Source organism: Sturnus vulgaris, chromosome 1 (genome assembly GCF_052056855.1).
Source record: "Sturnus vulgaris isolate bStuVul1 chromosome 1, bStuVul1.hap1, whole genome shotgun sequence".
In the NCBI taxonomy this organism is placed as follows: domain Eukaryota; kingdom Metazoa; phylum Chordata; class Aves; order Passeriformes; family Sturnidae; genus Sturnus; species Sturnus vulgaris.
The window spans coordinates 33,402,328-33,471,327 of NC_142243.1; the positions used below are offsets into that span (position 1 = coordinate 33,402,328).

The 69,000-nt window shown below is 45.9% G+C and overlaps 7 protein-coding genes across 8 annotated transcripts in view; all 7 read right to left on the minus strand.

The window, feature by feature from the left end:
- Positions 1 to 10,199: 10,199 nt before the first annotated feature.
- HOXA4 (homeobox A4) lies at positions 10,200 to 12,705 on the minus strand. Its single transcript, XM_014894175.2, has 2 exons — positions 12,061 to 12,705; positions 10,200 to 11,477 (listed from the first exon to the last, which is right to left on the minus strand). Exons 1-2 carry the CDS (start codon positions 12,641 to 12,643, stop codon positions 11,149 to 11,151), a joined length of 912 nt encoding a protein of 303 aa, XP_014749661.1. The 5' UTR covers positions 12,644 to 12,705; the 3' UTR covers positions 10,200 to 11,148.
- An 11,140-nt stretch (positions 12,706 to 23,845) lies between these two features.
- Positions 23,846 to 26,721, minus strand: HOXA5 (homeobox A5). The gene is made up of 2 exons (XM_014894185.2): positions 25,911 to 26,721; positions 23,846 to 24,931 (listed from the first exon to the last, which is right to left on the minus strand). The coding sequence occupies exons 1-2, from the start codon at positions 26,470 to 26,472 to the stop codon at positions 24,681 to 24,683; spliced, it is 813 nt and encodes a 270-aa protein (XP_014749671.1). The 5' UTR covers positions 26,473 to 26,721; the 3' UTR covers positions 23,846 to 24,680.
- An 823-nt stretch (positions 26,722 to 27,544) lies between these two features.
- On the minus strand, positions 27,545 to 30,771 carry HOXA6 (homeobox A6). Its single transcript, XM_014894195.2, has 2 exons — positions 30,201 to 30,771; positions 27,545 to 28,848 (listed from the first exon to the last, which is right to left on the minus strand). Exons 1-2 carry the CDS (start codon positions 30,634 to 30,636, stop codon positions 28,589 to 28,591), a joined length of 696 nt encoding a protein of 231 aa, XP_014749681.1. The 5' UTR covers positions 30,637 to 30,771; the 3' UTR covers positions 27,545 to 28,588.
- Positions 30,772 to 36,187: 5,416 nt separating this feature from the next.
- Positions 36,188 to 39,556, minus strand: HOXA7 (homeobox A7). Its single transcript, XM_014894133.2, has 2 exons — positions 39,058 to 39,556; positions 36,188 to 38,009 (listed from the first exon to the last, which is right to left on the minus strand). Exons 1-2 carry the CDS (start codon positions 39,431 to 39,433, stop codon positions 37,726 to 37,728), a joined length of 660 nt encoding a protein of 219 aa, XP_014749619.1. The 5' UTR covers positions 39,434 to 39,556; the 3' UTR covers positions 36,188 to 37,725.
- A 5,812-nt stretch (positions 39,557 to 45,368) lies between these two features.
- On the minus strand, positions 45,369 to 49,904 carry HOXA9 (homeobox A9). Of its 2 annotated transcripts, XM_088163435.1 has the most exons (3): positions 49,889 to 49,904; positions 47,864 to 48,412; positions 45,369 to 46,696 (listed from the first exon to the last, which is right to left on the minus strand). In XM_088163435.1, exons 2-3 carry the CDS (start codon positions 48,408 to 48,410, stop codon positions 46,458 to 46,460), a joined length of 786 nt encoding a protein of 261 aa, XP_088019561.1. In that variant the 5' UTR covers positions 48,411 to 48,412; positions 49,889 to 49,904; the 3' UTR covers positions 45,369 to 46,457. The 2 variants fall into 2 exon arrangements, with proteins under 2 accessions (XP_088019561.1, XP_014749609.1); XM_014894123.2 differs by lacking the exon at positions 49,889 to 49,904 and having other exon boundaries at positions 47,864 to 48,410.
- A 5,168-nt stretch (positions 49,905 to 55,072) lies between these two features.
- Positions 55,073 to 57,577, minus strand: HOXA10 (homeobox A10). Its single transcript, XM_014893671.2, has 2 exons — positions 56,758 to 57,577; positions 55,073 to 55,347 (listed from the first exon to the last, which is right to left on the minus strand). Exons 1-2 carry the CDS (start codon positions 57,575 to 57,577, stop codon positions 55,073 to 55,075), a joined length of 1,095 nt encoding a protein of 364 aa, XP_014749157.1.
- A 9,463-nt stretch (positions 57,578 to 67,040) lies between these two features.
- The window catches only part of HOXA11 (homeobox A11), a 2,397-nt gene continuing 437 nt past the window's right edge, over positions 67,041 to 69,000 (minus strand). The window contains exons 1-2 of the mRNA XM_014893660.2: positions 68,774 to 69,000; positions 67,041 to 67,273 (exon numbers count right to left, since the gene is read on the minus strand). The exon at positions 68,774 to 69,000 is cut by the window's right edge and continues 437 nt beyond it. Coding sequence (XP_014749146.1) covers positions 67,041 to 67,273; positions 68,774 to 69,000 — 460 coding nt within the window. The remainder of the gene's footprint in view (positions 67,274 to 68,773) is intronic.

A 69,000-nucleotide genomic window follows, 5' to 3' on the forward strand; every position in this document is an offset into this window, starting at 1 on the left:
TAATTTAGAGCTAATATAATTTCTCCTAGAAGATACTTCCTACTCCTGTCCTTTTTATTCTCTCTTTCCAGATCCCCATTCAGAGAGGCAGAATAACCCCCCACATTTTCAAGGCTGATTTATTGTTAGAAGCCGTGGCTGGCTCTTGGTTCAGCTCCTTCTCACCGCGGAGAAATAAAGAGGAGCGCCTTGGCTCATTTGGGAAGGGGAAGCTTTGCCATAGAGCTGAGCACTCATGCAGCGCTCCTCGCACAATAAACAAAGTACCACTAAAGCATCATAAATAAAATGGCAGCACGATCGCGCAGTCATCGATTTACGGAGCGGCAGCGGCCGAACAAACACTCATAAAACAACAACCGCTGCCGCACACTCGAGCACGACCCCGACAGAGGAGCACCACGCACCCCCCACATCGTTTTCTCCGACTTGCCCAAATAAATAAATAAACACACAAACACACAAATGAAATAATAGAGTAAAATTGAGGGGGGAAATATTCACCCACGACAATAAAAAAGGCTTCCTATCTCTAGCCGGTCATAAATAATGGTAAAATGGCAATTGAGAGGCTGTAGCGGAGGCAGTTGGCCATCAACGGCAGTGTGGGATCTCTATGGAGAAAAATAAATAAAGAAGCAAACTCTGCCTGCTCTGCTCGCTGCGAGGATAGAGTTGAATATTTACCACAGCAAATTGAAACAAAGGGGGAAGCAGCCTGGCTCCGGGTGCACACACACCCGCACGCACACACACGCACTCACTCCAGCCTCTGCTACTGACCTTTGCCTCGAACAGCAATAACTCACCACATAAATGAACAATCAACGGAAATACCTTAAAATAAAATCCATCCTTTCTAACGAAGCATTTCGTCCTCTCGGCTCGACAATAACCTTTCCATAAGGAACGAAAGCTGTCAGCGAAATGGCCAGCTCTTGTGGGGACGGTGATGGGGGCAGGAGAAAAAAAAAATAATAGAAAGCAGTGCTTGCTCTGAACAGAAACTGGAAAAGCGTAATCGCAGACGGAGCCAGACCGGGTCTCCACTCCAAATGCCACAATAATGCGCTGTATTATGTGCTCACGTGGTCATACGTCAACTTAAATCCTTTTATTTGAAATAGGGAATCATTGAAGGAACAGGGTTTCTTAGAGCGAGCCTTCACTTTTTAAAGCCTTAACCCAATATGTTAAAGAAGAGTTTTAAGGGAGGAGGAAAAAAAAAATCTAAGAGATGCAGATGACTGTGGAGGGAGATTGGTCTGATTCTCTTTCCTCCCACACCAATATTTCTTTACACAAAACCCAATGGAAGGTAAGAGGAATTCTTATAACGCTGCACTTTGATACTTAGCCTAATTAACCGGCATTTGCTCCCCAGGCCCGCCACTCTGCTCCACGTCGTATGTCCTCTGCAAGCTCCGAAGAAAGCCCAAATCTTAATGCTATTATCTCCAGCCCCCTTCTAAACGGGACGATTACCAGCCTTCCCCCCACCCCCAGCTCCCTCTACCCTGCCATTGTGCAGGGCTTGCTCGACTCCCACACGCTACATAAGGGCTCCTGTAGAAGCTAAAAAGACCTGTAATTACCTGACAAAGGCAAAAAAGAGTCTCTTCTAAGAGGCTAGTTGATTTTTGTCCTCGTAACACACTATGAAGAATACACCTTCCTTCACTGGCGTGCCTCTGAATTTTAGAAAATCTTTTGGGACCTTGCTGTTAAACCTGTGCTTACGCATTTCCTATACAGCTAGTTTGAGTGATGCACAAAATTATAGGTTTCTAACGTTGGGAAAAAATTGGGGAGGGGGAGTTCTTTGCCTAAGGGGAAAAATTTAAGAAAAAAAAATAAAAAGCAAAGTTGTATGTGGCCCCTGAGCCAGGCAGCTTCGCCTGTGTGTGAACCCATCACATCTTCCCTGTAAGATTGTTTAACTTGTGCTATTGACACAATAAGCTAAACAAACAAAAGAAACCCTCCACTCACACAACTTTTCTGGAAGGAGTCAAAGTAAATCAGATAGTTCACGCTTTTAACGTGCTCTTGGCTCAGTTCTATGACTCCAGCATTATGCATCATCATGTGTATATCCTTGCCTAAATCTTTCCACCATCTCCCATGAGCTCAAAGATATCCCCTTTTGCTGTTTCACCTACACTTAATTGAACAGAATGGAAGGAGTTCTCTTTTTAAAGATGACTTTCAGTGTTATGGACAAGCCTTATTATACTCTCGCCTGGATTGTAAAAATGGGCCACTGGAATGTAAACCCATTCGTAACAGTGTACAGTAGTGGCATTGCAGCAAAGCCAGCATGACGTTTCAGCGGGAGAAAACTTCGCAATTTTTCATATGGAAGTGACTAAGCTAGTACCAGGGTATACATATATTATCCCTCACTAGGAACTGGAATAAAAACTACAGAGTTTTTAAAAAGAGAGGGCACTAGGCACACTCGATATGCCCGAGTCTGTAACTATCAGCACGCCTGGTAACTCCGCAGCTCTCACACTTATATACCAAGGCCGGTAGTTGCTTGAGACGGATTCACGGCTCTTTTAAATTTGGTGCGTTTACATCCCATAGAAGAAACACATAGAGAAGTTCTTCTGCAACAATGAAACCGAAATTAATGGGGAATGGAGCAGATGTTGAAAAAAGCAAAGCAAGTCTTTCTTGGGGCTGTTGCAAAAAGTTATCGACTGCTTTGCGTCAAAAGTAGAAAGATGGCTTTAGAAGTTACAGTCTTGAGCAAATAGAAACTACAAAAGCAATAAATCACAATCATAAGTCATCTGAAATGCCTTAACGCTAGCTGTGGCTATTGGCTCCAAAACCCTGTTTCTGTGAACATCTTTATTGGTATTAATGGTCAAGTTAATCCTAAAACTACTGTTTAACAATTAACTTGGTGTATATAGTGGGGAAACTAATTAATTCTTAAGGAAAGTAACTTCTTGACGTGTGAATACCTTTCACAGAGTGTGCTTTGGGAAGGCAGAAGGGGGAGTCTGCCTAACTTTGTGCTGTCCTGAATTGCAGCTGAAAATTATTCCCTTCCGCCGAATTTGGAGAAAGTTTTCTTTGCTCTAGTAGTGTGATTACGAGGTTTCAGATGCAAATTCAAATGGTCTTACGAGTCGCAGGCGCTAGACTTCCCTCGCCACCCCATTTATTGCTTTGTTCCTGTTCCTGGACACTCAACGTTGTGTTTTATTACCTTGATGATTTGGAGACCCGAAAGACTGTTTCTAGCAGGAAAAAAAAGTGGAGTTTATCAGTAGGTATGCTACTGATTTTTCTGTGCTTTATACACATGGCTTCGAGCTGAGTTTAAATTCCAGCCTCAGTAACAACAAACAGATCTAAGTTCGTAACGTGCCTTCATTAAGGGAGACCCTTCGTGCCCGTTCTGGCATTAATAGCCACTTTTAGCATTAATGCTATTAAAGTTACTTTCAGTATCATTAGAGTTAGAATTTTTACTGTGTTTCAAGTTTACTTTTATGCCAGTTGGTAAGAGGTGTGCCTATCACTCCCATGTGGAGACGAAATGGGAATCACCCGTAAGATATAAGTACTTATTTCTTTGCTACCTCGAAAGATTTGCAATCAGCTGGGACGCAGAGCTGTTTACCTACATCCGTGCGTCTGATAAAGTTGGTCTTTGATCATTCCCAAGTAGATAAAAAGAGCAGCGTTATCGACTGTGCCCTTGTGAGAGAAGTTCTGCTCAGAGTCAGCTGAGTCTGCCGGTGTTGGGTCCGTTAAGGAATCCCAAGTATCTGCCCGCAATGCTGTGGGTACATGCCACCGGAGGAAGGTTCCTTCGTACCGTGTTTTCGCTTTCAATTTCCGAATACAAGCGTGAATAGACATTTGCAGTGCCTTTTTGTAGTTAAGATTTAAGCAGCTCATTAAGCCAACACAAAGAGCCCTTGTAGTCCTGTAATTTATGGCCGCTTTTAAAAGGTAGTAAAATACACTAATTGTACATCAACATCCAAAAAGGAGCAGGTAAATCTAGCAGGAATTTGAGCTAATTCTATATAATCCTCCCCTCTCGACGGCCGGCATAAAAAAAAAAAAAAAGAATGTCACTATGGGAAGCATTTCTTTTCTCTTGCCAGAAGACCAAGCACATCAAGGACTTCAGCAACTCCGAACCACCGGACACGGACCTCCACTCAGTGCAAAGCAGGCCAGGACGGACAAATACCCGAAATTTATTCGCGAACCGTTCTGTTGTATGCAGGCAGACAAAAAACAGGTTTTCTAACATCCCCGCATGCACTTCTCGTTTGCAGGACTGGCTGCGGAACTCCTCGAGGAGGAGGTGAACAGACAAACCACGATAAGCAGCCATTCAATACCGAACTGGCTCCAACCCTCTCTCCCTCGCCTGGTGCCTTTGATTTCGGAAAGAGCTAAGAATGGACAAAGAAATTCTCTAACTCTTTCGCTCTTCAGATGACTTTGCATCCTTCCTGTCCCCAATGCCTTTATAAGGATGGCGATCACTCAGGTCCCGTACACTTCTTTGTCTGCCCAGACACGCGCATTCACCACCCACGGAAGATGAATAGAGCCAATCCAGAAAAAAAATTCCAGCTAGGTTAAATATTTATCGCAACAACAACAAAATCTCATTCCAGCAGTCTTGTTCTTCATGCAGGTACCAGGCAAATCGCATTCTTACAGCTGCCACCGGCGCAAAAGCAGCGGCCCCAGCCCGGCTCTTACCTCCTCCAGCTGCGCAGGGTTGGGCTGAGGCGCTCCCAGCTTCTTCCACCTCCCCGGCCGAGCGGCTTCGTTTCGGGGCTCCCTGTAAACAAGCAACAAACAGTGCCTTACCGGGGAGTGCAGGGGGAGGTATTTTGCTCCTTCATTGGCAATACATGGTTTGCCGGGTGCGCTGGGAGAGCCCGAAGAGGGGCGGGCGGGGATGGAGCGGGCTCGGGCTCCCGCGAGGAGCGTGGATTCCCACCCGGGTGAAGAGCACGGGGAGCTGAGAAATAAAAGCGTGCGGTTGTTTTGGTTGGGTTTTTTTCCTTATTTTTTTCCCCGTAGACAGCTATGCCTTCTGTCTCCAAGTGTTTGGAAATATTGTCATTCCTAACTCTTGTTACATGAATGTCTGCTTTATTTTCCTCTGGGAAACCTTTGTTTAGGATCATTTAATCAAGAACAGACATTAAACACAACTCGTGGTGTTCATCTCTGCTGAATAAAACTCGGAAAGGGTTCCAGTTTAAATGCGGGGCGTATTGTGGTTGGGCTTTTATTCAAACGGTTAGCCGGGGCCCAATCCTGCCACCACAAGCTCAGTAAGAGACTAACAATTGACCTCAGTGACGCGGGATCGGGCCCAAATGCTAAAAAAAAAAAAAAAAAAAAAAAAAAAAAAGGCAACGAAAAAACCGACATCACTGTAAGCCATTGATAGACGAGAAAAAACAGGGCTGCTTCTTTTCCCCTAAAATAAACAATATTGCTAAGTCCAAAAAGACAATAGGTTATTTGCATGCCACTTACTGAATCACTTTTACATATGCATTTGTCAGATATAATAATGTACCCCTGTATTCAGTCTTGCTAATAAAGCCCATCTAACGCATCTTACAATCGTCAGTAAATGTAAATGCTAATAATTAAATAACACCGTTCTTGCTGAAGGGTGTTATCTGAGCCCTGGAAATATTAAGTCCGTCTTGGGAGAACTTTTCGAGCTGATACTTTGCTTTGGTAATTTAGTAGTTCCATAATTACGCTAATAATTTTAAATTTGGTGTTGAACTCCAGTCTACATAAAATCATGCAATAATAGCCTACTAAACTGTTTATTGCTGTCTCATAAATTTGCGAGCGCTGACTGTTAAAATCTACTGGCAAACACAAAAGAAAATGGAAAGTTCGAACTACAATCACAGAGCCCAGGAGCTGCTTCCTGGAGTTATCCTCAACTCTACCTTTCCTTCCACTCGGCTTCAGCACAGGGGGAACCTCCTGGCACTTTAGGCTCAAAGTCGTACTTCAGTCGTTTTGATCCCTAATCAATAATCATGTTATAAACATCAATAATCATCGATCAAGCATGTCGTGACTGGGTTGTCCCACTCGTGTTAAATATGGAGCGTGTATCTGAAAATGGTGCCAGCGACTTTCTGTTATTTATTTTCGAGCTATTAGGTCACGCTACCATATTTTACACTGCCACGGTCCTTTAAAGTATGCTGTTTCTTGAAAGAGTTGCTAAGTAGCAATAAAGCACTTTACAAAAACTATGATTTTCTTTTCTTTTTTTTTTTCTTTTTTTTTTTTTTTTAATTTGTTGTTATCCCAAACTCTAATATTCATTGCGGCACTCTAAGTTCGTACATAAATCGTTCAGACTAATGAGTCATAGAGAAATTCGCCCATGACTTTTCCTTTGCAATGCTCACTGCCTTTCCATTGCTTTTTTGGCCATGTATTAAGAGACTGTGATTTATTAACGCCAGGAAAATTGAACAAAGCAGGTCCTCCTGCACTGTGGCACCCAGCCTTCCACAGTGTGAATTAGAACATTATCAAGTGTGTTTGCCTCCGTAACACTTAATCACCAAAAGCCGTAATGTGACCACAAGGCAACTAAAACAAAGATTTAACATTTCTAAATATTAAACTTGTTAAGCAAATGCTCAGCAGACAAAGCAAGCACAAACAATTAAAGTCATCAAGCTAGAAACACACACTACCTACTTACCAACACAGACCCTATTGCTTGCTTAAGAAGTTTAGAATCTTTCAAGATAAATCAGGTGGGGATTTTTTAAAAGGGAAAAAAAATAATAAAGAAAGAAAGAAAAACAAACTCCAGTAATAAGGAGTTGAGTTTCACTTCTGAGAGAATCACTCCTAGTGAGGACTGACGGCCACAGATCCATTCCTGACTAGCTGCATTAATTATTTAATGAGTCACGTGACCCTAAAGATTAAAATTTCAATATCTCCCCTAGAACAGACGCAACACCTTTATCTGCGAGGGCAGGGATGCTCGTACTTGGATCCCCTAATCTCTACTGCCTTTGACAGCTCCTCAGTTTCCAGGGAAAGCTCTGGGGCATTATTTGCAAGGGTTTGTCCCGTTCTGCACAGCGAGCTGGGTCAGCTTTGCACCGTCCGCGCCCCCCCACTCCAAATGAATCAGTTGAACCCAGATCGTCATTGTCTGCAGCGGGGAGGGGGCTCTGCGCTGCTGGCAGGGGGACGGGAGAGCATCAGGGCGGCATTGCCCGGGCCATCTTCCATGGGTGAGTGCTGCCTGTCCGCGGGCCCGGGCGGAGCCACTAGGGCTGCCCGGGGCCGGAGGGAGGCGGCCGCGGAGCTTCCCCTGCCCACGCGGGGAGCCCTGACCCCAGCGGGACCCGCGTGGGCCGGGCTTGGGCGCCCGCGCAGGAGGGGACAGCCCTGGAGCGACACCCCGGGGTCCCTCCCCGGCGCGGCCCGGCCAGGCCGTGAGGCTGCGGACATGGCCAGAGCCTCCGCCTCCTCGGGGCCGTGACGTGCGGGGTCCCGCGGCCGCGCCGCCCGCCCGGCTCGGGCGGAGGTGCGGGAACGGCGGGCGAGCCCGGCCTGCCCGAATACGGCCCCGACTCCAGGCGGGGGGCCGGGGAGAGCTGGAGTTTCACTGCAAGCCTGTCAGGATCTCCGCCTGTATGAGGGCTCCCCCCACCCCTTCCTCGTTTACAAACATAGGACAAGAAGACCTGGGACTGCAAGCACCCTGGGGAAAAAAAAAAAAGAAAAAAAAAGAAAAAAGAAAATTAAAAAATATATAAATCCTAGCATTGCGTAATCCCCCGATGCAGGATGGCCCTGGTTATTAAATACCACAAGGCGCTTGTCACAGTTCAGCTCCTCCTGTAATGAAACACCAGGTATAGCAAGAGCTTGCAGGAGAAACGAGGAGGGGGATCTTGGAAGAGGAGTATTTTTCTTGGTGGGTGGAGGGGAGGTGGGTGCCGGGGTTAACCGAGTGGCGTTCCCTGCTGACAGCAAATTGACTCCGAGGTGATTTGGTCTTTCTTTGAAATATTGACACACTTCCACTTCCAGCGTTTTGAGCTGTGCTCGCCTTTGTGGCCAGAGCAGATAAATCCGTGTGTGAGAGACACCGGGAGAGCGAGAGAGAGGGAGGGGGGAAGAGACATTTAGGTCCAAGTGCCGGATTAAAAAGAATACTGTCTTTAAAGGTCAAGGGTTTGAAGGGTCAGTCTGCTCCTCTAAAAAAAACAATTAATGGGATAGAAAATTTGTCCTCTCGGTGAACTCCTGGTTGCCTTAGCAAAGGGAGCACAATGCGAGAATTTAAACAGGACGATGTAATTTTTGAAGTTATTGTAAAGATGGGAGGTATTGGACGGGGAGCAGAAGGCTCCCAGCCCGGGAGCAGCATTCTGCTCCCAACACAGGCAGAAAGGGAAGAGAGGGAAGGAGAATTTACCTTAAACGATGATAATCTGCCATGGGGTATTTTGCAGTCCGCAGTTCAATCTCCAGCAAGAGAATGTACATTTTTTTAGCAGACAGCCAAGATGCTGTGTCTTTACACATGACCACTTTTTTTTTCCCCCAGGAAAATCCTTTTCGTCTTCACAGACTTTTCCAAGAGAATGCCTTTCAGAACCGCTGTTGAATTACAAAGAAGTATTTATTGTAGGAGGTGATTAATGATTCTCGCTAAAATTGCTATTTGCAGCGTGATTTCATTTCTCTTTACAATGGGAGCAAACCAGGTTTATACGCATAGGCTGCACACTAAAGAAATCTTGCGCTGCCAGTTAATACGTTTCAGCTGGAATTTTGCTCAGTTGTGCTAATTTTGGCTCTAAATACATTAAGGGATTCTCAAGCAATAAACCAAATTTAGAGTTACACGTTTGCGGAGAGTAGTTACCTCACATACAGCTATATTTTTTTCCTCCTTTGTAAGGAGACAACTGGAAACTCAGGATTTAGTAAACAGCAATATATGAGCAAAAATGTGCTTTTCAGGCCTGGTCTTTGGTCAGGTATTGGGACAGCCGTATTTGCTGAGGGTGTTTACAACTGCCACCTCCCTGATGCTGAACGTGCTCTGCCAGTGGCATGTTACATTTTTTTCTTGGATGGTACATATTCCATGGCTAGGTAGGGATGCTGGTGCAATCTTTAGAGCCTGATGCTACCTCAACCGGGGCAATGATGCCCCTGGTCCTGGCGGCCTCACATGAAGAGAAGCACTGATTCCAAGAATCCATCTTGTATTTATTCGGGTGAGTAAATAAATAAGTACTGGCCTTCAGGTCTTCCCTGGAAGATTTACTAGCACTTGAGCTCTTTTTCAAGACTTTTCCTACCCAGCTCAGCGCAACACCATGTTGTAGAAGCCCCAAGCAGGGCTCTCCATTAGCTGCTCTGCTTTGCCTGAACTCCTTAGCTGCCTGGAATCAGCAAGATGCACAGCCCGAGCTGGAACCAGTTGAATCCCATTTTGCCACAGTAGTTGTGACAATCTTGGTCAAAAAAGCCTCATGAGTTATATCCAAATTCATGTATCTACCAAGGCTTTCTCAATACAATTGGAAATAATCTTAAAACAAAAAAACAAAAAAACAAACAAACAAAAAAAAAACACACCAAAAAAAAAAAAAAAAAAAAGAAAAAGAAAAAAGAAATAGAAGCAGAAACAGAAAAGGAGGCTTAAAAAGAAACTTTAGGTTACCGTTCATGTATTCCCCTTACACTGTGCTAGCCAACTAAGAAATCATAATCAGGCGAAAAGAAATGAATAAACCACGACTGGCTAAAGATTTAAAATGTTATCACTGCATGGGAGCTTATTGGCTCCCAGAAGAAGCACAGTTTCTCCTGTCAGGCAGCTGAAAACGGTCGCACGGCCAGCGGTGGAGTCAGACTCATTCTGTCTAAGTCAGCGAAAGAGAGTACCACTCACCTATACAAAGAAACAAGACCTTTCCTCATCTTACAACACAATTTTTCCCAGCCAGGCAAGTAGGAGTCAGGAGGTTTTTCACCACATTTAAAATAACCATTACCTTATTGACAAGATGTATCCAAGTCAAAACAATGCATTAAACTGTTCTTTTCCATTCCTGATGCCAACACCAACCAAGCACAAGGTGGATGAAACAGCACGTAGTGGATTCGTGTTTCAAGCGTTTAATTCTTTTGTACAGAATAATCTTTATTACTAGCATTTGGCACTGTTATACATTACACCAAAAATCCACAAATTGTACATGGACCCAAACTATTTAGACGGTGCCAAATATGAAGACAGCAACAGCCTTTATAGCAATATTTCTTTAAATAAATGCAATAGGGAATGTGGAGAAAAACTAATAGATCACAGCTACTGAGGGGACTACACTTAAAACCAGTTAAGTTACCTTTGATACATAAAACATTTTCCTTTAGACAACGTAAGGGGACTTTTTCATTAAGTCTTTAACCTCTTGTGGACATGTTCATTCTCCCTCCCGTATTGGTCTGTGTGTGTATACGTGCCTGTGCACCATCACACACACAAGCACACATAGAGAAATCCATGAACACACCACAAAACAGCGCTATTCAAGTCAATGCCTTACACAAGTGTCTCACGAGCTCTTTGCTTTGTTTTATTTTTTTTTATTTTTAACGTGTTCCCTAAAAAAAAAAGAAAAAAAAAAAGAAAAAAAAAAGAAAAAAAAAAAGAAAAAAAAAGGAAAAAAAAAAGAAAAAAAAGAGTCCGTCTTAGGTACAGAGAATTCGTCCATGACAGCATCCAGCCCTCTCTTACACCGAGGGCAAGAGAGCGTTTCCATAAATAGAAAAAAATGATGGGCATGGAACCATTATCTATATACAATGTAGACAATCGTCCGGGTTTTGGTTTAAACATGTGCCCGTTCTTGGACACGTCTCGTCTTCCTTTTCTGCTCCTGTTTTGTTTTACACAGTTTGGTCCAAAAGGCCAGCCTCCACCTTGAGGCAGCTTGAAAACCCCAATAGATAGGTAAATATATATATATTTTAAAAACAACAACAACAACGACAACAAAAAAAAAAGCCAACCAAACAAAAAAGGACCAAAAAGACTCAAAGCAAAAACCGTATTTATAGCGCAGCTGCGTTGGGTGTAGCCCCATCGAGCGGATGGGGGTGGCCCTGTGTCTGTGCTTTGGACTGCTGGCTCAGTGTGGACTGGTTTGAGGAACGCATCTTTGTGTTAGGCAGTTTATGGTCTTTCTTCCACTTCATGCGCCTGTTCTGGAACCAGATTTTGACCTGGCGCTCGGAGAGGCAGAGGGTGTGCGCGATCTCGATGCGTCGCCTTCTGGTCAGGTAGCGGTTGAAGTGAAACTCCTTCTCCAGCTCCAGGACCTGCTGTCTGGTGTAGGCAGTGCGAGACCTCTTGGGCTCCCCTCCACTGTAATTGGGGTTGACTGAAACGTGCACACGCGGGTACACATACACACGCAGAAGGGAAAGAAGGAGAAGGGAAGGGATGGAACATAATCATTATATAATAACTTGACACCGGGTTCACATAAGATACGTAAACGGCAAGAAAAATTGTTTCCCAGCCTATCGACAGTGGGGACAATCGAGGAGCAATAAAAAATGGTGATGGGCATTTGGGTTAGAAGAAAAGCTTCAAAGACACATGGCCCAGAGCCACTGCAGGGCAATTAAATTTATGGGGGCTATAATTACTGCCCTAACAGTTTGGCGTCTCGTAAATCTTTTGATAAAGGACCCCGGATACAAAAGGTTTCTCACTTTTTTCCTTTCTTTTTTTTTTCTTTTTTTTTTTTTTTCCTTTTCTTTCTTCTTTTTTTTTTTTTTTTTTTAATTTTTTTTAAATTTTTTTTATTTTTTTTTTTTACTATTAGGAAACGCGGAGGGAGAAGGAGGGGAAAAAAAAAAAGCCACACACGCAACGACCCATCCCGGTCCCGGGAGCACCCTCCCCCCTTCCCTCCTCTGGAGGCGCATCCCCACCTCCCCCTGGCAAGGGCAACTCACCCGTGCTCACATGGATCTTCTTCATCCAGGGGTAGACCACCGGCTCCTTCCCCTTCAACCCGGGCAGGCTCTTGTCGGGCAGCAGCGGACAGGCGGGCCCGGTGCCGGCCCCGGCGGCGGGGGCTGCTTCGCAGCGGCGCTGCAGGGCATGGCCTGGGAGCAGGGGCTGGGGCGGGCCGGGGTGGCCCTTGGCCGGTGGCGGCGGCGAGGCGCCCGGGGGCGGCTGCTCGGGGCCCGGGGCGGCGCTGCCGGCGCTGCTGTAGCTGTAGGGAGCCTGGGGGTAGGAGGGTGCCTGCGCGGGGTAGAGCGCCTCGGGAGGCGGCCCCGGTGGCCCCGGCGGCGCCGCGGGAGCCTGGTAGCCCGGTTCCCGGCGCGGCCGCGGGAAGTACTCGGGCAGCGCCGGGCCCGGGTGCGCGGCGTGCAGGTGCGGCGGCGGCGGCGGCGGTGGGGCGTGCGGGTGCGAGTGGTGCGGGTGGTAGCTGGCGGAGCTGCCGGCGCTGCCGCTGTGCTGCGTGTATTCCTCGCAGGGAGGGAATTTGGGCTCGATGTAGTTGGAGTTTATCAAAAACGAACTCATGGTCATTAATTTGTGAAGTGCAAAAATACTAATTTTTCTCGCGTTGTCGTTTTTCTGGGCTCGGCGAGGCCCCTCCCCTTCCCCCCCCCTTCCCTCCCTTCCCTCCCTCTCCCCCTCCCGCTGCTGTCAAGTGCTGCCGCTGCCAAAGTTTGGGCCTCTAGCCCTTCCCCCCCCCTTCCCCGCTGCACTCCCCTCCCTTCCTCTCTTCCCACCCCTGGAGCGCCTACAACACACACAAACACACACCCGCGCACACACACACCCGCACCCCCCGCCGCCCCGCCACCACCTGACCGCCAGCGCCAATTACCGCGCGGGGCCGCGGACCCCGGATCAGGAAATGGAAGAGGGACGAGCGGCCGCAGGGCAGCTCCGCGCCCGCGGACCTTCCGCGGGGACCGCGCCTCCCCCAGGGGCGGCGGCTGCCTGGCGAGGGAGCGCCCCGCGTCCGCTCCTCACCAGCATCCCCGGCTCCTCCCGCCCGCCGACCCGGGCCGCGTCCAGCAGTCGCGGTGTCAAGCGAGATAAAACTAATCCGGCTTTGACAGTCTCCCACCCACCCCGCCCGCTCCAGCACTTTTTGTGTCTTCGTTCTCCCGTGGGAGAGTGTAGGAAGCGGGGCGAGGAAGCGGAGCGCAGCCCAGCTGCGTGATCCAGAGGGAGGCAGGCATTGCACAAGGCGTTGCACAATCCTTTTAAACAAGCACATCTCCAAACGCCGGGGCTGCGCGCAGGCAGAGGGCGGCAGTGGTTGTCGGGCACAGGCCACCGGCCACCCTCCAGGGTCTGTCCCCAGGGCCCCGCCGCTGCGGACCGCGGCCGACCGCGAGCTCCACGGACAGCCTTTTGCCCCTTTGAAGCTGGGCTAGTTGAAGGGATAGACGTAAAAGTTAGGACGAAGGTCGCGGGGAGGCCGAGGAGAGTCCTCGAGGGGTTTGCAGGGTGTGAGGCACAGAGTGAGCCTGAAAATAATGGGGAACAGAGGGAGAAGGAATGGGGGAAGATAGACACGACGGCATCAAACACTTCCTATCGGTGATTACAGAGCTCACTGTGAGCATCCCTCCCCGCAGAGGAGAGCTTTCTGAACTACGAATTTAAGTCCATTGGTTTGGTGTGACTCGTCTTGGGTTTATTTCTTAATTTTCATGTCCATAAGAAATCGCTAGCGCCTTCGCAGAAGTAGCTCGCAAACCCTGGTGTAGGAGGGAAAGGGCACTCGGGCACATCTACGTTACTAAAACTGAGACTGTTAACGGTATTTGCAACTCAGGGGGAAACGAGGCAACCGCCCTGACCTTAGGTAATTGAAATTTGATGGTTAAACTAATTACGCTCTTATTCTAAGGGGAAAAAAAATACTTATTGAACATAAACTAGTCTACCACATTTGGAATAGGCGCGAACTTTTTCAGATTTTTTTTTCATCTGTACAGGAAAGAATATAAACACATAGAAATATTTACCACACCCTTAGAGAATATAATTGTTGAGTGGCTAAATCTCATCTGCTGGTATGGGAAAATACTTCTAATATATCAAACGTAAATACGATACAGTTTAGATCTTTCCCTCCTAAAGATATTACATTAACAGTTACTCTGGTTTAAATTCAGATTATTGTCTTTTGCAGTTTAATACATAATGGATACATGCAATAAAATTCTGTTTGAATATATATTCTATCTAACAAGACACACATTGTATCGATTTATATTTTATCCACAAACACATAGGCACGCACATTGCATGCGGCTTGTAATATGTTAGAACATTTCCAGCACTTGGGTATACTGGGGTACTTATCTAAACAATCACTCATTTCCTCCTACTATCGAATGTCTAATTTGTAAAGAGAGTTAAAACACATTTACTTACTCATTTCCAACAGCACATATATGGAACTCTAACTGGCGTAATAGATAAGTTTCTCTATTTACTCTGCGTGGAGAGGAAATGCGGTTACACACACGCGGTTACACACAGAGACAGCCGCAACTGTTCAACAGCACACATTTGACAGAAAAGGGGAGATTGTTTTATTTATACTCAAAACAACAACAACAACAACAACAAAACAACAGCAACCCATTTCCTAAAAGAAAAAAAACCAGCTCCCATCTGTATGACTGTAAAAAATAAAAGATTGCCGAAGTCCACCACGATAGCATTTTCCCGCTATAAAGAGATACATGCACACACAGAGACGCATACATACAAATACCTGCCGGCTAGCACCAGATGAATTACACTGGGGTAATCGTAAATATTATCTTCGGCATAAGTCCTGAGGCACTATGGCCGGAGCACTACAGCGGGCTGCCGTGTTCCCACTCCACAGCAAAACATAACGAAAAGTGTTGTCTCGGTTTGTAAGATCAGCGCTATATTGGGAGAGCTGACCGGGCTCTGCTTCATATTATTTACTGTGATTAGATCTCAAAGTTTCACCGTGCCCCTTTCTACAGTAGGGCTCTGGCGCTTGGTTACAGAGAGAAGGACTCAGCTTTGTATACGAGTGTAAATCTGCAAGGTGACCTGAGCTGCTCAGCTCAAGTCTGTTTTTTTCGTGTGGTTCTCTTAGTCTGCGAAGATGTGCTGAGGCAGGACCTCCAAAAGGCCTGTTCCGTGTCTTTCTGGTTTTGTTATCATAAACAAGAACCCAGCCAAGACCACCAAGTGTTATCTTGCACACGGCCATTTCGACATTTTACTGCAAGATTTATGGCTGTAATAAACAATCTCAAACCCTTTTTTTCCCCAGTATTTCCCTTTAACAAACTTGTACCATCACCCTAAGTTCTCAAAGAAAGAAAAGGATAGGATAAAATAGGCCAGCTTCCTTATTTTTACATAAGGACTAAAGGCTCGATTTCACTGGAGAAGGAGACTTCAATCAATTAATAAAGAAGCGAGAGTTCCCTGGCCGAGGCTGGCCGAGAATGGGATGGGGACAGCACTGGAATTAAGTTGAGAGGGAGAGAGCAAATTTTCATGCACCAAGAAGAGGCAACTCAATACATACCGAAAGAGGGGGGAAAGAGGATCCCTCTTGTGAAATAGACAAGCATTCCTGTTACCCTCCACATATGCAGCTAAAACGTAATTACCACGAAAGAGAAAAGAATAATAACAACAGCAATAATAATCATAGTAGTAGTGTAGTAGTAGTAGTAGTAGTAATAATAATAATAATAATAATAATAATAATAATAATAATAATAATAATAATAATAATTCAAGTCAACCTCTCGCCGTGCTGGGCATTCTCCACCGAGAGCGGTAGGAGGAGGAAGAATCGCACTAGCAGCCTGGCTTGACTTTGATTTGAACCATTTTGAATATATTTAGTCCCAGCTTTCCCCTCTTGAATGCGAGGCTGTCCCAAGTTTCAAAGTGACCGAAAAGTGACACCGTGTGCATTTTGTTTCTTATTAATCTTACACATTGACAGTCTTTGTTAAATAACAAGGCGTGCCCTTCACCAGGCGACATTTTCATATTTGTTAGACGCGGTGACCTGAAGTTCACCTCGGCCTTGGACTTAGTTTTTATAAAAGGTCTATAACAGTGTCTTTTAGATAGCAGGGTGCTTTGCCCAGGTCACTACTTCTAAGGGAAAAATAAGAAAAAAATCGAGAGAAAATGTAAACGTTATGGAATGTATCGACTGTATTCCTTTCTTTGTTCCTGGGAATGATACAGCCCCGAGGCTGCTCTTGCCTCCGCGGATGAGAGCGTCCTTCCCGATGGGCGCTGCCGGGGCAATGTTGGCATTTTTGCCCCAAGTTCAGCATTTGGTAAAAGCGTTGGTCTCCCTGGCACTGAGCTCCTCTTAACAGCAGGATAGTTGAAGGGGTTTGCTCACTCTGTCCTGGTGCGCTTAAATAAACACACGTAAAATGTGATTTGTGCCCGGATTTTAAATGAATGGTCTTTTGAGAAGACCTTCCACGCCAGAGAGCAGCGTGCTGAATGTAGAGGGTGAAAAGACAGAAAGAGTTCGTCTGAAATTATTAACTGTTCTGTTCTAGCCTGTTGTCTTTTTTTCTTTTCTTTTCTTTTTGTTTTATTTTTCTTTTTTCTTTTTTCTTTTTTCTTTTTTTTTTTTTTTTTCTGAGGGGGGACACAACTTAAACAATAATTATAATGAGTCAATATTTATGTAAGACGCGGTTTCAACTTCTTTGAATTTATTTTCATTTATATTTTTATTCTAAACCAGATCTAAAATATGGAATCCGGACTACTAATTGTTTTAGTGAGGAAGTAAATGGATTTCTGTCACCTACTCTTGAGTAAGCCGGTTATAGTAACAGCTTTCATTCTGGGTATATCAAAGACGCATTGTTATTCTTGGAAACAATCCGCCTGCTATTCTCTAACAAAATAGATATTTGGCTACGGTTTTTAGCTTGTTATCAGGCTTCGCTCTTACACCAAATAAATAGTCTGGATGTGAAAGGTTATATACTATCTCCAGAGCGGGCAGGCTCCCTAAATGTGCGGTGCCAGGGCTCGCTACAAGTGAGCAGCAGCAACAACTTGTGAACAGCGTCTACACGCCGAGCAAACACTTGCATTACACACTTTCCAGCCTTCAGCAGGTACTTTAGGCACAATCTCCGATAATCACTTTGGCTAATCTGCTATCTAACCTCTCGCGTACTTGTTCCCAAGATACAGCACTCGCCTGCCACGATCCAGCTGTGTCTCTGGCAAATAATTCACGCGTACCAGTTACACAGAGGCCGGTGTAGGCTGCTGCCTTGGGGGTGGAAAGGCAGCAATGCGTGCTTGGGGGTGAGGTGCGCTCTTTCTCGGATTTCCTTGTCGCACTGTCCCCTCCTCCACACCTTTCAGGTCTGATTATGGCTATTTGGGAATATCCTTTCCCTCTTCCACCAACCTTAAAATTTTCCTCAGCCTTAAAATTTCAACCTGAATCCCGTCTGCGATGATGTCCTCCAAAATGAAGTTGCTTGAGCAATATTGGCTAGTTCTCCCAGCAGACACGTCTAACCAAGGAGCTAAAGCTTTTACTAAGAGGCGGCACTGGGAACAAAAAATCCCAGCAATGTGGGAATCTCTCTGCGCTAAGAAATTCCACTAAACTTTTTCTTGGAAGGGTGAAGAGGGGTGGGTGGTGAGAGGAAAAATAACGCGTCCTACTCCAAAGTTCGCTGGGAACTGCAGCCTCGGGTAATTCCAGAAGGCTGTGAGAACCCTCCAAATCACGGAGAGGCACAGGGCGCCAGCTTTTCCGTAATATTTTCCATGGGTATCGCAACACGTCTCCACCGCTCCGCATTTTAAACGAGCTCCTTCGGACCAAACATATAGCCCGTATTATCTCCGGCATGTCCTGTTTAAGCACAGTTTAGCGGTCGCTACAGAAATGAGAGCAAAAACAAAGACGCGGCTAGGATCGATACACGCGTTAATAGCTTCGCTCCTATCTTATCTTCCTGCCATTTTGCAAAGTGAGAAGGCTTAACATTAAACCTCTTAGAGCAGGTTATTATATAATAAACAAGGGTGAGGCATTTTGCTACCTGACTTTTGGAGGAGGCAACATCAGTGGCTTCTGTGGGGGTAACACGCATGTTTACCTGCCGCGGCTGAACCCGAGATATTCAGACACAAATGTGGCTGATAATTCAAGATGAAATACAACGTGTATTACTCTTGAAAAGAGGAATTTTCTATCCTTTCCTTGGTAATTGAGGTCATTCAGCCAGTAGGGTTCACCTGGAGTCCATACTGTGATACACACGTAACTCAAAGCTATTTTATCTTTTGTGCTGATAGTCAAGATCTCGGCTATAACATTGACATCAAACTCTGTCTGGGCGAATGACTAAGAGTGGTGCAAAACGTAAACTTTTGACCCTCAACTTTTTGACCTGCAGTTGTAACGCCCTTAACCACAAAGATATACAAAAGCTATGCAGCTTCTTTTAGGAGTAAGAGACTCGCACTGTTTGTTTCAATACTTCTGCTGTTTTCCCCAGTTTTCTAAGGGCGTTTTTTTTTTTTTTCTTGCTGCCGAGAAATCGGATACTTTTGCATTTTTAACTAATTTTTTTTCTTAATCTCGCAGCTTTGTAAAATGCTTTTAGATCAGTTTGCACAGCCTTTCGGCAGCGTTGGAGGGAAGCCTGTTACTCAAAGGCGCTATATGGTTACAATTGCAGGTGAAATGCTGGGTAAGTTCTGGGCGTGAGGTTGGAAGGAATGGAGCGACGAGCGTTTGGGGAAAAGGTGCAGCACTCTGCTGAAGGGTTTTAGTCATTTCTCCTTGATTTAAACATAAAGAAACAAGTCTAATTGTTTGCGAAGCCTTGTCTAGGCAAACGAGTTGACTGTGAACTTGGTCTAAAGCGAGCTCTGCTGGTGATTCCTAGGGTGTGCAGATTTATCTTTTCTGCATTTACTTAACCTGGCAGTGAACTGCACGGGCTGCCATTTATTATCCGGAGACAGACTTCACCTCAAGCAAGGACTGTTCCACAAAATTGCAATAATTACCCAATAACCTTCATAGCAAATATTATTATTGAAAAGACATTTTTTGGGGGGAGGGGATATAGAAAAGATTCCTTTTGCGTGTTATAAGGCAAAATCCATGCAAATTTTACACGCTCTCTGTGTCAGATTTGAAATTGTTTGTGCGCGTAGCTACAGGAACATGTGACTGGGGTGGTCCATGAGTATTCGCCTTACAGAGAGACATTAGTGAAGATGCTTTAATTTGAAAGGGATAATATTTTCAAAGATGGCCAGACGAGTGTGGGAACTGTGGTTTTCCGCTCTAGCTAGTAACCCCAGCCTCAAATCGGGGAGATTTTGAGCGCAGAAAGAGAAAGGACTGAAAAAGCCAACGACATCTTAACTTGGTCAGGAGATTTACTCATGTCTGCATTAAATGCGTTAAATCTGTGTTTGCGGGGAGGGAAAAGGCATTGCTCCCGTATTCAAGGTTTGAAATATAAACCTCCTGATCTCCCCCTTCATGATCAGTTCCATTCAATTTCCCATGAAGCAAATTGCAAGCTCCTCTGTTGTCACCCTTCCACAGATACACACTTACTAAATGTAAGGAAATGGCAGAATAATAATTTCCCTGTAATGTTCTGAAATTAGGGCGTTTGCATGGTTTAGACAAGGCTGCAGAGCTGTAATTTACGGATGACTTTCCGTTGGATTGCTATACTTCTGGTTTAGAGAAAGTTATGTCTCACAAAGCCACCAGTTCCACACATTAAGAGAGCTGCCTAATCTTTAATTGGTTTTACACTTAGACATGATACACTGCACGCAAGTATTTCTTTCAAAGGGTTTGGTAAACTGTATTTCAAATCGCAGAACACAACTTGCCATTCCTAAAATAGGAAAAACTCGCACATATTAATCCCCCAAACTCATCAGAAAAATAACTTGTGAAGATAAAACCTCTCTCCTGATTCCCAAAGATAATTTCCCATGACGTTTTCCCTTGGAAAACAATTCGGACCTGGGACTATTTTCACAGAGTTCGGCAGTCTGGGCTCGTTTGAATTTCAAATTTCAAAGCGTATTAGGAAATCTTAATGCATTTCTGGGTTTGAATGGTTTCAACTGTGATGCTTAGTACAGGGCAGGGCCAGAAATATGGTGAAGTTGTAATTTCTAGCTAACTTTCTTTTGTTGCTAATGTTTCTTGCAGTACAGGAGGGTTTATATGCTTCTGGACTTAGGGATATTTTTCTTCTCTGTAGTTCTCGAACCTCTGTACATGGTTTTGCGTGGGATATGGTCCAGAAGCCACATTCAAAAATGTGGAAAATACATACTAGCAAATCTTTTCACTCTAGGCAATGAAAAATTACAATCCGGGATGATATCCAGGATCCTAAAATATTAGTCGAACGGGTGTCCGTGCGTGCTTGTATATTGGCCAGTTAATTCAAATTGCGCAGAGTTGTTAAATACTGAGTAATCATGAGCTGTTTGTGTCTAGTATTATTCCCACCTACAAACAAAGGGTTTTCCTTGGAAAAGGACCCATATACAAACGAAGACCAAACTTTTAAGGGTTTTTCATGCCTTGCCTCAAACGATAAAATTTTATGGCGTATAGTATAGTATAATATAATACACGCCTATCATATACAACTTTCTGATATTCCTATCGACGAAAATGTGTCAACTAGAGTACTATAAAATCTCCAGCTCTTTTTAAGGAAATTATTTTCAAATGTGCATTTGGATATGCTGATTTAAAGACTTTCTCATTTTTTAAATACGAAATACATGCAGATATGTTTGTTTAGTGCTGACAGGAAGGATCGACAGACACAAAGGCATCAGACTCTATTTATCTTCCACAAAGGTTGACTTTAAATATTAGATGTTTTTTAAAAACATTTGAGCACTTTGGGATTAACCCACCTTAGATACTACCATTTCTTTAAAGACAAATAAATTTAAGATAGGAATCAGTCAGCAATATGAAGACCTTGCAGAGGGACACAACAACCTTACCCTCCTAAAACCCTGCGCCTTTCTCCCATTTTTGCTCACAGTAGCCAAACCAACCTAAACCACAACATTCAAATCACAAAGCACTAGCGAAATAAAACAAAGACCATTTCTCACATCAAACCACTCCATTCTTTTGCAAACCCGACTTTATGACACATAAAGGAAAACAATGCAATCTGCTGAATCAATGTTAATCCAAACCTGTGCAGAGAAGGAGATACCTACAGCTGGTTTGGAGAGATAGATAGATAGATAGATAGATAGATAGATAGATAGATAGATAGATAGATAGACAGATAGATAATAGGCAATTCTCAAAATTCTACCCTAGCCCCTGAGTAGTCTGTTTATACCCCCCTAGATCACTCGCCAAAGTAACAGCTCTGAGGATAAGGATCAGGCCTTAATGTTACCCAGAGAAAGATAGAGTTCCTTTCACCCTTTCATTCAAGTCCTGGAAATTCAAAGACTGAAGTTAAATCCGGCCATAAAGTTTATTGCTGAGTAATCACACTCTAGTGAGAACAGTCCACTTAAATAAAAAGAATGTTGAAGTAAACACGCAGCTGGGGCCTACCCCACAATGGCAGCCAGCAATATAAGGCAGAAAGGGAGAGAGCGGAGATAGGGGGATATTTACAATCTTCAATAAACCAAGCCCGTATTTCATAATTTGCAGCACTCTAATGACCTGTAGTCTCTTGTATTAATGCTACAAGTTACAGTCAATTGGTTCGCTTAAAAAAAAAAAAAAAAAAAAAAAAAAAAAGGAAGTCACAGGAACATATATATGTGTACACACATACACACCCTTTGTGTACATGAATACACCAACATTAGACACATATATGCATCTGCACGGCTTCAGACAGACGTACAAACTGATTTGTACATGCAGGCACACATGTATGTAATTTAAATATATTTCTATTTATGCAATTACGTATAGAATCAGGAAAAAGTTATAGCAACGTTATAAATGCGCATCCCCAAAACACACTACGCGCTCGCAGATGTACATATACGCATAGCTAAAGCTTTCTGCACAACCCAATGCAGAAAATATGTAAGCACTCCAGTACAGTCTGTGCCATTTTAATACTGGCTCTGATGTGCAACATATTTCACCAATCCAAAGATTATTACCATATCATCACGCCTCCAACTCGATCATGCCTACATAAGATACTGCCCAGATAATATCAAGCCTAATCTATTTTGTTTCCCCCTTTTTTTAATCGCCTGCAGTAACTACTCTTTGCTAAACAAAACCTCTCCAAACTTGGAGAGTCTATTGGAGCAAAGGAAGTAATTATCTTCTGCGGTAGTCAAAGTGATTAAAGCTAGGCCCCAAAATCCATCTCTGCCAAAGTCGCTTATTGTGGTTTACTTTGATTTGATCGTTAAAATAGAGAGCTAGCTGCTGCGAGTGAAGGGATGGGGGGGAGGTATTTGCAGCGCAACCTGGATCATTAGTGCTTGATCCTGCCTCTCGGGCTCGGTGGGACCGTCCTGAAAACCTCCAGGCGGAGAGGAAGGGAAAGAGAAAGAGAAAGAGAAAGAAAGAGAGAGGCGAGAGGCAGCGAGAGCGAGCAGGAGCCTCGGCTTCCCCACTGTACAAATAAACTTTAAGGAACTTGTGCACAAAACTTACCTTTGACTTGCAAGGAGCCATTTTTCACATAGTACTGAGAACTTGTGGTTTGGATACTTCTGTCCCTAAACCTGACAATTTGAATGGCCAGGAGGCACACGTAGCCTGCAAAAGAGTCAAATGAAGTCCAGCGTCAGTGAGATTATATGTTATGTGGTATATAATGTTGGATGTCAACTCCCCAAAACCATAAAACTTACTTTAATGGCACCACGTGACTTTTTATAGCCAGTGAGCCTATCTGTCTGTGCTATGGATGATTTTACGATCTAATTCATAGACAAAACCCTATTCATTTGGCACCCAAATGTCATATAGCCGGAACTGGGGCTTATAAAGTTTACTGTTTTATAACTTTTAAGGGAAGGCATCAATGTAACCAGTCAGTAAATGTGCAAATCTTTAGTTGCTCTTAGAAGCTCAGAAGAGTTAACCATTCAAGCTCTGATGGGGTAAGTAACATTGCGTTTATAGCAAACTAATTGTAGCGAAGAAAACCAAAAATCTTTAAAGAGTGGGAATGTGGCTAGAGAGGGTTACTAATAGACGCAGAGGGCTTGGACATGGCTGTCCTAAAATATACTTAGTGAAACCACAGGAGAAATTCTAGAGCGATGCAAACACACCCTGGAGTTCGCAGTGTATTTTAACAAAGCACATGGTTTGGGGTTTGGGTTGTGGGGTTTTTTGGGTGTTTCCCCCCCTCCCCCCGCTTTTTTTTTTTTTTTTTTTTAATTGTAACCATCAGCAAACAGTTAGCAGTTGATTCAGCCACAAAGGGTGTTGATTGTGGTCCTGCGATGCAGCTTTCCACCTAGCGAGAAACAAGTAAGGAAGAACTTATGGTCAAACTTTCAATTAAAAATACTGGTAGCGGACAATTGCAGCAATCACCATATGCAACGTGCAGTAGGAGCCAGGTAAAATATTATAACAAACTCTGCACGGGCTAATTTTTTTTTTTTTCCTTTTCAGAGGCAAATCAGGAAGCACAACTTCTTGCTTTGCACAAATCAGATCACAAAAGCTTTACAATAGAAAGTTTATTTTTTTGTTGATTTCCAGTCAGGTTTTTTTAAAAACAAATAATAATAATAAAAAAAAAAAGCTGATCACAGTTTGCTCAAACAGCCAGACTTTGACTATATTTGTAACTTTGTTCACAAAAAACATACATCACAGAAGCTGCGCTTAATAAGAGCCACTTCTAAGAGTTCGTGCAAAGAGTCATATACAAAGGCACAGCAAGGACATACTGCTTGGAATCACAGTTTTCGTCACAGATTCACTATTCACTACACGTAGGACAAGTTCAGTTGATTTCATCATTTCACCTCTACAACAGCATTAATTACACAGGAATTATATAGGTAGTTTGAATAAAAATATTTTTAACAGCTTGGAGCTATACAGACATTAACACTTGACCACACATGCACAGTTAAGCAGGTTGAGTGCAACACATAACATTTGTACTAAACCGGGGGAGGGTTTCCTTTCTCTCTCTCCTTTTTTTTTTAACTTCTTTTTTTTCCCTTTTTGTTCTTTTTTGTTTAGTTTTGTTTTGTTTTAACAGTTACTTCAAGTAACACAGCTCGCTTCATATAAATAAGTTAAAACATCTATTATTTTTTTCAAGACAAAGCCATTCAAGACAAAGAAATGTACGATAAAAGCAGATCTACTTATACACGCGAGAGAATGGTAATAAACAGGCTCATGATTAAAAGATGAATAAGGGCGACAAGAACAGGGTTTCTTCACAGAAGTAACACAAGGAAGTTTTAGAAAGTCAACTTAGTACTGACATGAGACGACGCAGGGTCAGCTAATACTGCTCAGTACTTTTAATTGATCAAACGCTTAGGGACGGAATGCCCCTCCTGCAGCTGCCATGCTCATACTTTTCAGCTTATTATCCTTTTTCCATTTCATTCTCCTGTTTTGGAACCAGATCTTTATTTGTCTCTCTGAGAGGCAAAGAGCATGTGCTATTTCAATCCTTCTTCTGCGGGTCAGGTATCTATTGAAGTGAAATTCCTTTTCGAGCTCCAAGGTCTGATAGCGGGTGTAAGCAGTCCGAGCCCTTTTCCCTTCTGGTCCCCCTATGTTGTCTGGAAGAGAAAAGTACATGATTTAGATTCTCAGCAGTCTCTCGGAGCCTTCGTGTCTCATTGCAGCTACCAGCGACCAGGACCGTTATTCTCAGTCCTGCTTGGTTTTTGTTTCTGGTTTGGATAAGCGCTCAACAAGTTTCCCCCTCCAGCCCCTCTTAGGAAAGGCTTGGGGGAGGGGGATTTGGTAGTCTCGGTAAGTTTTCGCTTGGATTTGCCATTCGATTTTTTTTTAAATTTAAATTTCTTCAGTTTATTTTTTTTAATGTTATTTTTAAATAAGGTTAATTCTCCCCCATGCCTCCCTCAGATAAGCTGGTTTGGAGGATGTATCTGCTGATAGCTGGTTTTTCAGAGCTGAGAGAACGAGGCTGAGGCGTGCAGCCCTTTCCCACGGCAGAGCTGGGGAAGGCTCTGGGAGGCAGGGAGCCTCCGGCCGCTCTCCCAGCAGCGAGGGCAGGGCAGGTACCCGGGGCTGAAAGTTGCTTCGCTCTCCCGCTCCCCTCAAGCCCTCTACCCCGAGTTTGGGGCGACTCGCCCTCCCCCCTCCCCCACGGCTTCCCAGCAGTGAAAACTGCCCTTCTCGCCCTTTCCTATTCTCTTTTTAATACGTCTAAGCAAAATAAATGGGGTCAGCCGCGCCGTTCCCACTGGAAGATCCCCCATCTAGAGGAGAGCCGGGAGCAGGCTCTGCTCCCGATCTCCCTTCGGCAAGGCTCCTTCTACTCCCCCCGCCGGCGCTGGGAGCCAGGCGGGCGGTGTTTTCGGGGCCGAGTGTTTTTTTTTCCTTTCGGGGGGGACTCGCCCAGAGAAGGGAGCGTGCTTCCCTGCGAGCAGAGTTGTGGTGTGCGCGGAGACTGCCCGCTCTCACGCCCTCCTCTCCCCCTTTCCCCGACCTTGCTCGGCGCAGCCACCCGGTTTACATTAAATCCTCCTTTTCCTCCAGAGAAATAAAGAAAGAACAGGGTATTTGCTTTACCATGACTTATGTGCAGTTTTCGCATCCAGGGGTAGATCTGGGGCTGTGAAGGCTGGGCTGTGCTTTGGTCAGTCGGGGCACTTGCCTGCTCGCTGCTTGCTGGAGTGTCTTCCTCAGTCCCAGACGAGGTGCCAACCCCGTCTCTGCTGATGTGCGTGTTGCTGCTGGAATTGGACGAAGTGCTGGTGGAGTTGGCGAGGGAGTTTTTCACCCCGTGGTGACTCTCGCTGACAGGCGAACCGGCCACGGCGGTGCAGGGCAGAGGGTCAGGGGGAGGCGAGTGGGAAGACGTCGCGGGCTGGTTGTACCTGGGCTCTGTCGAGGCAGAGGTGGTGTTGGCCGGGTAACTGCGGGGTCTCTCATTGGCACCAAAGTGAGTGGAAGCAGAGCGCCCGACGCTGAGGTCCATGCCATTGTAGCCGTATCCGTACCTGCCGGAGTGCATGCTGGCGGAGTCCCTGTATTGCTCGCTCACCGAGCTGTGATCTCCATAATTATGTAACTGGTAGTCCGGGCCATTTGGATAGCGACCGCAAAATGAGTTTACAAAATAAGAGCTCATTTGTTTTTTGATATGTGTGCTTGATTTGTGGCTCTTGGTCGTTTTGTGCGTCTATAGCACCCTTGCACAATTTATGATGAATTATGGAAATGACTGGGACATGTACTTGGTTCCCTCCTACGTAGGCACCCAAATATGGGGTACGGCTTCACATCACGTGCTTTTGTTGTCCAGTCGTAAATCCTGCCTGATGACCTCTAGAGGTAAACTCGTGCACTGGTGGGGGAGCTGGGAGGGCGCGGGCGGCCCGGGGCGCGCCTCCCGTGCGCGCCGCCGCCGCCGCCTCCCGCCCGTCCGCCGGCCTCCAGCGCCACCCGCTGGCGGCGCGGGGGATGGCGGCGGCTCCGCGGGGTCGGCCCGGGGTGACGGCCCCCGACGGCGGCGCGGAGCGGCGCGGAGCGGAGCGGGGCTCTCCGCCACCGGCACAGGGAACCGGCCGCGAGGCTGCGGGGCCGACGGGCATTGCTCGTCCGAGCCGGCCGCCGGGGAGCGGGGTGTGCAGAGAGGGCTCCGCTTTGTGCCTGCCTTCTCCTCCGTGCCAGGCTTATTTACACCAGTTCGCAAATCCTATACGATCCGTTCTCGGGTGCTGGCAAGGCTTATGTCCATTCTACGTATTATATATGTATATGTAATTTCCCCCACACTTATTCCCGTGCCGGAGATTTCGAAAGGCAGTCGGGTCCTGCCGGTGTGAAATGGCAGATATCTATTAAAGATAAATATCGTGCAGCGTTTTCCCAACTAGGGGGTCAAATTCCAGGCGACTTTACGGCTGCCGCTATTTCATCGCCTCTCGGAAGGGAAAAAATCCTCTAAATGCGGCGGTGGCCATTTTGCATTACGTTCTCCAGATTTGGCTTTTAAAACATTTAGAGTGGTAGCCCAAATTGTGCTGCCTTCCAAACAAAAGAGCCTCGATGCGTATACAAGTGCATTTGTACACAGCTTCACATGCACACTCATGCACACGCAATATAATATAGGGAGATATAACATATATATTAATCAATATTTTTGCTGCTCTTATTTTACTTATACAAATCTGGAAGCGGAAGCATTTTATGCCAGCTATTTTTCTTCAAAGTATCCATTTATTTTTTCCAGTGCTAAGTAAAGCGAATGTGAATTAAGATACCGCAGAAGCAGGAAAGAAAATCCCCGAGTTAATAAGACCTTTTCTTCAAATAAGAAAGAAAGAAAGAGAGGAAGGAAGGAAGGAAGAATGAAATAGGGAAAGAAAGAGAGTTAAAAGGAAAAAAGATCGATCTAAGCTCACGAAGCCCCAAGAAATGTAGCCCATAATTCAAAGCCCCTTCAGTGCAGAGCTGAGCTTACCAAAACCTTAGCGTAAGCTCAACGGGAACCACAGAAAATTGCCCGCTTCGAAACCCCTTCCCTCGCTTCCCCTGAAGTTTAACGCCGAGTTTTTACTTTAATTCTAGTAGTGCAGACTAAGCAGTTTAGCGGCATTTAAAAAAAAAATCTCCCTGCAATTCATCTTCGCTTTAACTGAAAGTTTATACACAGCGATTTATACAACGTTTTTAAAAAGAATTTTTCTTTCTTTTGTTATTTAAATATCTTAAACACAACTAAAAGTTATTTTTCCCCCCTGCAGATCATAAACTCCCAAACACAGCATAACGAGATGGCCCGCCATAGCGGGAGCTAGCAAAAACATCAACCAAATATTTTCTAAAATTTCTTGTCTTTCTACAATATGAGCACTTCTAATTTAAAAAAAAATTGCTTATCTTTTCTCACACAAGCACACCAGGGACACTCACCCACACACAGATGCTCATCTCAAATATTTAAAATTCTGGGCCAATTCTCTAATACTTTAACCAACACCATATATGCTTTGGGAAGGTGGTTACATACATACATGCCTGTAGCTCGAAAGCTGGGGCTTCCACATATATTAGAGCAAGTCACAGATGATTGCGAATGTACATCTTTTAACCAAGCCTTTTGGGGATTAATAGACTGTGACAAACCTATAGGATTTCAGTAGCAGAAGGAACACAAGGTAAATAATAATAATAATAATAGTAGTAGTAGTAGTAGTAAGCGCTAAGGAAAGGCCTGGTAGCGTTTATTAAACGTGGTTCTACTCCCCTGACTTTTCCTCTGTTTCTTCGCTGCTGGGCTGTGTGGAATTTATGAATTTGTTTTCCTTTTTCCATTTCATCCGCCTGTTTTGAAACCATATTTTAATCTGGCGTTCAGTAAGGCAGAGAGCGTTTGCAATCTCAATACGTCGTCTTCGGGTTAAGTATCTGTTAAAATGAAATTCCTTCTCTAACTCTAGCGTTTGGTATCTGGTGTAAGTTTGCCTCCCTCGTCTCCCATGTGTTCCATATACTGTACCTGTAGAAGTAAAGACAAAACGATTGCATTGGACAGGGCCCAGTGATTTCAGACCAGAAAGAGCGATTAGTATATTCTGCCTCCTTTTGCAGGCACAATCGCGGGGAGTGGGGAAGTTGCTCTGGTTTCCTGGAGGCTTTTTTTTTTTTTTTTTTTTTTTTTTTTTTTTTAAATTCTCTCTTTTCCTTTTCTCCTGCCTGACGAGCTGTAAATGCGGATGTGCAGTGTGCTTACGGTGGCGGGGTAAGTGGGATACAAAGAGAAATTAAGGTGGACCTAGGGAAGGTGCAGGAGTTAGCACGGTGCGAGCAGAGCTGAGCAGAGGCTGCTCTGTGCTGCTGGGAGCCTGGGCGCACACACAGGCACAGGCACACGTGTGCTGTCCGGGAAGCCTCACGCATGTGTCTGTGCGTGTGTGTGTGCACGCACATGTGGCTGTGTTGACACAAACACACAGCCATTGCCATGGCTGAGACTACAGAAGGTCTCTAAGTATAATTATAGACATCAGCTAAAGATCATATAAGAGCGTTTTGCCATTTGCTCCGGAATTTATTGCGCTTGAATGCAAAGCAGCATTTGAATGGTCTTGCTAAAAGTTTAATTTTTCAAAAAGAAGGAGTGAGACCTACTCTGCAGCAATTATAAACTTGGGAGGATGGGAGAGAAGGCGAATCATTTGCAAACACTTGAAGCAAACGTTTAAATTTGGGATTATCAAAAATAAATGTCACCCCAATACAACCCTCCCACTCCACCCCCACCCCCCATTCCCCCAGCATCACTCCTGTACAGAATAGTTCAATTATGTGAAGTTCGCTACTAAGTCTGAAAAATTCACGATGCCATGGAAGTGCGCCCACGGCCCCAGAAACGTGCTCTCAATATCCAATACTCACGGGCTAATGAGCTGGGGGAGGGGGGCGAGGAGGAATGTACCACAAATGCTTTGGATCCTCAGTACAGAGGGCATATTCCATGCATCGCTCTCTGACAATGAAGAAGCAGAGCAGAGGCTTTGGGGTGGCTCTAAGAGAGTGATAAAAGTGCTTTGTTCCTTTTTATTTATTTTTCCCCCCACTACTTTCCAAGGATTCTCCTGTAACTTTCACCAGTAAACCTACATACTGGGATCTTGGCCACCATTCCCTGGGTGCCAACGTGCCAGGTCTAAACCTGGGAAGGTTTCATGTTACATATTGCCCTGCAGGAACCGTGTTTCTCCAGCAATCTGAACTTTATCTAACAGCAAAAAAAAAAGGAAAAAAAAGAAAAAAGAAAAAAAAAAAAAAAAAAAAGAAACTTTTCCTTTTCCTCCCCTCTCCGCCCTTGACTGCACCGAGATGCCTTACCAGCGCAGGAGTTCATCCGCTGCATCCAGGGGTAAACAGGGCTCGTGTACTTCCGGTCGGTGCCTTCGTCATTTATAATTTTGGCTTGGCCGCCGCTGGTTTTGTACTGTTGATCGGGAGAAAAGTGCAGGTAGTCCCCAGGCCCCCTCTGTTTGCCACTGCCGGAAGGAGAGGCGCTACTAATGTCCTTGTCCGAATAAAAACAAGAGGCTCCGTACTCATAGGAAGCCCGACTGCAAGTAATGACGGTGTTGGACTGTTGGTAGAAACAAGGTGAGGTGTAAGTCTTGTCCTGCAGGCTGCTTGCCCCGTAAGAAGCCGGAAAATGCCTGAGAGCATCATAGCCCGCCGGGTACAGGGGGATCTGCCCGAGGAAGGAGTCCTGGCCCCCGGGCAGGCTCCCCGGGAAAGTGGGATTCACAAAATAGGAACTCATTTGCTCTCCCCCTTTCCCGGACCGTGATTTGTTGTGTATTAGTACATCTGGCGATAACTATTAGGAGTCATCGAAGTGGTTTGTTTCTGGATGGCCGAGCGCCAAAAGCGACAGCAGAAAATAGGAGCAGCTGACGGCGGGGCGGCCAATGGGAGCGCGCGCGGCGCCCGCTCCCCCGGGGCCGCCGCCACCGCGCCGCCAACTTACCGGCAGCCCCGGCCCCGCCGCGCCGCCCCGCGCCCCCCGCACCGCGCCGCGCAACCCGCGGGACCGGCCGCGCCCCCGCCGCGGCACCGCCCCCGCGCGGGAAAATAACCCAATAATAATAACAACTGTAACAGCGATAATTCCCGGCAGCGCGGGCGGTGCGGGAGCGGGTAACGGGGACGCCCCCCGGCTGCTGGAGGGGTGCGTGTGTGGGGGGCGCCCTTAAAAGTTGGAGGCCCCACGGCAAGGGAGTCGCGCAACCCCGTGGGGAGGGTGGGCGAGCCGCCCCCGGCTCTCCGGCGGAGGGAAGGAGGAGGGAGAGAAGGAGACGGCGGTGGAGGATGCTGCGAAGGGAAACTTTGGAGCGGAGGGAGCACGTGAAAGGGGGGAGAGGAGCGCCGGGCAGCTTGGGGGGGGGGGGGTGGGGGGTCAGCCTCTCTCCATTTTGCCGTCGCGATGCCACAGCAGCATCCAAGAATTTTTAAGCTGTTCTAAAACGTATTTATTTATCCACTCAGTCGAAAATTGCCCCTCCACTAAGGCTTCCCTTCGGAGCTCAGGGAGCCCGCCCCAGCGCCGAACCCAGCTTTTGTGAGAGAGGCTAACGCGTCCTGCCATGGAAGAGGTCTCGTACATTAATGAACATCCCCATAATTAAGAGGTTGGGGCGGTGGCCTTCTGGGGAGTGGGATTTTTGATTTGCACCAAGTGCCCGAGGAGGCCTCAGGAAGAGCCGCATGGGCTCCCGACGCCCCCCGGCAGCCCAGATGAAGTTGTATGTGTCTCTTCTCCCCAAGTCTACCCTCCTCCCGCCAGAGTAGAGCCGAGGGAATCAAACGCTCAAATTCAAAAACGAGCCAGTAGGACTATTCCTAATTAATACAACCTCGCTAATGAGTCAGCAGAAGCCAATCGGTTTCGTTGTTGCTCCGAATAATTTGATTAAACCTGGATTTGTGTCTTTAAGAGGGGAAGAACAATACACGAAACAAACATTTCCACCTCCATTTTTCAATATGGCAGTTACCCCATAGCGGAAATATAATTCTTGGCCCAGGGCTCGGAAAGTAACAGTGCTGATGAAATTCGCTGATGCGCATTTAATTCAGCCATAACCCTGCAGTTCCTGCAGATAACATGAGGCTGTTAATTCCGAACTGTGTTTACTCATAATCCGCCCATTACAACAGATTGAATAGACTAATTTTAAACGCGCTCTGTCACATAAAGTGACATTCGTACGAGCACCGTTTCCTAAAGCAGCTTTCAAAGAAGAGTTTTGTTGTTGTTGGGAGCCTATTTGTCTCATTTCCGGGGGCAGATTACGATACCTATAAAACAGTAGTGAGTTAAAACATCTCTCCACAATAGTTTGTATTGTTTGCAGTCTCAGCTGGACTTTCACATTCAGATGTTGATTGCCTTCGGGTTTTTTTTCAACTTCCTTAGCCTCTTCAGCCCAGCTAATCCACAAACACACCTGGTAGAATTACAGCTCACTAGCTGCATGCTTTGAGAGGTCAGTTCAGAAACACGTATTTCCTGAAAAGCAGATTTCTCCGGAAAAAATAAGGTTTTTTTTTTACTCAGTGAGGATGGAGTTTTAAAATGAGGAAACACCAGCAAGCAAGCAGTCATACGCAGAACGCTAAATGCGAAAAGGCTTTTAAAAGAGCATATTTTCGCCAATTTAGGTCAGAACGAAAACGCACCATGAAAAAATGAATACTCGGGACAAACAAACACCACCGGCCTTACTTCTAAAAAGTTGTGGGCAGAGGATCTTTTGTTTGAATCCATCACACGAAGACCAAAACAAAAATTAAAATAAAAATCGCTCCAGGCTTAGTTATATTTGCATTTTATAGCATCGGTTACACTCTGATTTTTCCCTCTCTATTTCTTTTTGTTTCTTTCCCGTTTTTCAAGTTACTGTTTGCATCTAAACCAAGTTGTGAAAGCCCGACCGCAGGCAGCGAAAATATTTCTTCATCGATCCCATAATACGAAAAGGAATGAAATCTGAACGTTTGCCTTACTGAGTTGTGTTCGAGTAGTTACAGTGACAGCTAAACAATCTGCACCGCAATCTTTGCTTCAGTCACATTCAGGCGTCCTTTCCGCTCCTCCCCCTACCCCAGAAAACCCCGAATCACAATAATCTGCTACCCCCAGGTTTGCCGAGGAAATGTCCGGCCTGGACACATTTCGCGGCAGTTTTCCTTCACCATTCCCGCCCCCACTCTGGAAAGCAGAAAGAAAGCCAGTCGCTGCATTTTGCCACCGCAACAGTCACACTTCGCGATACCTGTGTATTTCATACCCCGTTTATTTGTTTTCCTAATTCCACGCACCCCCAGCACCTCCTTCACAGAACATTTCGTCTTCCTCCTCCCGCCGAAAACGCGTCCGCGACCCCAGCCACTTTCGGATACAGGTGCGGGATTAGTTACTCTCTTAAGCTTAAAAGCCTCCTTCTCCTCGTATATAAAACCACTTTGAAATCATTCTCGTGCTCGCCAGCGTCATCAAAACCAACCTTTAACTAATAGCTCCTAATCCAAACAGTTTGGGCAAGGCGGACCGTTGTTTAGACTGGCGGGGTACAGAAGCCTGGCCGGGGGGACGCGGGCGGGTCCTCCCCAGCCGACTCCCACCGTGGTAACTTGCAGTTGACACACATCGAGGTAGAAGCGGAGGGGAAGGGGAGTGGGCAGAGCCGGTCCTGCCGGAATATTTTGCCCGTGGGCGAGCTCCCATATTCCCACAGAAAAAAGATAGGCCGCATTGGTTTGTTGTTTTGTTGTTTGTTTGGGTTTTTTTTTCCCTCTCGGTCTTTTATTTGGGCTCCCCCGAGCAGCGCAGGCTGCCAGCGCTGCTCTTCCAGGGGCTGCGGGGGCCGCTCCACTCCGCGCCCGCCTCCGCCGTGCCGCCACGCCGTGGCAGCACTGAGCACCCGCGACCCGCAATAAATAATCCGGCGCTCACTGCAGCTCCAGTCCGGCGGATACCGCAATGCAATGCAAATGCAGTGCTTTATCAGCCCGGCGGCACTGGCAGAGCCGAGGCCGCCGTTTAGAGCCTTCCGAGCCTCTCCTTCGCCGTGAGGAGGCGGGATCGGAGCCAGGCGGCAGCGGCGGGGGGTCCCGGGGGCGCCGTCCGCGGGTCCCCGCTGCCCCCCGCCGGCACACACCGCGGGGCACCGGCCCGCCGGCCGCCGCTCCCCCGCCCCAGCGCCGCACCGTAACAGTCACAACAAGGAGAGAAAGGGGGGGGGAAAGCTCCGTCTCCGGCGCTGGAATGGGTTTTAGCCGCCGCGAAGCCCGCTCCGCGCAGCCGAGGCGCGCAAGCCGCCCACGCCGCGAACCGCCGGCAACGGACCCACGGCGGGGCAAAGGATTTATGCATGCAGCACTTGATTTGATAAAGAAAATCTAACACACATTCGAGCTGTTTCCCCCCGTCTAGAAATAACCTTCCTCCCGGACACGGCAGAGAAGCTAGGAGACATTGTGCTGTTGTTTTGTTGTTGGGTTTTTTTTGTTGTTGGGGTTTTTTTGTTGGTTTTTTAAAATGAAATAGTAAAAAATAAATTGCGTTTAAATTTCGTCAACCGCAAATGAATTTTAAGCTATTTAAGTTAATGCAGCGAATTAATATTAAAAAATGTTTGGGGATATCACTTTTTTCCCCTCTTGCTGGGAAAAAAAATCCCCTCCACTTATACTGTAAAACTGAATGATTAGAAAATAACCTGAACGTCACAACATACCCTTGGCTAATGCAAAAAGAAATCAACTTCGCGGGGGAAAAAAAAAAAAAATCCACCGCTTCCATGCTAAATCACAGAACATAAACATTTTATTTAGGCATATTTTTGCATGCATTGGTTAAGTCAAAATCAACTGAGCTGCAGCCATCGCTATTTTTGGCCGGTAACATTTCCATTTGGTTTAATTGCACATGTCTAATATTTAAACGTATTAAACCATTTTTCCCTGCTTACAGTAGTGTCATATACATTTCTCACCTTTTAGGTTCTGGCTCACAGGAGCCCCTGCGACTTTGACAGCTGTCGCTTTGGCTGCACAGGAGACGAATCGCCCTCCTTTTGGTGCCAGAAGAAGCAGGAAATTAGCCAGGTTGCAAGTTGAAAATCTGCCACGCCAGTGCTTTGAATCCAATATGCCACACCTTCCAGCGGGGGAACTGGAAATTGCCATCCCGGATCTGTGTTCTAGGCGGCTGCTTATGCCGAACCTCCGCACACTTTGTTCACTATTGCCTTACAAAGAACAAATGAAATGGGGATTGAAAGCCAGAGAGATCCGAAGCAGGACAGAGCTCAGCAAAAGAATGCGGCTCTATTCTCGCAAGGGAAATTATAAAAAAGTTCATGTTCACGGTTACCATCCACATGACCGACAACGACCAATGGAAAAACCGAACAACTCATAAAGTTGTATTGCAAAGTTGTAAATTTTCATAAACAACAACGGATTTATGGCCTTTTCCTCATCACTAAGAAGAGGCAGGTCTTAGAGAGGCGCCATCTTACCACAGAGGCAGCCCTGGAGTTTTTTAAAAGACCTGGACTTTGTACTAATTTTATTAAAATTACAATTAGTGCGTTGACCAGGAACGGAGTGTAGTAGAAAAAAGGGAACTTCAGCTCAAATAATGCTCCAGGTCTTACCTGTATTTATCCGGCCGAATAAAAGGACTTTTCGAGTTCATTTTTTTTTTTTAATTTTATTTTTTATTTTAATTAGAAAGAAAGAAAAAGGGGGACTGTTAGATCTCATTGGCATTACGTGGTGCCTGGCAAAAATAAGACGTTTTCTAACGCGGGGCAATTTTTCTCCATTTTCGTGCCACCGTGATGCCCCCTGGCCCCCGAAAGCCGCACACGCAAACCACACATGTACCCGATCAGATCATTTACACTTGGAAGTTTCGCATTTCACTTTCTGTTCTTTACAAAATATTCTTTCACTGCAGGCGATTTCAACTTGATCGCCGATCGTCTGGACTGGGGTTATGACTGCAAGAGGACACGGGAACACGCTGGAAGGAAGCTCTCCCATAAAAAAGGCTTTCCGCTTTATTAATCAACAACGCTAGGGAAAAAAAAAAATCACGAAGTCGAGATAGAGATATTGACTGATTCCTATCAATTCATCAGCTTGGAGTTTTGTAGTGGTTTTTTTGGTTGTTTGGTTTTTGGTTTTTTTTTCTCCCTTTCAGATTACCCCCCAAAAATGTTTAAATGGTCTAATTTATTTATTTGTCTGTAACTTATTTTTGGTGCTTCCCTCGAACTGTTTCCTTAATAAAGAAACACAATTCCTTGTCAACAAGCATATTTATTTTCTGTGTAACATAAAACACATTTATCGTGGGAGATAGTTGAACACGGTATCACTTCCAAAGAGAGTTCACAGACATTTTTTTTCCCACTTCCAATACTTACACGGCATATCCAAATGTTCACAACGAACACACCGAAACACATTGTAACATACAATTTGTGAATAAACTTTAGCCAAACCTTCAAGACGAATTTATACAGAGTTCTTAACAATACATCATGCTACGAAGTTTCCAAATTAATTACATACTTCCCAATTTATGACATGATCTTACAAATGAGGTTCAAGACGAATATAAATGACAAAAAATTACAATATCTGCTATTGTAGGAAAATTCATGGTATTACATATTAACACGTTAAGATAATCAGGACAAACAGTTTGTGTTTTTTTGTTTTTTTTTTTTTTTAAAGGTGGTTACATGATCATTTAAATTCACTTTTCAAAGAACACTTTCCGCTATATTAAGTAAGATCAACATAGAATAAGAAAACGGCCTTTAGCAGAAGCAGCTGAAGGTAGAAGCCAACGGGAGATATTAAACCGCTTTGTACAATATTGGCGTGTGTTTGCTTCCTCTCTCGGAATAGCAAAGAATCGAGAACAAAGATATATTGCAGCATATGGTTTTCATTTATAATTGCTTTGGAATAAATATATTATTTTAAATTTAAATATATTCAGACTTTTCGGTACCAAATTCTATACCAAAGCTATTGATGCGTGCTTTTCGAACGACTACACTTACATATCTAAAAGCATTTTGCGATTCACATTAGTAATCTTGTAACATCCTTTCGACTACTAAAATACAGTATACTTTCGAAGATAGGTAGGCAGAGCAAGATATATAGGTAGGTAGTCTGGAAAATAGGTAGTACAAATAATTGCTGTAGATTGTAGTGGTTTGTGGAATATTTTTCCCCCCTTAGTTGCTGTTTAACCTTTTGTTAGTGTAGCTGTTACTTATGATACTTTTCTAACAACAATTTAAAAAAAATAAAACAAAAAGAGAAGTGCAGAGCTACTTATTCAAAATTAGGTAGTTTTTCTTAATGTGAGCCTAATGCACTTTTCCCCTTACACATGATTGGGACTATGGAGTCAGGTAGTTACTTCGGAAGGTCACGGTTTACTATCTGTGCAAGCAGCAGTTCTCCCACTGAAATGTCCCCTGAAGAAGCCCACCCAGGTTTGGGTTAATGAAGAAAAAAAAAAAAAAACAAACTAATGGTAAGATGCTCTTAGGAGATATTACCGAAAGGTTCGGCATAGGGCAGGTTTGGGGAGTATGGGAGAGTGGAGAGAAGGCTGGAAAGCCAACCCAAGAAATGTTTTCATGTTTGCTAATGCTCGCTTTCAAGATGACTATTAAAGGGAACTGATTTTTTTTTAATAAAAACAGTCTCTTTTTTTTTCTTTCTTTCTTTCTTTCTCCTTTAAAGGGAGCTTTTCCAACTGTCATGTGCATACACTATTCTAAGAGATCTCTTCCTCGGGTGGGACTCCTTAGTCCTCCTCCTCTTCGTCTTCTTCCACTTTCTCGACAGACGCTGCTGCTGACGTGGGCTCATTGGGAGCCGGGGTGCTGGAGCTCTCCTCCTTGTGCTCCTTCTTCCACTTCATCCTCCGGTTTTGGAACCAGATTTTGATCTGCCTCTCCGTCAGGCAGAGGGCATGGGCGATCTCTATCCTTCGCCGCCGAGTCAGATAACGATTGAAGTGGAATTCCTTCTCCAGCTCCAGAGTCTGGTAGCGGGTGTAGGTCTGGCGCCCTCGCTTCCTATCTGGACCTGAAAACAGGCACACACACGGCCAGGAGTTAGACAAGAAGAGAAGTGGAAAGTTTTCTCTTTTTATTTTTCTTATTGATGGTTTAAATAAATAAATAAATAAATAAACAAACAAACAAAAAAGTGGCCGAGTCAGAGTGAACGATCCCCTTCTTCGACTTCCACGCGCCCCCCCACTTTACCCTAACAAAGACATTTCAGCCACACGACCTGCCCTGTTCAGGCAGGGCAAAAATTAAGTTGCTCGAGACCTAGAAAAAGTGAAGAGAAAGCATTCAGGAGAGGAGGTGGGGGAGGAAATTGCTTTTGGGAGGAGGAACTTTTCCCCCAGGCGATGTATTTCCCTAAAACCTTCCAGACTTTCACATTTCGCAAGGGGAAATAAAAAGCTGGAAGGCTGGGCTGTATTTATTTTATTTTAATGTCGTGGGCTCCCCCCACCCATCCCGCCTGGATCGTAAACAATACATAGCATTTAGCTCCAGAAGAGAGCTCTCCTTTTTCTCACACACACACTCTCGTCTCCCAGACCCCCCCCCCCCTCCCCCCTCAGTTTTCCTGTTTAGTACATTTCTATAGATCCTTATCTCCGTGGAAAGGGCAGGGGGGACGAGGGTGGCACGTCTCGGCAACGCGGGCTGGCAAAGTCCTCGACATGCCGTCCCTCGGTCCTGAACGCCTCTGTCCCCTCCGCCTTACCCAGCGAGTGGGATTTTTTCTCCCAACTTCGACGAGAGGGCAGGGGAGACGCTCACCCGTGGGGGCTCTGGGAGCCCGCAGCCAACTCTCCGCGTTTTCATAGCAAACAGCGCAAATCAACTCAATGCTAAAATTCCATAGCAAATGGAGTTAAATAAATTTACGAGGCTAGAACCCATTAATTGGGCAATAAAAAGTTTTATGATACTCATTTACATACAATGCCACGGGCTTTCTACGCAATGGCGCCTCGGCTATAATTAAAACCATAAAGGCTGTGCTGACAGTAATCCTGGCGACACGCTTAGCCTGGCTGCCACGGCTCCGAGCCCTCTCCGCTCGCCCCTACCTGAAGACCTCATCCAGGGGTATATCCGGAAATTAGGCTCAGCCTGGTTGTGCAGGTTGCTTTCCTCCGCTTTCTCACAGCTGGGTTTGGTTAGCTCATTGCAGAGGACGGGAATGTTCTGATCAAAAGAGGAACAATGCAGGTTGTAGGCATCAGAGCCCAGGCTGTATCCGGAAGAGAACGGGCTTTGATATATGGTACTGTTCACATTGTACAAGCCGGGCATGGAGGAGGCGAAGGCACCCGCGCCTGGTCCATAGCCGCTTCTCTGGGAGTTGCTTGCAAAGGAGCAAGAAGTAGGCTCCGCATTTTGGAAAAGAGAAGCCCCCGCCGTATATTTGCTAAAAAGCGCATTCACATAATACGAAGAGCTCATAATTTTGACCTGTGATTTGTTGTCCGGCAGGCTTCAGTGTCGGTTTTACGAGGTAGCGTGATATATGATAACATTACACCCCCAGATTTACACCAAACCCCATTTTCTTTTGGACTGAGCTGCCCGCAGCACGTGACCGGTCATGTGACGCCGCCCGCCAATCCCCGCCCGCCTCACAGGTGGTGCCGGCCGGGGCCCGCCGGTGCCCGGCCATGGACGGGCTGGGGCCGGGGCCGCCGCCGCCGCCGCGCCCGGCAGCGCCCTCCAGCCGCCGCCCTCTCTCCCTCCCGTCCGCCCTGCCCCTGGGGGCACCGCACCCCGCCTGGTGGCTGATGGACCGGCCGCGGGGGCCTTGGCAAAAATCAGATTTTAAAGCTTTAAATGTATATATGTGTGTATATATATTTATTTGTCAATTTATTTATGTGCGTCAGGTTTAAAGGAGGCGGCTCGCTCTCCCCCCGCCCCCTGCGCTGTTCTCTCGCAATGGCAAGAAGCAGGCGATAACCCTGCAGCAGCGTTTTAGAGGGCACCCCCCCCTCACTCCGGTGCCGAGCCTTGGAAATGAAGGAGCTTCCCAGAAGTCAGCCCCAGGGGGGTGAAAAAAATCAGTCACCCTCCCCGAGAAAGGAAAGAAGAACAAAACCTCCCAAAACCAACAAAAAACCCTCAAAAAACAAACCCACTAACAAACAACGACATCCAACTAAACAAAAAACTCCCACCCAACAACAGAACACACAAAAAACCCTACCACCCACCACAAAAAATGACCAAAAAAAAATTAAAATTGAGGACTCAACTTTCTGAATGTCTCAAGAAGAAAAATCAGAATAAACCGAAACTCCAGAGTTGAAGAAATCGCCTGCAAATGGCTTCAAATCGCCGCCGCCTCTTTACTGCCCGAGTTACCTTTCCGCCCTACATACCTTGCAGTCCAGAGCGTGAGGCGGCAGCGGTACGCTCGCATGACGGGGAGAGTTGCTGCTTTTCTAAACACTGGGATCCCCAACAATGCGAATGGCTCTCCATTGAGGATGCTGCTCCGTGCCCTTCCTTTAAACGGATCGTAAAATGAGTTTCCTTCCCTCAGACAGAGAGTCCTGGTAAAGACAGCTTTTACTGCCTGCCTGTATTGCACATCATAAACTGGAAGAAGCACAATGGAATTGCCCCGGAAATTCTCCTTTCAATTATAGTTTGGTGCCCCGTGTACAAAGACTTTCTCACCAGTTAAAATTGTTCTTGGCAATATTTCGCACGGACCCTAAACTTTACGTTTTGTAAACGTGGAGCACCCTCTCCCCCCTGCACACCTCCAACACGCACCCGCGTACACACCCGCGCACCCTTTGCCACCCTTTATGCGTGGTTATTGCAGCCTCATGAACACAGGTTACTGACAGAAGCAAGTCAGTTCTTGAAAGATCCCTGAGATACTGGTGCTTCAGAGCATGCAGATGTGGTGGATGTATGTAAATATTTGCCAAGTGTTAAGTATGTGAAAACGCAGTTATTATTCGCAGGCACAAGGGAGAAGCCGCCGAAAGAGCCCCTCGGTTATTTCTTCCAATTCACCAATATTAGACAATATCCCTGCAGTCGCAATCACGGCGAACATGCCGGCAGAAGAGGCTGCTGGAAGGGAATAGAGGCCCAAGAACTTAAACGAATGCGATGCAAACAAGACGACGACCTAAAAGATCAAAGAGGCTGAAGTAGATGGCATTAGACCAATAAATTGTTCCTCTGGTGACAACATACCAAGATGCAAGAAAAAAGAAACAGCAAATATAACCAATGTCTAGACTTAAATATGGATAGCGTAGGACCGAATAGATTGTCTGGATGGTTGTATTCCGAGCTCTCTGATTATCTACAATTCACACTTTTATGTGTTTTTCTTTGCTTACGTGTGTTTATCGCCGCCACGGTTTTTTAAAATGTATTTTGCTTTTAGCTTATTTTTCCCTGCCAACCCTTTAGATTTATCAAAAAGCCTTCACTGAATAAAAACTGAAGGACCCCTAGACATGGGTCCCCGCCACCTTGTTGACTCCCCCATTCTCTGCGAGTTAGGCATAATGCTGCATCTAAAATACCCTCTGAAATCTCTCGTTTTGTCGCTTACAGGATCAAACTAAATCCCGGCGCCTGTAAACGCGCTTTTCATTTGAACTTTTTTTTTTTTTTTTCTAATCGGGAAAGAGTGAACAGGCGTAGATTTCAAGTTTTTGGTCATGCCAATATTCTCACACGCTTTACAAATAATCCTCTAGGACGGAATAGTTGCATTTTTTTTTCTTTATAAGCTCTAGACTACCCTTCTTTGGCACTGAGCTTTTCCGGGAAGTAAAATGAAGTGATAAAACGGTGCTCGTAAGTTATAAGCGACCTGGGAGCACTACATGATTATGGCTTGTGTACTAAGCAGTATCTTGATGTGGTTCACAGTAGAGAAGATTTTGTTGGTTTGGAATCTGTTCTCGCCATAATTTATCCACGATTATAATGGAACATGCTGTGCCAAGTTATTACTTAGTATGACGATGCATAAACACTTTTTAATTTCAGTATAATTTTACTGCCCAAGGAAAAAAATAATTAATCATAATAAGTTTAGCAATGCCATTGTAGACAAACATTTGATAGGAAGGCTCTTGTTAGAAAGCAGGGAGTGGCTGTTAGACTTCATCCCTAGAAAGAATTAAATCTTTGAATCAGTGCCGGAAAAAAACTAGCTCAGTGCATTCTCAGTGCTGAATTTCGATATTAAGAGAATGGCTTTGATTTAAGGAAATGGAAGTAAGATGCAGAGAAAGTAGTTCTGTTACAGAGTACTATGCAGCGATTTGTTTAGTTGTCTGGCTTAAAGTTACAAAATACAACGTTTATACTTCAGCCCATATTTTATGCTTCCTTTCCTCCTGCATTTATTTTCCTTCCAATTACTTTTTTTTTCCCCAGTCTCTTTTGGCAATTGCCATCTGAAAATATTCCACAACTCCACACTAAGCTTCATTCTCGAGACGCGGGAGCCAACAAAAGCAAAGCGGAAAAAAAAAATAAAAATAAAGGGAAAAAAAATAAAAAATAAAAAATAGGAAACCGATTCGAGGAAACAAAATAGACGGCGAGAACAAGTTAGGAATGACTTTGAGAGACACGTCAAGTTTGCAGAGCATCAGCCTTCTCACATCTGTGTAATATAATCACAACGGGTCCCACAGAGCTGAAATTGCTTCGGACACAAGCAGGGCTTTTTATTTGTATCAAAGACAGCTGTTGAAGAAATTCACCCGCCGGTAAATAATTTTCAAATAAGATTTTTGCAGCACTGCCGGTTCCCCGCACGGCTGTCTCAGCCACGCGGAGCGGACAAGGGCATTGAAAAATCCATAGGTTTGGCCCTAGAGCTCCAAGAGTGAAGCTCTTCGGGCGCTCTCCTCCCAGGCTGAGCCGGGGAGACCCTCTTACATCCTTCCCGAACCCTTCAATTTACCCTTTCTCTCAATATTTCATTTCACACCAGCCCTTCGGGGAATCAGGATACCCTGTTTGCGGGCTCACAGCTTAAGCAGAGAAGGGCAAAGGTTTGGGGCAAAGGAGAAAAATAGGAACTGGCAGTTCGGTGCCAGGGCTCCATCCGTCTCTATGGCATAATAGGAAATGTCTCCGTATTTCGAGAGTAAAAAATGCACAGTGTGTCCTTGGTGCATATCAAGCTTTACTTTCACCACGAGTGCACTGAGCGTGGCCAGACGGCAAACGCCACCCTGACGGCGCTCGGTCGGCGGGATAAAGTGGGGAAAAACTCGGGGATAAGGGGGGGAAATGCCCCCTCAAACCTCTCGGCCTTCGTTAAAACCAACGCAGCGCTTCCAAGCGCAGTTATGCTCCCATAAAGTCGACATTTTAGGAGCTGTCGGGGAGGCGGCCGAGCGCTTGATGGCGGAGGGCGGCCGGGCGCTGTTTCGCGGGCTCACAGCGCCACCTGCCGCCTCTCGGCCGCCACTGCCGCGCCGCCGCCGCCCGGCCCGGCCCGCCGGAGCCCGCGCCTCTCCCGACCCGCCAGCCCACGGCAAGATAAATGTCCACCTCCCAGCCTGGATTTAAGCACGGGAAGGCCAATAAAAGGTTGTTATTTCCGCTCTCCCGCTTTATCTAAAACAGCCAGACAAAACAAATGAAAAGGCTTTTGTAGAAAATCTTAATTGTGGCTGGACAGTTGTAAACTCATTAAGAGCCGAATTCCAGACAGTTTGCAGACCCGTCATTTATTACACACTCTTAATGCTGATTCTTTGAAGTTGCCTCTGTCTGCAACAACAGAGGGCGTCCCAGTATCCCCAAATACTGGCTCGGGGATCAATTAGGGGCTTTTTTGTGTGTGTGCACGCCAGAACGAGCTCCCTTTTGCTAATTAGAACTCATCAAATCTTACCTCGGATTTATTTCCTTTTTTTTTTTAAGCTGAAGTAGAAAGATTTTTTTTTTTCCTCCCGCAGTTCTGCACATCTGTAAACTTCTTGCCGGCTCCCTAAGTTTTGTCTTCAGCCCTGCAGCGTTTTACACCCCATAAACGGTTACAGCAGTCATTTTCTTTTATTGCACTGTAGTATGGCTCTGATTTTTCCTAACAACAACTTCTGCCAAGACCATAAGCATGTTCCGTCCTATTTTGCTTTCAATACATATACAAATACATACATACATACGTACATATATGTATGTGTGTGTAAAGGTACCTTCATAAAACAAGAAGGACTTTATTGTTATTCGCCATATTTGCAAACACGGGTCGGTGTGATGCAGAGCTGTGCTGCGATTCATGTTATGGAGGACATCCACTGTGAGCAGTAAGATGTCCGCCCAAAACAAGGGTAAATTTCAGCCAGCTCATAGACTTTGCTATTTTCTTTTGTTGCTGAGGTTGGTTTGGCTTGGGGCGGCGGGGGAGGGGTAGATGCAATGAGGAGGGGATGTATGAAAATCTTCCGTTCCAAATAATCCATCCTTCTCTTTTCAAAAATGAATAAAATTTCGTATTGTCTGCTGCAGACTGTTGCCAGCCCACCGCTTTCCTTCGGCTAAATCAGAGACTAAAATTGACACCATAAATTCGACCATAATTGTCAGTAAAATTTTATCTGTTTCTATATCTATCTATAAATACATATATAATCTGAGACGGTAGTAAAACGCGGCGGGTTGTATTTATTTGCCACGGGACATTTAAAAGGAAAAAAAAAATAAAACTGAAGGTAAGGGAAGGAAAAAAGTGGATGACGTTTGAAATAACATATTTGCATGGGCAATTATCTCTAAGAGGGAACTTGAAATGAACGCCCTGGTAAGGCGAGCCTTCTCATATAGGTGGTGGAAGCACACTTAGTGCTGAACATTTTCTGGTGGAGGCAAATTAACAATTTCATTTTAAATGTCGCTGTCTGAGCTGATTTACATTATTGTCCGCACTAAAGAACGTCGGACATTTTGGTTTGGTCCTAGTTCCCCTCGCCCCGCCGGCGGGTTTTATTAAAACGGCGTGAGCTCGGCACCGCGCCCCGCTGCCATCCAAGAGCACCAGCTTACCAAATCATACCCAGAAAGGGGGAAGAAATCTCTACCCTCAGAGAAGCTATGGCATTTAGGACCTGAATCCGTCCATTCAGGACAAAATTAAGACCAAATTTCCATCACCTGGGGGCTGCGTCTACAAAACCGTGAGTTTGCCTTGGCTCGAAAATAATACCACTCCTCGCTTCACCTCTGCAGCTGCCCTAACCCTGCTACATCTGCTGGCGAGATTTGGTGTGCCATGGAAGAACCTCTCCTCAATAATGTTAGAACATCACAAAATATAAAAGAATCAAGATATTTTATTTGGCAAAAAGTTAAATATCATTTTAACACAACGATTTGGTCAGTAGGCCATGAGGTAACTGTTTCAAAATAGACAGCGTACGTTCTGCATTAACATAACTTCCCAGATTTTTTGTTTTTTTAATCGATACAAATTTACAATAACCAAATGTAGGTTTTTATAACGTATAATTTATTATCAATAAAATTAACCTTCATTACAATAACCATCAAATCATTCGATTAAAATTCAAACATAAACCATAGGTAGTTACCCTTTTCACATATACGTATAGCTCCGAAATCTGCTAACTGCTCACTGGTGCAAAAACAATATTTAAGCTAGTCTGTTTATTTACTTTTTTTAATATATAGATTATATATACAACCGACGAAGACAGTACTATATATATATCAACTGTGCATACTAAAATGACTTGCTTCATATTTTGAGAACCGTAATTCCCAGACATCCCGAACGAACGTTTTTTCTACCATTTTTTTTTATTATTTTGCATTGGGATATATATAATATATATATTTTACAATCAAAGGTTAACTGTCTAATTATACAGAAAAGACTTAATACACTACAGAGCTATACTCTATGCAATTTTTATAATAAACAACCTGAGTTCAAATTGAATCCTAGCTTACACCATTACATCCGGTACAGCACCCAAGCACATAAATTGAGTCACAAACATAATTACCACAATAAAACACAGTGTTCAAGTATTAGAGCAGAGATCTCTCTGCCACGCAAAGAGCGAATAAAATTAACTACGTAGACTAAACTATACAGTCCGTAAATACTTGTGCATTATGAAAAGGTAGTTTTTTTCATTTTTTTTTCTTTCCATAAGTGAAGAAACAGGTAGATTTATACAAGCCAGTTAAACAGCCTTTCGTGCTAATGCCCCCTTTTTCTTTCCTATTAGAAAATTAAAAGTCTTACTGTACCTCTCCTGGCAATCTGGCCTCTGTGACTATCATTGTACAATCATAATCAGAATTTGCCAAGGGAAAAATGAGGCCTGGACCCAGACGCATTGCATGGCAGGGCTCGAGGGGATGATTTTTTGTTTGTTTTAACTTTTTTCTTTTTTTTTTTTTTCTTTTACATTACGCAATTTTCATTTTAACCCACGTGTCGCCATCATTCGTCCTTCGCTCGATCTTTGTTGATTTTCTTCATTTTCATTCTCCTGTTCTGAAACCAGATTTTCACTTGTCTCTCTGTTAAATTGAGGAGTCTGGCCACCTCGTATCTACGGTCCCTAGTGAGATACATATTGAACAGAAACTCCTTCTCCAGTTCCAGTGTCTGATGCTTGGTGTAAGGGCATCGCTTTTTCCTGGTGGATCTTGCGTGGAGCCAGTTTGCAGCTGGATTATCTACAATGAAAACAACAGAAGTTCAGGCTGAGGGGGAGGGTGGGAGGTGGAGGGAGGGGGCTGGGAGGGAAATCCACGCAGAAACAGCCCATCAGGTGTCCCGGTATTCGTGTTTAGGACGTGGCTCTCATTCCCCCAGGCACAGAGGCTCGTGAGGCACAATGGATTCCAAAATACAGACACATGGGGAGGTCACACGCAACCACACGCGGCAAAGCCCCGTTGCTCCCGCCTCCCCTCGCCTTTTTTATTGTTTGGAGAATACAATTTTAGAATACTTTCTCCTCCTCTCTCTCTAACTCCCTCTCTCCTTCCTGGCCTCCCCGTACCTCAAACTGCCAGCCAGGGGAATGACCAGCCAGAACAACATGTCATCGAAATTGCTTGTCGTTTTAATCTCTACCTTCTCCTGTGTCATCCCTGGCAAGACCCAGGGAGCTGGCGAGTTAATCTACAGCTGGCATAATTAAACCCTCGCCTTCTTAGGACCCTTATTCGCAAGGCGTTAATCGCGATAGTAATCCCGAGGCGCTCTGCCACCAGTCTCGTAGTTCTGGGAGCATCCAGCCCGGGGTTTTCCACGGAGGAGACGAAAGGGGGAGGGGATGAACCAAGTAAACGGCGAGGTTTCTGTTCTCAGCCCAGCAATAGCCGCCCTGGCTTGAGAGCCGTCTCAAAAAAGATCAGATTCACATCCAGTGCTTTCTAGGCACCCTTCTCCCAGGCGTCTGCCCACGCCTGAGAGCGCTGCGAGGCAGGAGGATGTGAGCACGTCCTGCTGAGTTTGCTGGGGTGGCAGGAGCGGGGATAGGCGGCTATTGCATTTCTCTCTCTCTCTCTCTCCTTTTTTTTTTTTTTTTTGTTTGCCTTTTTTGTTTTGAGGGGTTTTTTGTTTGCTTTTTTTTTTTTTCCTTTAATGTTTGTTTAAGTTGCAGTTGGAGGGTGGGTTTTTTGTTTTCCTTTCACCCTGAAAACCAGAGCCGTCCTAGATCCCGTTCGAGCCTGGAAAACGCAGCGCTGGCTTCTGCAGATGGCAGACCCCGGCGGGCTGGCGCAGCGGCGGCGGGAGCGGCCGGCGCTCGGCCGCGTAATTAGCCCCAGCGCCTCGACACCTCCCCGCGGCAGGCGCAGAGCCCTGAAGTCCATTACCCTTGCCGTCCCACTTACTTGGATCGATCTGCGGTTTCTCTCCGTTTGCCTCACTTTCTCCATTGCTTTCAGAGAATGCGCCTTCGTGGCTTTGCTTATCCCTATCAACTGGAGGAGAACCACAAGCATAATCAGAGAGAGACAAAGTGTGAGTGTCAAACGTGGTACAGTCAGCCCTCCTGGCCGCCAGCGGTTCAGGTTTAATGCCGTAATGCCTGCTGGTAGGTAACCCGGGGAAAGACAAGGAGCCCGGCACAGGCTCAAGCCACGAACGCATGTACCTGCCGTCGGGCGGTGCCACGGGCGCCTGGTGGTGCGCGTAGGGGTGGTAGACGGCGGGGACGCCGCTGGCGCCGGCGGGGTGCGCGGGGCTCCAGGGGGGGCCGAAGACGGGCGCCTTGGGCTGGAAGCTGCAGGGGGCCAGCTCGGGGTGCTCGGCCAGCGCCGCCGGCCGCGGCGGCGGCCCCAGCGGGGCGGGGGCGTAGCGGGGCGCCGCCAGCTCGTCCCCCTCCGGCACCAGGAAGGAGTCCACGTAGTAATTGCTGAGGGTCCCGGGAGCCGACATGGCGGGCGGGCGGGCGGGCGGCGGCGGACCCGCCGCGGTTCGGGGCTGCGGGTTTCACGTAACAACTTGGTGCTGGCGGAGAAGTAGAGTCAGTAATAAGTTGAGGGCAGCGCAGGCGCCCATTGGCTGCGCCTGTCACGTGGCGGGGGAGCAGAACAATAAAGTATAAATCAGTCCGCGGGCTATTAATGGGTCAGTGTTTTCCAGCCATAATTTTTATAGCGAGGCCATATGTTTTTATGCAAAGGGATATTTGAGTTATACGGCGGGGTTTGTTTTAATTGCGGCCAACTGAGATTAAAAGATCAGATTCCGTATTACAGCCCTCCTCTCTTCTTTCTCTCTTCCTCTCTTCCCCCTCTCTCTTTCTCTCTCTCTCTTTTTTCCTTTTTTTTTTTTTTTTTTCGTTTGAGCGGACTATTTTATATCAAAATTAATCATCCCATCAGTGGGTCGTGTTCTCCGAGAAAAAAAATCCCGCCACCCTTGTGATCGGAGACCTTCACATAAAATGATACAATAACTGAAGCAATAAAAAGAGCAAAATAGTAGTTGCGGTATACTGTATTTAAATATACATTTATTATATTTCATAAGGAGTTATTGTTTCGGGAGCCACGGGGTTGTTATTAAGTCAGTAACTATGAGCGCGCTCATTTGCATCGCTGTGTTTCACAGCAGTAAAAATTTACGAGTGCTTGGAAAGGTTAAATTATACTATTGTGTTTAGTTTGGGAACCCACTGTAAATAATACCGTTCCGTTCGGCTCAGAGCTGGCAGCGGAAAGTCAAATTCAACGTATCCCCTTTCCGAAACCCCGGCGCAGAGCCGGCCCTCCCCGCCCGACCGGAGAAGGACAGGGGCAGGCGCTGGTTCGGTATTTAGCCCGGCCCGCACCAAACTGCACTTCACCACCCTACCCCGCCGGGCATGGCGCAGCAGTGACCGAAACACCCTCCTCGTCCTCCCCTCTGCCCCTGCCCTTGGACCGGGACCCCTCACCAGGCCGGAGAGAGGAGCCGGGGCTGGGCGGCGGTGCGGCGGCGGCCGGAGGGGAGCCGCCGTCCTGGCCGGGAGGGAAGGAGTGCGGGCAGAGCTGGGCGGCGGTATTTATCACCACAATTAATTCTTCAACTATGCAGGGAAGCAGCGGGGGGAAAGGGGAGAAAATGCCCCGTCTCCCCTCTGCCGAAAGGCACCCTGCTTCTCCAGGCGGCTATCAAAGGGGCGTTCGCAGTCGGCCGTCCCGCATTCTGGTAAACCAAATTTATGTGCAAATATAGTTATTTATTTGCTGGCACCTCCTGTGACTGCAGGACACACGCTAGCGGCATCGGAAGCCGAGCGGAGGGTTACAATCCTCCGCAGAAGGAGGGGAGGGTGTGCGGGGGAAAGTAAGAGGCGGCCAGATCCAAGTCCAGTGTTAGGAATTAAAGTAGTGGCTGAGCTCTTGGCAAACATGCCTGCGACTCCCTGGTTTCTCCCTGGCGGACATTCACGCTGTTTATCCCCGTGGCTGGCGAAGGAGCGCGGTCACTAAGATGCAGGGGGCACAAAAAATCTCCGTGAGAGGCTCAATTTACTCGAAATATCTTGTATTGAAAATAGACCTCAGCAAATGGTAGGGACGAGTGAGTAACTATTAAAATCGCGTGTAAATATTGTGCATGCGAAAGTGTGGTTCTAATTAGTTTTACATCCCAATGTGGGCTGTCTCTCTCCCTCTCTCTCTCGCTCTCCTTATTTCTTTTTCTTTTCATGTCTTCTCAACAGTTTAATCCGAAATCTTACGGAGTTCCTATTTTAACACCGCTCTCTCCCACATTCAAAATTACAAAGGCCCATAATGAAACTATTATCCCCCATTAGAGTACGAAAATCGTGGAACAGTTGCAAGATCTCAATGAACAAGGGGCCCGTTACTTTCTAACAATTTAAAAAATGCAAATAAAGCTCTCTCGGCTCTTTTTTTTTTTTTTTTTCCCTCTCCCATTGTATAGACACTCCGTAATAGAAAAAAATAATTGTATTTCTTTCCTGGAAAGACGGAACTCCACGTCATTTGTATTTATTATTAAGAGTCAGCTGTGGTGAAATGTGATTGTAGAACTTCCTTTTTCCATTCAGAAAAAATAATCTTAGCTGCAGGAGTCCTGGATGTTTATATTTGAATTTGGGTTCTCAACTTCAGCAGCGGGTTTTATTTTTTTGGTTCCTCACCAAAACTAATAGCAAATGAATAACAATAACAATAGCGTTTAAAAGAACGTGACTGCATTTTTATTTCCCCTGTAAAATTCCGCATTTGTTCACTGCCAGTATCCAAGAGGCAGGAGAGGTTGTACAGAAAGTAAGAGGAGAAATACAGCAAATAATTAGACATTTTCCACGCGATCACGTTGCTGCTAATAACGCTGGGATATTCGACTCTTTTATCGCCGTTTTAGATCCATTTTCACCCAAAGTACATTTTTCATACGAGCCACGAAGTCGATTTCGCTTCGTCAATTTACTTTGCAAATGACTTAAGGTTTTAGTGACTTACATCTTCGGGGGCAAAAGACCTCAAACAGGGCAGAAACAGACATTGACATCAAAATGCTATATGAAACTAGAATTCACAGGAACGAAGCACTACTGGAGCGATCGTGTCCGAATAAAAGTACTCTCTGTCCTCCATCCCAACATAACCGAACTAGCAGAGCTCTCATTCCGCTAGCTCCGACCCCTGGCTGCATCAGAAGGGATCCCGTCAGTTTTTAAGCGAGGGGGCATCTGCAAGCGCTGCTTCATTAGCCACGCACCACGGAGGCTCGGAGCATACGCGGGCGCGGGGCAGGAATTCGCGGGTGCTGGCGATCTCTCCTGAACGGGAAGTTCAGGATCGCCTTTCCCCAGGGTTTCCTGCCACTGCAGACCTCTCTCACGGAACCAGTGGTGGTACGAAGCCACGGAGGGATTTTGGCACAGTGAATAGAAAAAATGATTCAGAATTTAGAGGAAGCAGTCAAAAAATCAGGATGAGGCTTTTAAAAAGGGAATCAAAAGGGCAGAGGCAAAAGACGCCATACAGGCACACACAGACACAGGCACTGTAAATATACTCCCCGAAATGTACACAGACCCTGCAGACCTTGTGTGTAGAGGCAAAGACAAGCACTTCAATTTGACTGCAATGCAGAGCTCTGCTCCTGCCCCGACAGGGGACAGCTGCTTTTCAGAGGATGGCTGAAATCCGCTATCCAAACTCATCTGAGCTCCTGCAGCCCAGGCTGAAGTTTCGAAAAACTTTTTAGATTTTACTATTGTTATTTTTTTAAGGCAAAAATAATCACGACCGCTAAAAAATAAATAGAAATAAATGAGCAACGAGTGAGTTTTCTGTCCGTTTCCCCTCCCTCCTTTCCTCCGCGAAAGGTGCCCCGCTCCGCGGCCGCGCCGGCGCTGGCTGCTGGCGGAGGGCCCGGCGGGAGCCCGCCCATTGCCCGCGGTCGCGCTGCGAACACAAAAGGCGGCGGTGGCGGCGACGGCAGCGGGCCCGGAGAGGTCGCTGTTGCCCGTTCCGCCGCCGCGGAGAGCCCGCACCGCAATCGTGATCGTAACCGAGGCCTTGCGGGCCGCGGGGCTGCCGGCGCCCCCGGGCAGCCCCGGCGTAGCGGGCCCGACGGCGGAGGCACGGAGCGGGCGGAGCCGAGAGCCAGGCTCCCGCGGCACCAGCCACCCCACCACGGGGGCCGAGAGCCGTCAGTGAGTCCGTCCGGCCGCGGGCGCTGCGCTCCGGGCCCTTGTTTTTGATGACGCCTGGAGCGGGGCAGGCAGATTTGATCTATCCCCACCCCCTCCCCCAGGCACGCTTTCAGGGCTCTTGGTTTTTAATAAATCCAGATTGAAAAATTAAACAGCCACCCACCTCCCCCCGGCCCCCGGAGCTCGACCCACGCCGAGCGGAATGCAAAAACGCACCTGACCTTGAATGCAGCCAACGAGATATATTAAAAACCCGCAAGCAGGCAGGGACTCGCTTAGGAGCTAGCTAACCTTGAAGAACTTGTCAAGCTTCCCCCCTCGGCTGCCGTGTTTATCTGAGGAATCAAAGGAGGCTCCGCTGCAGATGGGAAACAATGGCATTGGGACTTGACGCCTACAGTTCACTTCAGCGCTAAGATTTCTTCGAGTAGAAAGGACCCTCGCACCAAGCATACCTGGTGATGATATCAACTGAAGTAATTAAGGCAGTTTCGTGCTGTAGAGAGAAAGGTGGAGCCCCAACAACATGAAACTACCTAAACCACAGAGCAGTTCTCAGGCGCTAATTATTACTTTCCCCATTGCCGTGGTCCTTAACGCAAGGATCCCGCTACGAAAATAAAACCAGAAACGTGACTAAAACATCCCTCTCGCCCTCCCGCCCACCCCACCGGCGCCCCTCCGCGCCCCCCGGCCAGCCTCGGGTGGGTTAATGAAAACAAGAGTAAAATATAATAACAACCACCCACACACACGCGCGCGGGCAGCTTTCGCCTTTCCATGCAGATGTAATCGGGGAAAAAAGGGCCGTGCACGACAATGTTACATCACGAAAAGCTAACGGCTCCCAAGAAGCCCGGGTTCAAAGTCTGTCCCCCCCCCCTCCTCCCGGCATACATATACCCTTGCAAGGAAGCATTAGCTGACTCTTCTCTTCCAGCCTTCCTTTTGCCTTCCCTTTGTGCAAGACCCTATTAGCTAAACGTGCAGCAAGGAAGAGAGGATGCAGAAGGAAAAAAAAAAAAAAAAAAAAAAAAAAAGGTGAAAAAAAAAAAAAAAAAAGGAAAGGCAGCCTATGTGAAATAAGCTCTTCCACATGCAGCCAGGTAGGGAATAGCCTTGTCTGGAGGGGCCCGCTGGCAGGGAGGCGAGGCTGGGGTCCCCCCACCCCTCCCCATGAGCTCACCTTTACGATTTCTTCTCAGCCCTGAGATAAAGCTAGAATTTTGTCAACGTCCTCTGGAGTTAAAGATCTCCGCACACTTGTAGGTGTTCGATTAACCAAAAAAAAAGAAAAGAGAAAAAAGAAAAAAAAAAAAAGAAAAAAAATAGAATATATCGTTTCCCTACCCTCAAGAAATAGTAATCTGCTTCCTCAGTCTATGCAGTTCCTCGGTCAACTGAAACCACTCGTTCAAGACAGCAACAATCCAGATATACTAGCAAGTCATAAAACTGAACAAAAGCCGACAAACCTTAGAGCACCATCGCTATATGGCCCAGACAAATTACGACCGTCTAGGTAATATTTAAATAGATTCCTAAAGTAATTGCAGGGGGTTTAGGCAACTATTCCTGTTGTAAAAGTTCTCGAAGACATAAAGTAGAACCTGAGGATAAACAGTCACAAAAAGAGGTAAAATTAAAAGGATTCATTCCACTTTTTTTTATTCTTCTATGAGAACATAAACATCGTCTTTTTCACGCACAGCAGCATTACAATATTAATTTATTCTGATTTAAGGTAAGAACTAGATATAGCTAGAACTAACATTTATAATTACGATAGAATGCATTTGCTTAAAACAGTATCGGCATTTTAATAATAATAGACATTTATCCATATCTGTATTTATAGCTTTTCCCCTTCTTTTTTTTTTTTTTTTTTAAATCTTTTTAATTTTTTTCACCTATATGTTTGACTCTTTAATGCATGTAACTTCACAGTATAAAAGAAGACGAACATATTCTCCCTCGCAATCTCAGACTCTGGCTCAGAAAGTCCATCTGATGTTCAGGATATATATACTTTTCAGTGAAATTAGTGAGGAAAAAAGTGACTATTTTCTTATCAAGGGGGAATTTCTGTGTGCTTGTCATGCGTTACCAATGGTAACGTTATATATAGACACAAAAGAAAATCACCAAATTCACATATTTAAGCAAAACTACATTAAGTAAATATCTACAACCAGCGAGAGAAATTCAGAGGTAACTGTAATAATTTAGTCCATGAGTACAACGAACTCTTTTATACCTTTAAAGAGAAGATATTTCATTTTCCTGGCCAAATTTAAAGCTGTAATATTGGCTTTTAAGGTAAAGTGTAAAAAAAAAAAAAAAAAAAAAAAAAAAAGAGAAAAAAAAAAGAAAAAGAAAATCACTCCTAACACCCCTTCCCGTGAAATCCTTTTAAAGGATGCCTGCATTTCATTATTTTAAGTCCCGCTTTTCGAAGGAAAAAAGGGGGAGGGGGAAAAAAAGACAAACAGAGAAGGGGAAAGCTCCCAGTATATAGAAATATGGCAACGCTTAAGTTCTTCATTGTGCAGCTACGTACGGTCCAAGTTACAGCACTTATATTTTAAAAGAATGCACCTTTAACCAGGATTGTTTACTTTTCAGAGAGAGAGATAGGGGGAAACATATTTGCAGCTTCTGAAATGGTATTTTTCTGTATCAAAGCTTAGAGGAACAAATTGGCCCCGGGAAAGGCTGAAGGAAGAGGGGAGGTTCACACACGGCATTTTGTGCTTTAGCGTGACTTTAGTCCGCCCACCCCCCAAAGTAGCTCTTAAGAGGCTAAAGACATATTGAGAGCGCCTAAAATCGTTAATCCATACAGGTGCGGATGAATACAGCCTAGGAAAATGATACTGGCTCTTTAAACCATAAAGATGTGTTTATGGGTTCATCAAGAGAAATTAAAGTTGGCTGTGAGCTCCCGAATCCTATTCTCTCTGTTCATTTTCTTCAGTTTCATTCTGCGGTTCTGAAACCAGATTTTAACTTGTCTGTCTGTGAGGTGGACTGTGCGGCTGATCTCTAGGCGACGCTCACGAGTCAGGTACATATTGAATAGAAACTCCTTTTCCAGCTCGAGAGTTTGATGCTTGGTATAGGGGCATCGTTTCTTTCTGCCACTTTTTGCCGTGAGCCAGTTTGCTGCATTTTCTCCTTTTGAATTGCCTAGTTTTGAGAAAGTAAAAAATGGACATTACCATGGTGTAGGAGGCAAAGAGCTGTGGGGGAGAGGGTGGAAGGAGCATCTGTGCGTGTGCCTGTGTCTGTGTGTGCGATGGGCTCACTCCGCCAGCTGCAGAGAATTGGAATGTGGGGTATCCTTGAGGCAACCGAGAGCTTCAAAACGGTTTCCCAAAGGTTTTGGATATGTCCGGGTAAGAACTGCCACTGCTCAAAAACCTCCGGACAGCCTCTGGTGGGGCAGCGTGCCCTAGATTGTAGTTCATCTACGACCCTCCCAAACGAGCTCCTATCCTCTCCCTGTCAGCCATTCTGGTACTGGGGGCATTTGATGAAAGGCCTGCAGTCTTATTTCCTTCCCCCCAGGCACCTGCTTCCAAAAAAACAAAGCCTCCGGATCTGGGCTTGGTAAGTGTGCTACGGAGGTGGAAAACAAGGTGAGCTGGGGAGCCGGAGCCTCCCTGCCTTCAGCCCCTGCCTTTCCGGAGAGTTTCGCCATGGCCTTCTCTTTTCCAACCATTTCGGGGAAGAAAAAAATACAGTCATAACAATAATAAAAAATGTTTAGAGGTGATTTCTATCAGTGGAACTGGCTGGGAAAGAGGTAACACCAATCCCTTGATGGCTCAGAGCGGTTAGTGGTTTGGGGTTGGCTCACTAGCAGTTTTTCGCTGACCCTTTTTTTTCCCCTCTAAATACTAGTTTCCAACGGGTCGCCTGAAAGGAATAACAGGGCGTCCGAAAGGCGGACGGAGAGAAGCTCCTGAAAAGCCTGCCGTCCGGGGAAGGGGAGTTATTTTTTTACCATGGGAACACGAAAGGGAAATAAATAAGGAAATATATAAATAACAGCTCTGTTATCTAGTGTAGATGCTGAAGGATATTCGCCGTGCATTCATCAGTCTAATTTGATAGCAGCTCATAGATGGCACATTTCAGCGCCGTTGTTATTCAGAAAAGCATTCTGGATCGTAAAATATAACTTACCGCGTTAATAGGTTTATTTATTGGCACTGCCTATTGCTTATTTTGGATGCTTTACAAACATCTCTGTTATCTGGTAGGCACCTTCACATCACGAGGGAGAGATTGATCTTGTTTTTCTATATGTTTTAGCAGCATGCAGGCTAACGTTGCCCATAGCGGAGGCTCTAAGGGTTTTAAACTATAGGATGGACATTAATTTTTACGGCAACCCCATGCCCGAATATTACAAAGTTCAGAAGGTCAGTCTGAGCAGCGCTTCTTGGCAGCCCAGCGGGGCAGCTGGGATCCTCCTTTCGCATCTCAATGCCGCTATGATCCTCAACGACTATTTTTTTCTTTCTTTTTTTTTTTTTTCCTTTTTTTTCTCTTTAATCATCACTACCACCATCACCATCATCATTCGCTTACCTACAGGCTCTTTCTCGGGAGAAGCTTTGCTGCTCTCTGACGGAGCTGGGGAGAGCTCCTCTGCGGTGGAAGATGAAGCTTGAGTCTCGTCCTCCCTCTGGGAGACGCACGCCAAGGGGCTTGGGGAGCGTTCCTCATCCTCCTTCCTCCCCGCGTCCGGGACGGGAGGCAAAGATGGAGGCGTCTGGAAGCGGCCGGGGGGCTGCGGAGGGAAAGGGGCAGCCCCGGCTGGCCCCGCGCCGTAGTTCTTGGAAGTGCCATAAGCCTGGGAGAGGCGGAAGTAGCCCGGGACGGGGACCCCGCCGCCGCTGCTGGCTGGGCTGACCTCGGCATTCAGCCGGGGGAAAGGAGCGAGGTCTGTGGCGGCCGAGCCCTTGGGGCATTTCTCTGAGTCATAGAGGCAGTAGGAGCTCTCCTCCTTAATGCTCGGAGCGAAGGAGCACGATGTGGCCTGCTGGCTGTCCGGCTCTTCCATGCGACAGGACCGGGGGGGATCTAGCCACACTTCCATCCCTGACACGTAGGAGTGCGAGCTGGGGACCATGCTTTGAGAAGTACCTTCATTGCGTTTGCCCAGAACGGGGAAAAGTCCGCAGCTTTGCAGCCCGTAGGACAGATCGGACGCCTGTGGCAGGTAGATACCACTGTTGGGATAGTAGCCGCCTCCGCCTCCGCCTCCGCCTCCTGCTCCCGCCGCTTCCCCTCTGCCCGAGCTGATCAGGGAGTCTACCAAAAAAGAGTTTGCAGCCGGGCTCTCGGAGCATGACATTGTTGTGGAATAATTTGGCGAAGGGAGCAGATAGCCCTTTCTGGCTGACATTTCTTGTGCAAAACATGCTGAATATGATGAGAGATACCCCCGCACCACGGCAGGCGCCCGCAGCCAATGGAAGCCCGGGCCTCCCCAGCAACCCCTCCCCGTCTGGTTTCGTATGCACAGAGCTGCTCTCAGGTCGACCTCTGAATTTGGAAGATAGATGTATATTAATGTGTAATATGGATTTCCATACACACAGGCGCGCGCGCTTCCACCACATGGGCGAGCGTCTGCGCCCAGGCGGGAGCCGTGCTCCCGGGAAGAAGAAGGGGAAGGGGGAACGGGAAAGAGGGAAGGGGGAAGGGGAAGAGGAAGGGGAAAGGGAAGAAGCGGGCTGAGCTGGTAATGGCTCCAAGTTTTGCTCCCCTCTTATCACGCGCACCGCTATAAAATAGCCCGGCGGTCCTGATGTTTATTATACCTAGGCTGAAGCGGTGTCCAGATGAAGCTTTTACTATCGCTCCTTTCTCCCCGTGGTTGGACTTTCCAGCAGCAATGCCTGCTCACCTCCCTACGCAGCCTATGTGTCACACGAAATTAATAAAGCCACGGCTCGCCCGGTGTTTTATGCTCAGCCTCTGCTCATTTTATTTGATTGTCTCGTTTTTTTAAGAAATAAAAGACGTGTTATTGTTTATCACGGATCATTGGAAACCGTAAAGGGGCCTGGTGCCTCCCGCGTTAAACTACCGAGGAAGGGGGCTGCTTGCAGTCTAACATCACCGCCACGACGCCAGGCTGGGCTTAATTTTCCTGGAGATAAAATGCTCGCCGCTGCGCTGAGGAATCTCTTAGGGAGCAATACCACTCTGGGAGGATTGATTGTGCGGTTGCAGCTTCTAATGCTTTAGTTAACGCTGGATTCTTCCTGAGGTCTGATTACCATTTAAAATATAAACCCAGACATATGTCACAGAAAGAATCCAGACGCGAGCAGTTCAAATGGATCCTCGCAGGATGCTGTGCACCGTGTTTATTGATGTGTTTATATTTGGACGATCATTTTTATATCTCCCCTCCCTCCCGCTCCATTTGGGTCTTTTCACTTTTCGCCTTCAAAAGCATCGTCTCCGTTAAGCAATGTACTAAATAATAGAAATAAGAGTAGCTAGATAAATACCGAGATACTAGACAGCCCAGTCCAGTCAATATGTAATTGTGGCGGAGGTAGCAGACAGATAGCAGACAGGCAGGGACACAGGCAGAGAGATAGATTTCGTAATGAAATGCTTAATGATGACTTGCTTTCACTTCCATCATCTCTCGCTTATGCCATTTTGAAGTCGCCTCACTGCCTGGCCCGCGGAACTACGGGCACTTTAGTTCAAGGGGAGCCTGAGGCTGCCCAGCTCTCGCTGCCCATCACTGAGGTGCATCACTCGCTCCTCTCGCCCGCACGCCGCCTGGTGAAGCAGCCCTCGGCGGGACAGGTCGGGCGGGTGAGAGCGGCCGCCGACCGGGCGTCATCGCCGCCCGGGACGAGAGCCGCTGCCGGACACCCGGCTGCCGTGTCCGGGAGGGCACCGGCGGCGGTGATGGAGCCGCTGCCTACGTGGAGGGGTGATGCCGGGGCAGGCGCAGCGCCCCGAATTCCCCGGCCACTACCCTCGGCCTTGAAAACACCCAGAGAGCGCTTCTTTCCCCTCACCCCACGGATCTGTCAAAACTCACGTGGTATTGTCCCGCAGTGTTTGCCTGCCACGGGAAAAAGCTTTTTTTCCGCAGCGTGATATTTCCCTGGAGGAATCCCTCCTTGCGGCAGGAGGGCAGTGTCCCTTCCCATGGGGCCCTCCCCAGCCTCCCTTCGCGCCCCCGGGGAGCACTAGGGCAGGCAGGGGATGCTGTAACTTTGAAACATCCATAAAATCTCTGTGGAAAGGCGCCTGATTTTTCCAGCGTGGTGGGGCGAGCATGACAGCGCGATTTCCTTCGGACCGGCCCGTGGGATGCGGTGACAGGGGTAGATCTCCTAGCCTATAGAAACCCTTCGAGGTTTTTTTCCTTCCCGCATTTCATCCTGTAACATTGTTCGCAATTTCCCAATCCTACTAACTTCGGATGTGTTAATGTGCGATGGACGAACCCTTATCAGATTCCTATGAGGGCCATATCATTACTAACGAAATTAATACCACATAAGGAACTAGTTTATTGGCTGGTATACAGGAAGGCTATTATCAATAGGCTTAGCTTCATAAATACAGATCTAAATAAAAAGAAACGTGAGCCCCAGTGCCGCCTTCCAAATGCATTTCTCTACACAAGTCAGGTATAAAAATTTCTCTGGGGAAGTCCGCTCTTGCGGTATGTTTATTTTGCATTTGCCAAATTAAATAGAAAGGGATTGCAAATCTAAAAGCCGTACGGAACCGAGGAGAAACGCTTGAAATCCTTCCAAAGCTGTTTTTAAAATAAGCAGCTCCCTTTTAAAAATTGGATTAAAGTGAAGGAAAGTACTATAAAAAGTACGGTGCAATCCTCGTCAGCCGGAATAAAATGACTGGAAATGCATCGATGAGAGACGGCTTCTCCTCCATGTGCGATCTAATGCAGGGGAATCAGACAAAAGGCACAGAGGCCGGTGAGAATTTTTTGAAGGTATTCTTTAGCCTCCCCTTTTAGGTTTTGCAGCAGTGGGTTACCCCACCCCCGTGTCAGGTCCCGCGGGAGCTGCCGTGGGGTGTTGTGTTGACCGCAGTAAACGCTGCCGGTTTGATGGTCAAGGCACCGACTCCGTCTAGATCATGAACTCAGCTCGGCGTTGCATTATCTCCGCTTTCTTTAATCGCTAACAAGGCCAAGGCAAATAGTAACCAGCATCATCAAACCCAGCGAAGTAAAACTAATAATGTTCACTTGATTCGTAACTATAAAAGATAATGGTCAATTCTGACTAAACTGAGCTAATTTGGCATGCGCTGAGTGTAGCTACTGCATTACTAGCGCTTAACAATGTGTCCCTTGGAACTTAACCCCTATTTAAAAGAAATTTTAAAGAATATTGTGGACGCCAGGGGACGAGAATTACTTTCTTTTTAATTCTACTTCTGTAAGTAAAGCTATCCGAGGGTCTATAAAACTGAGCAAATAAAATTCTGATAAATATCAAAGCCGGCGAGTAGGTGTTTTCGTGGAGAATCTAAATTCATGGCGTACATAGACAATAATATCAAAATAAAATTTTATTGATCTAAGAAAAATATAATAGATGCATTAATAGCGTCGTTAAGCCGTTTTATTGGTTGAACTAAAATTAAAAACAAAAAGGGAATAAATAAAAACCGACAGCTCAGCCTAAGCAAACTCTGACTGGAAATCTCAAAACGTATCGTGTTAAACCGTGATTTATCTTTTTATTATTGGCCCGTATAACCCAAAAGATCAGCGCTGTTAATCCAGAGACGCATTTTGCGAGCTAATTAAAATATGCTTTTATTTGTAGACACGGGCAAGCTGCAATTTGTGAAAACGTAAACGGCCTTGCAGTCTGTGCAGGAGTGCATGCGCCGCCTATCTGAGAATACAGCCGTGGACTTCATTTTATAAAGCTCCAAAAATTAATGCGATCAGACTATAGTTATTTAATATTGGAACTGTCAGTTCCCTGGAACGTGTGTGTGTGCCAGATTCATCTTTTTTATTTTTTTTCCTTTTTTTCCCCCCTGGATTTGCTCCAAAGAAGGCGGATTTCAGACAGGAGGTTTAGGAACTGCGTCTGTGCCAAGTTAGGTGACAAATGACGGCCCCACTAATTTTATCTTTACTAGAAATTCTTTCACGCTGGTGGTGGTGCTGGGGAGTTTGGCTTGTTTTGGCGGATTATCTTGTTAAAAATTAGGCTGCGATTTAATTTTATTCCAGCCATCCGGAGGCTTGCTCTCCTAACTATGTTTTATATTATACATGTATCGTTTTACTCATTTGGATTAGGAACATATTTTGCAAGTAGTTCTGACGAGCTTCAAATGCTAGTGTGAGGCAGGACAAAATACACCCAAACCAATTCATTAGGGCTTTATTTCCTCGCCATTTTCCGGCACTGACGAGAACAACGGGGCTTTCTATTGTCCAGAGAGCCCCAAACACCATGCAGAAGCAACAACGGTATCGGGTTATATATTTGAGGGGAAAATATTGCATACCCAAGTCTGTCTTTTAAGTGTACCCCTTCTATTGCGAGAGATGGGCCGCATAGCTCTATCAAGCATTTGAAATTGTAGCCTTTCTCCCTTGTTGGAGCTGTCTTCCCTTTAAGAAGATCCGAATGCATATACAAATATATTTTTTGCTGTTGTTGTGGTATAGCTTGGCTGTCAGACACACACGTTGTCCAGAAGTTTCGATTTCAGAGCATTTAATGAAAAGACTGTGACCCCAAAAAAAAAGACAAAAAAAAAGACAACAAAACACAAACCCAACGAGCTTATGAAAAAGCCTCCCAGGGGTTTGGATGTGGTATGTGAGCTGAAGTTGAGTACACGATTAATTAAACACAGCGTAGACACTGAGTTGGCTTCCCCTCTTCCCTCCAAAACATGCAAACCCAAATAATGTGAAATAATAAACAGTTATTGTAAGAAACAAGCTTGTTTTTTTAAAATATTATCCTATGACCGCGGCCGTCAGTAAACAATTCGTAACCAGAGGGCGCTTTAACTGCTGCTGGGGTCCCTTTGATTTATTCAGCCAAGTATTGAATGGGACAGGGAAACAACAAGGGGAAAAATAAATATTTGATCAAATATGCGGAGTTTAACTTGACTGGTGTAAAATGAAATGTTGCAAAGGGACCCTCAAATCTCCCTGCTTCTCACGTGGCTTCTCGCGTCCTGGCATTACTGAGAGGAAGTCAAAAGGGATCAACATGCCTGAGCTTTTAATGGAGCATCTTTGATGAAATCGATAGGTTCCAATAATCATCTGAAACTGCTCTCTGTCGACTGAGCATGTGCTTTTAACTGCACTTACAACAGTTCCCTGGAAGCACAATTAAAAAAAAATACTGCAGGCAACTGGCATTATATACATAGAAGAGAAAGGATAAAAGAATATTTTTCATTTTTCCAGACAGATACTTAAAACTCTGTCCTAAGAAACACGTGTATTAAAATATGCAGCCAAACCAGCATCTCCTCCATGTAATACCACCTTCCCGCCCGCCCTTCTCAAATGGAGACATAAGAAAAACATGTGAAAATTTTATGGGCATGAAAAGTAACCTGGAGTTAGGGATACTGGTAGAGAGGATAGAGTTTCAAAGCTACAATCCAGAGCAGCCCTGAGCACATGAGAATGAGTGACTATTGTTTGTTTACAGCACATGTGCTGATAAAGAAAAGAAAGAAAGAAAGAAAGAAAGAAAGAAAGAAAGAAAGAAAGAAAGAAAGAAAGAAAGAATCGAAATCGAAATCTAGTATTGCACGAACATTGACTTAATATGCAATCACATGAATAGTTTTTAGCATAGGTATGTCAAAAGTTGTTTACTACAATCTGTGTCCAGCTGCAAGGAAGCAGACTACCCTTTAAAGTTAGCAAACGACCCTAACTAAACTATAGTTCAAGATTAATAAGATCGTCAGAATTGTCTGTCATTTGCAGACTGTGTTGCCATAGATCTATTTGATTGAAGACACCTACTGTTCCACACATAAATGTCAAGTTTCATAATATTTCCAATGCTACACTTTTTTTTCCATTTTTTTTTTTAATTTTTTTTTGTAAGTGGAAGAAAGCTAGAAGTTACCCTGAAAAAAATATTTCCAGATAACGTGGATTTTCCACGCGGCTGGCCAAAACGAAGAGAAAATAAAAGGTCAGCTGCAACTTAGAAAGTCCTTTCTATATTATTTCGCATCCTAATCACCAACTTTCTGCATCCCTTCCCCTCCCTACAGTTCTTTTCCGCGGTGCTCAGCGGTGGGGGCAAGGGCCACCCCACTTAGCAGGGTACCATTCCGGTCACCGCATACTCCTCGCCGCTCTCCACGCCGGGTAGATGTATAAAACACTTACCTTCGCGGATTTCCTAACCCAAAGCCCACAGGCTTTAACTCCACCGAGAAGCCCCAGCATCTCCCCCCTCCCCCGGCATCCCAAGCGGCTTTTTGTACAGCGGAGCCCGGTAAGTGCAATAATTACCCGTGTGGCTCCCGGGATGCAAAGTGAACAAAGGCCAAGATTCTTTTTTTTTTTTTTTTTTTTTTTTTCCTTTGCAGGGCTGCTCCCCTTGCCCCGGGCGGCTTTGACATTGATCTGAAGATCGCCATCTTGTGGCAAAGCAGCCCCTAAACCGCGGCCGACGTCCGTCCGTCCGTCCGTCCGTCCGTCCGCCAGGGCCCCGCAGCAGGACGTGGGGCGGGCGGGCGGACGGACAGACTTCGGCGGAGAGCAATGGTCGCTCACCTCTCGGTGTAAAAACCTCTGGACGAAGCTCCGCTGCCTTATAGTGATGCGTTTGGTACAGGCGAGCGGACAAGTCACGGACAGTTTTTATGGCCGTAATGTCACAGCAACACAGAGGATGCGATTTTATTGGGCTAGGAAATCCAAACCCCGACCACAGAAACTCCATGTTTTTACTGTCTCTGGGATTGGCTCTGAATACCAGTTAATTTTTAACCAGGAAAGGAAGCTTGCAGGCTTAACTTTCATTGCCATTCAGCTCTCCATCCGTCTCTCTATCCCTCTCTCACCGTCCGTCCGTCCCTCTGTGTGTCTCCTTTTAACTGGCATTTCCCCTTGCATACTAGACAAACAAACAAACAAACAAAGTTCTCTCTTTCCCCCCTCGCTTTTCAACATTCCCTTTGGGTAAACGTTGTCCGGCTGGGTGGCAGTGGTCAACAAAGGCCTGAAGTCAGTAAGTCCTTCACCTCAAGGTTATGGGTGATGTCCAAGCAATACAGAAGTTCAAAGCCAGTAAACAATGCAAAAACAGAATCCACTTTCTTCTCCTGATTAGGATTAGGGTCAACATTCAAGATTCAAACACTCTTTTCAAAACACATTCCCATCTCAGCTATTGTTTGGAGTTTGGGGTTTTTCTCCCCCCTGCCCCCTCCAACTTTCTCCTTCCAGCTCTCCTCCCCCTGCTGCCCGCCTCAGTCCGCCCCCTCCCTGCCTTGGAGATCAAGGACAATTTCAATCAGTCCATTTCCATCACACCGCAGTGTGGATTTTTTTCCCCAAAGACAACAATTTTCTTAGGGCTCTCAAATTCTGGCCACATCCATCAGCTGGCTCGAGCCTTCCCTTTGGTGCCATCTTGTAAACCGTGTCCCAAATGCTACTGACAAACATTTCTCCTGGACATATGTGGCGGGGAGCAAACAGCAATGGCACATCCAACCCTTGAGCATAGGACCTTGCCCATCCAGTGCTGGCAGGATAAGCAGAAGGCCTAGCACGTAGCGAGCTATGAACACATTTAATTTTCCTTTTCCTGTGACGCCCTGAATCTATGCTCGAACAAGCCTAGGCTCACTTGTTAACTCCAGAGTAGAAGATTTAACGACGAAGTTCACAAGAGAAGAGTAATTCGCCCCAAAACGATCGAACAAGGTCATGAGGAATTTCGGGTCCCAGAGTTACATCGGATAAAAGAACATGCAGTAACATAACACCAGAGTAAAAATATAAAGTTTCCTTTTTTTCTTTTTTTATTTTCCTTGTGCGCTGTTCCACTGTATACATGCAACCAAATACTTTCGCATATTAAAAGAAAACTGTATATACATATAGATGATACATATTGAAAACAGTGACGTCATATAAAGATATTGCATGTTGTGAATTGTGACAAAGAAATTACATCCATTTGGTAAAATTTATTAATCAAAAACATTCTTATCACCACTTTGTTGCACATGTGAAGAAATCCCACACCCTTTAGCCCCAAAGGAACAATAAAAAAAAACACCAACAAAAAAACCCAAGTAGGGTTAAAAAAAAAAAAAAAGCATTCGAACAAAATAGGTCATGGGTTCTTTTTTTTTAATATTTACAAGTCTTGTAAAACACCGTTCTTGTATGAAATATACATTCAGATATTCTCGACAGCAAATTACCTTAACGATAGAACACCGTATCCTTTGTAAACTGATATAGAATTTTAAATATTTTCTTTTTTTTCCTATTTTTTTTTATTTTTTACTTTTTAAATTGCATTTTTTTTTTCACGCTTTGGTTCCTGCAGGGAAATATATATATTTATAGATATTTAAAATAAGTCCAAACAAATCTCCATTCTTTGCATACGTCGACTGGGCGACAAAGTAGAGCTCATGACATTTAAAGTAGACAACAACAAAATTACCATATTTACATTGTTTGGCTTCTGTTTAAACTCCTCACTGGTCACTTTTAAACGAACATGCAATCGAGTTATTTTAATCATCCAATGTTAGTACATTGCACAACTCCAAGTTTCAATTAAGTGTTGTGTGGTATTTGCTAAACTGTCGTTCTCCACAGGTATTTCCTGAAGAAAGTTCGTGAGCCAGAAGCCAGAAGGTTAGTTTCCTTTATGGAGTTGTTTCTTTTAAAATCCTGAAATTCACACTTTTTTGCCGATTCACTTTTAGTATTTGTATATGATTTGTCTCCAAAAAGATGGCAACGCATAGTCTGTTGTCATAAATAAAACAGGAGCTAATTAAATTTTTCTAATTTTATTTTTAGTGATTGTTTCTTTACGATATATGGCGAATTTATACCTGATTTTAAAAAGTAAATAATTAACTCTTTAATTTAGGTCTTTTTTCTCTCTCTCCCATCCCTCCCCACACCCCTAAAGGAAACACTACTGTAACCATCATTACATCCATATTACAACTACTCGCGGTTGGCCCCGCGAAGGTGTAGACATGACATCCCCCCTTTCTTTAATTCTCCGTGTGTGTGTGTATGTGTGTGTGTCTCCGTCCTTCGATTCTTATTTCAAACCCACGAGCAATGGAACGCTGCCTCTAACCCAGATATCTTCCTAAGGAAGAACAAAAGATTATTTCTTAGACTTTATATTCTGCAGTGGTCCTGGTTGGGTGAGCCCGACCTGGCAATCTCCAGACAGCTGTTCCACAGCAGCACAAGGGCGAGAAAGGGCCGAGGGTGGGCGAGTCCGGGGATGGAGAAGGACCGTCCACGCCCGTGCCTGCTGAAAGCGGTGGCAGGGTGAGCCGCAGTGCCTGGAAAGGTAAGAGGTATGGATTTTGCACTCAGAGGTGACGTGCACGTTTAGAAATGGATCCCATGTGTGTCAAAATCAAATCGATTCCAGTTGATATGTAAATATATATATAAAAAAATCATAATCGCAGTTCCAGAGTAGGTTTACATGTGTGTAAAACCTTTGATTCTTCTAGTCCCGTCAGATACACACCTCCTTCCTCCACGTAACCCCGTGGCTTGACCTTGTCAAGGGCGAAATCTGAATTTAATCTCGTCTTGAAAAACGCTACGAGTTTTAAAGTAGTGGATTAGCTGAGTAATATTGTAATCGGTCCCTGTTAATTTTTTTTTCTTTCATTCTTCTGTTCTGAAACCATATTTTGACTTGACGATCGGTCAGATTGAGCATTCGGGAGAGCTGGAGGCGTTTCTCTTTGTTTATGTAGACACTGAAGAAGAATTCCCTTTCTAACTCTCTAATCTGGTATTTGGTGTATGGGCATCTCTTTTTACGCGTACGTTGTCCACCTGTGGAGCGAAAAAAGGCAGAAACATTTGAGACCCGGCTGTGGCCGGCGGCGGGGGCTGAGAAGGGACAGGGGGACTCTCAGGCAAAGCACGGTAACATGGAAAAGACGCGTTTTGCCCGCTCCGGGGTCGGCGTTGGTAGGTCCGGGGCTTGGCGCCAGCCCTCCGCCCTGGCGGGTGCGCGCAGCCGGGCCCGGGACCGGCCGGCACACCCCGGCTCCTGCAGCGCCGCGGCCCCGGGCAGCGTGCAGGGCGAAACCCCCGCCGAGACGCCGGGATCCGGCCTCGCTTCCTCCGCGGGGAGGGCAGCTGGAGGAAGGAGTGGTGGCAGGGGGTTCTTGCGGATTTCACGAGCCGGAGGAAAGCCTTTGTCGGCTGCTCCGCCGGGCGCCGCCACGCACGCGGAGCTGCCCAGGGAGCAGCCATCACCTGGCTGCCTGCAGCGGGCAGCGCTGCGGAGGGCGGGGGGGCCCGCGCCCAACCCTCCCCGAGCCCGTACCCGCTGGGATCTCGCCCTCGCTCCCTGGTCTAATCCCGTCCCTGCGTCCCGAGCAGAGGAAAAGCCCCTGAGCCCAAGGCTGGGGAGTCTCCTTCTCCCCCTAGCCGGCTATTTTCAAGCACGTTCTCCACCGCATCGAGGTATTCTCCTCTCGATTAGCCATTACGGTTTTAAAGTTCATTAAGCAGAATATAAAAGGTTTCAAGGTTCAGGAGCTCTTTACATTAAACGTAGCTGCTATCCCTTTAAAAACTTCCTTTTCTGGTACAGTTCATTGTCGAGGTATTTTTTCCCCCGGCCGTATACTAGCGTTGCCTTTTAAAAAGCCCACATAAAAAAATCAGACTTTGACAGATTGAATAACAATTGTAAGTAACAAACTGTTGGACAGAAGGCAACACGTAATTGCCACAGTGCCTTAGTAAAATGGCTTCCTTTAGACAAAAAGGCCAGCTTTAGGTTAATTTGCTTCTTTTAATATATTGCTACAGTTCAGGCGGCTACTTTATCTGTTAAACGCTATTCTAGCGCAATCGTTAAAACGGCGAAGGCTTTGAATTCAGCTCCTAACTAGACTTCTGGTGCAACACATGGCTTTTATAAAATCACTGGATTACATTGATATCAAAGGAGTCAGGATCTCCTTTTTGGCCGAATTTACAGGCACAGAACTAAAGTTATTATATTTTCAAGAGCTGACCACGGAACTCTTTTCTTACGGTTATTTTTTAAAAAAGCAGGGAAAAAAAGAAAAAAAAAAAAAAAGAGAAGAAAAAGAAAAAAAAAATTAGGCATCCATTGCCCGGTGGGTATTTCACGGCCAATTTCAGCACTAAACACGTGATCTCGCCTTTTATAACAAAGTTTTGTTGGGGGAAATCTAAAGGCCCTTCATAAACCTTATATGCTTATAAAACAGCATATAAAAATTTAACAGCGGCGGTGCGCTAGATTTCAAGCTGCCTTTCCTAAAAGCGCTCCGGCGCTGCCTTTATACGTACTGGAACTGCCGGATTTCTCCTCATTGTTGCCGGAAGATGACTCGGGGCTGCTGCTGCTCTCCGGCCGCCTCCTCCTCTCCTTCTCCGCCGCCGTCGCCGCCGCCCTGCCGCAGCCGCCCTCCGAACTTGAAGTTGCCGCCGCCGCCGCCCCGGCGGCCGCGGGCGCTTTCTCGCCACTCTTGTCTACCGGGTAGTCCGCTGAGGCCAGGTTTTCCGCCGTGCCATAA

Bases quoted from the DNA above. Each gene is read 5' to 3' on its own strand.
- HOXA9 (XM_088163435.1), bottom strand. From the start codon at position 48,410: ATGTCGGCTCCCGGGACCCTCAGCAATTACTACGTGGACTCCTTCCTG. The intron at 46,697-47,863 runs GTAAGTGGGACG...TTTTCATTGTAG, and splicing joins GAAACCGCAGATCGATCCAA to ATAATCCAGCTGCAAACTGG.
- HOXA4 (XM_014894175.2), bottom strand. From the start codon at position 12,643: ATGACCATGAGTTCGTTTTTGATAAACTCCAACTACATCGAGCCCAAA. The intron at 11,478-12,060 runs GTGAGTTGCCCT...TGCACGTTTCAG, and splicing joins GAAGATCCATGTGAGCACGG to TCAACCCCAATTACAGTGGA.
- HOXA6 (XM_014894195.2), bottom strand. From the start codon at position 30,636: ATGAGTTCCTATTTTGTGAATCCCACTTTCCCGGGGAGCCTGCCCGGG. The intron at 28,849-30,200 runs GTAAGGCATCTC...TTACTTCTACAG, and splicing joins GCGGATGAACTCCTGCGCTG to GTACAGTATATGGAACACAT.
- HOXA10 (XM_014893671.2), bottom strand. From the start codon at position 57,577: ATGTCAGCCAGAAAGGGCTATCTGCTCCCTTCGCCAAATTATTCCACA. The intron at 55,348-56,757 runs GTAAGCGAATGA...TCTCAAAACTAG, and splicing joins TCCCGAGAAAGAGCCTGTAG to GCAATTCAAAAGGAGAAAAT.
- HOXA5 (XM_014894185.2), bottom strand. From the start codon at position 26,472: ATGAGCTCTTATTTTGTAAACTCATTTTGCGGTCGCTATCCAAATGGC. The intron at 24,932-25,910 runs GTAAAGCAAATA...TTTCTCTTCCAG, and splicing joins AAAACTGCACATAAGTCATG to ACAACATAGGGGGACCAGAA.
- HOXA7 (XM_014894133.2), bottom strand. From the start codon at position 39,433: ATGAGCTCTTCGTATTATGTGAATGCGCTTTTTAGCAAATATACGGCG. The intron at 38,010-39,057 runs GTAGGGGCGAGC...GCCTGTTTTCAG, and splicing joins CCCCTGGATGAGGTCTTCAG to GTCCAGATAGGAAGCGAGGG.